We start from the raw sequence: 72089 nt of genomic DNA on the forward strand, positions 1-72089 counted from the left end.
TCCACCATGTACACGTCATACGAAGAGGTGGCCGTCCAACGTCTGGTAAACAGCGGGTTTTCGGCTTGCTCCTCTCCGGCATCGTCGTCCATACCGTCGATGTCTTCGGAGCCATAGTCGAGCATGTAAGGTAAGTCCTCGACAGTGGTTATGAAGTGGGTGGTGGGTGGGACGTAAAATTCCCCGCTCTCAGCCCCTAGTCTGGGCTGGGCGTAGTTCGGACATTGCTCCTCTGTAATGACGAGGGATCACATCAAGTCTGGAGCCTCGCTTAATGGCGAGGTTTGGCCAGGGAGAAGAAAATTTGTGGAGTACGGCGGGAAGGAAACTCCTTGGCCGAGCTCACACGATGCTGACTCCGGGGGTTCGGAGCCAGTGTCCGGAGAAGAGTCCGGCTCCATGACAGTTGCCAGCGATACTACTTCCTCCGGCTCTCCCGTATTGGGCTTAATGGCCGCAGACAGTCCGGCGGGCTCAATAATCCCGTCCTCGGACCTGGCAATGTGCTCCAGATCTAAGGCCAGAGCGGAGGTTTGGGTCATGAACCCTTGGAAGATCAAGTCTCCTCGGATATCAGCGACATAATCTAGATTTCCAAAACTAATCTGGTGACCCGGGGCGTAGCTGTCAATCTGCTCTAGATGGCCAAGCGAGTTGGCCCGCAGTGCGAAGCCGCCGAATACGAAGAGCTGGCCAGGGAGGAAATCCACCTGCAGGGAAGCATTGTTGTAGATGACTGATGGATCCATAGAACCTTCTGATGACATCACAGTGGAACTCTCAATGAAAGCACCAATGTCGGTGTCAAAACCGGCGGATCTCGGGTAGGGGTCCCGAACTGTGCGTCTAGGGTCGATGGTAACAGGAGACGGGGGACACGATGTTTACCCAGGTTCGGGCCCTCTTGATGGAGGTAATACCCTACTTCCTGCTTGATTGATCTTGATGAATATGAGGATTACAAGAGTTGATCTACCACGAGATCGTAATGGCTAAACCCTAGATGTCTAGCCTGTATGATTGTGATTATGACTGCCTCTACGGACTAAACCCTCCGGTTTATATAGACACCGGAGGGGCCTAGGGTTATATAGAGTCGGTTTACAAAGGAAGGAATCTACATATCCGAACGCCAAGCTTGCCATCCACGCAAAGGAGAGTCCCATCCGGACACGGGAAGAAGTCTTCTGTCTTGTATCTTCATAGCCCATTAGTCCGGCCCATGTTACATAGTCCGGACACCCGAGGAACCCTTAATCCAGGACTCCCTCAGAAGCGTTATGACAACGCGGTTGATGTAGTCGTACGTCTTCACGATCCGACCGATCCTAGTACCAAAAGTACGACACCTCCGCGATCTGCACACCTTCAGCTCGGTGACGTCCCACGAACTCTCGATCCAGCTGAGTGTCGAGGGAGAGTTTTGTCAGCACGACATCATGATGACGGTGATGATGAAGCTACCGGCGCAGGGCTTCGCCTAAGCACTGCAACGATATGACCGAGGTGGATTATGGTGGAGGGGGGCACCGCACACGGCTAAGAGATCAATGATCAACTTGTGTGTCTATGGGGTGCCCCCTCCCCCGTATATAAAGGAGTGGAGGAGGGGGGAGGGCTGGCCCTCTATGGCGCGCCCTGGAGGAGTCTGATAACCCACAAGTATAGGGGATCGCAACAGTTTTCGAGGGTAGAGTATTCAACCCAAATTAATTGATTCGACACAAGGGGAGCCAAAGAATATTCTCAAGTATTAGCAACTGAGTTGTCAATTCAGTCACACCTGGATAACTTAGTATCTGCAGCAAAGTATTGAGGTAAAATTTTAACATCCTCAGCTTCAATACCTTTTTCCTTCATAGATTTCTTTGCCTCTTGCATATCTTCAGGACTGAGATATAATATACCCCTCTTCTTCGGAGTGGGTTTAGGCGGTGGTTCAGGAAGAGTCCAATCATCAAAAAATTTCAATATATTATTAAATAATTCTCCAGCTTGTCCAACAGTTTGTTCCCTGAAAACACAACTAGCACAACTATCTAGGAAGTCCCTAGAAGCATCGATTAGTCCATTATAGAAGATATCAAGTATTTCATTTTTCTCAAGAGGATGATCAGGCAAAACATTAAGTAACTGGCAAAGCCTCCCCCAAGCTTGTGGGAGACTCTCTTCTTTAGTTTGCACAAAGTTAAATATTTCCTGTAAAGCAGCTTGTTTCTTATGAGCAGGGAAATATTTTTCAGAGAAGTAATAAATCATATCCTGGGGACTACGCACACAACCAGGAGCAAGAGTATTGTACCAAGCTTTAGCATCACCCTTTAATGAGAACGGAAATAATTTGAGAATAAAATAATAGCGAGTTTTCTCATCATGAGTAAAAACGGTGGCTATATCATTCAACTTAGTAAGATGTGCCACAACAATTTCAGTTTCATAACCATGGAAAGGATCAGATTCAACCAAAATAATTAACTCTGGGTCGACAGAGAATTCATAATCCTCATCATCAATAAAGATTGGTGAAGTAGCAAACTTAGGATCATATTTCATTCTAGCATTCAGAGTTTTTCTTTATACTTGCATAGTATTTTCTCTAGATCATCTCTATCCTTACAAGCAAGAATATCTCTAGTTGTATCCTCATTCATAACATAACCTTCCGGTACCTTAGGAAATTCATATCTAGGAAGGCTAGTTCTAGCAGGTGTTTCAGGAGTTTCAGTTTCAAGCTCACCATCAGATTCAACAACATCATGTTGTATTACTCTAGCAATTTGTTCATCAAGAAATTCACCAAGTGGCACATCATCATTATCAAGCAAGGTACTAGCATCATCATAAGCATCATTCATAGTAGAAGTAGCATCATCAATAACTTGCGACATATTAGAATTGATAGCATGTGGTGGTGTTGCAAGTTTACTTATAACAAAAGGTGAATCTAAAGCAGAACTGGATGGCAGTTCCTTACCTCCCCTCGTCTTTGAAAGAAATATCTTAGTCTTACCATCCTTCAGATTCTTCATAGTGATAATATGATAATAATCCCAAGTGACTCAACAAATATAGCTATGCTCCCCGGCAACGGTACCAGAAAAAGGTCTTGATAACCCACAAGTATAGGGGATCGCAACAGTTTTCGAGGGTAGAGTATTCAACCCAAATTTATAGATTCGACACAAGGGGAGCCAAAGAATATTTGAAGGTATTTGCAGCTGAGTTGTCAATTCAACCACACCTGGAGATTAATTATCTATAGCGAAGTGATCAGTAACAAAGTAGTTTGATAGTTTTGATAATAGTAACAACAATAATGGTAACAGTAACAGTGATAGCAATAATTTTGTAGCAAGTGTAACAGTCATGATAACAATAGTAACTTAGCAAGAACAATATGAGATAAATTCGTAGGCATTGGATCGGTAATTTGTTGGATGATATTCATCATGGGACAGTTATAACCTAGGGCGATACGACTAGCTCCAGTTCGTCAATATAATGTAGGCATGTATTCCGTAAATAGTCATACGTGCTTATGGAAAGAAATTGCATGACAACTTTTGTCCTATCCTCCCGTGGCAGCGGGGTCCTATTGGAAACTAAGGGATATTAAGGCCTCCTTCTAATAGAGAACCGGAACAAAGCATTAACACATAGTGAATACATGAACTCCTCAAACTACGGTCATCATCGGGAGTGGTCCCGACTATTGTCACTCCGGGGTTGCTGGATCATAATATGTAGTAGGTGACTATAACTTGCAAGATCGGATCTAGAACAGGGATATAATTGTGATAACATAAACGGTTCAGATCTGAGTTCATGGCACCCGGGCCCAAAGTGACAAGCATTAAGCATGGCAAAGTCGTAGCAACATCAATCTTAGAACATAGTTGATACTAGGGATCAAGCCCTAACAAAACTAACTCGATTACATGATGAATCCCATCCAACTCCTCACCGACCAGCGAGCCTACGAAGGAATTTCTCACTCCTGGTGGGGAGCATCATGGAATTGGCGATGGAGAAGGGTTGGTGATGACGAAGAACAAAGATCCCCCTCTTCGGAGCCCCAAATGGACTCCAGATCTGGCCTCCCGATGAAGAACAGGAGGTGACGTCGGCTCCGTCTCGTGGATCGCGATAATTCTTTCTCCCTGATTTTTTGGAAAAGTAGGATTTTATAGCGTCGGTTTCAGGGTCTGCGGGGCCACCAGGTGGGGACAACCCACCTGGGGGCGCCCTGGTGGGTTGTGCCCACCCAAGTGCCCCCCTCCGGTGGGTCTTGGCTCTAGAAATTCTTATTTATTGTATAAAAAATCCTCGCAAAGTTTCGTTCCATTTCGAGAACTTTTATTTATGCACAAAAACAACACCATGGTAGTTCTGCTAAAAACAGCATCAGTCCGGGGTTAGTTTCATTCAAATCATGCAAATTAGAGTCCAAAACAAGAGGAAAAGCGTTAGGAAGAGTATATACGTTGGAGACATATCGATTATAAAGATGCTCTACAGGTATCTCCGAAGGTGTTTGTTGGGTTGGCATAGATCGAGATTAGGATTTGTCACTCTGAGTATCGGAGAGGTATCTCTGAGCCCTCTCGATAATGCACATCATAATAAGCCTTGCAAGCAATGTGACTAATGAGTTAGTTATGGAATGATGTATTACGTAATGAGTAAAGAGACTTGCCGGTAACAAGATTGAACTAGGTATGAAGATACCGACTATCGAATCTCGGGCAAGTAACATACCGATGACAATGGGAATAACGTATGTTGTCATTGCGGTATGACCGATAAAGATCTTCATAGAATATGTGGGAACCAATATGAGCATCCAGGTTCCGCTGTTGGTTATTGACCGGAGAGGTGTCTTGGTCATGTCTACATAGTTCTCGAACCCGTAGGGTCCGCACGCTTAACGTTCGATGACGATTTTGTATTATATGAGTTATGTGATTTGGTGACCGAATGTTGTTCGGAGTTCCAGATGAGATCACAGACATGACGAGGAGTCTCGAAATGGTCGAGAGGTAAAGATTCATATATATGACGATGATATTCGGACACCGGAAGTGTTCTGGGGGTACCGGGTACATATCTTGTCACCGGAAGGGGTTCCGGGCATCCCCCCAGCAACTACATGGGCCTAATGGGCCAAGAAGGGGATAGACCAGCCCCTAGGGGGCTGGTGCGCCCCATGTAGGCCGAAATAATGGGGAAGGAAAGAGGATAAGAGGAAAGGAAGGGGAGGGATTCGGCCTCCCCCTTCCTTCTCTCCTCCCTCCTCCTTCCTCCCCCTCCGGATGAATATGGAAGGGGGGATGCCGAATTGGGAGGCGCCCAAGTAGGATTCCTCTTACTTGGGGCACCCCCTTGGCTGCCTCTCCTTCCCTCCAACGTATATATATTAGGGGGGGGGGTGACCGCTAGAACACACAACATTGATTCCTAGCCGTGTGCGGTGCCCCCCTCCATAGTTTACGCCTCTGATCATATTGTCATAGTGCTTAGGCGAAGCCCTGTGCGGATCACTTCACCATCACCGTCACCACGCCATCGTGCCGACGAAACTCTCCATCGAAACTTTGCTGGGTCAAGAGTTCGAGGGACGTCATCGAGCTGAACGTGTGCAGAACTCGGAGGTGCCATATGTTCGGTGCTTGATCGGTCGGAACGAGAAGAAGTTCGACTACATCAACCGCGTTGTCAAATGCTCCCGCTTTCGGTCTACGAGGGTATGTGGACACACTCTCCCCCTCTCGTTGCTATGCATCTCCTAGATAGATCTTGCGTGAGCGTAGGAATTTTTTTGAAATTGCATGCTACGTTTCCCAACACATATACTCCGAGACATAGAACACTCAAGCAAGGAATGCCTCCACGAGTCTTCCATACCACATAAACCACACGCACTCGAGTTCACCATGTTTCTATTACACCGAATCTCATTTGTCGGCAATGAATGCTTGGCCAACCTCCAAAGGAACATTCTAATTTTTCTGGGGACTTGTATTTTCCACAACTGCTTGCAAGATGATTCCTCCTGGTGAGTAATAGATGAACCGGGATTCCCATCCAGCCAGGCTTCTCTCCTCCTCCTTGTGTCTACCAACATTCTATAGGCTGACCGTACTGAAAACGTGCCGTTCTTTTCAAAATGCCATGCCCATGAATCATCTAAGTTCCTTGTACAGAGAGGTATCCCCAAGATAACCGTTACATCAATGGATATAAATACCTTCGCAACACGATCTGACCTCCATGTTGCCGATGTTGCATCAATTAACTCCGATACAAACATTGGTGGGTTCATTGTTCTTCATCCATAAGGTCTCAACATCTCTGATCTCGGAAGCCAATTGTCACTCCAAATATCTGTGGTGTTTCCATTACCAATTCGACGTATCAAGCCTTGTTTGAGGATGTCACGCCCCTCAAGCACCGCCCTCCAAATTTGAGAAGGGTGACCACCAAGTTCAGCATGCAATATAGATGTCGATGGAAAATATACCGCCTTCAAGATTTTTAGCACTTAAAGTGTTAAGACATTGAAGAATACGCCAGGCTTGCCTGGCCAACAAAGAAAGATTAAAAAGTTCAAAATCCTTGAAACCAAGTCCACGCATACATTTAGGTCGAGTCATCTCCTGCCACGGCACCCAACTTGGTTTTCTTTTTCTATCTTTAGACCCCCACCAAAATTTCCTTATCAACATATTGAGGTGCTCGCATAGACCTCTAGGTAGCTTGAAGAAAGACATAGAGTAAACAGGCACAACTTGGGCAACAACTTTAACCAAGACCTCCTTGCCAGCAGTGGACATAGTCGTTTCAATCCAACCTTGAACTTTCCCCCACAGGCAGTCTTTCAAATATTTAAAAGAGCCATTTCTAGAGGTTCCCACATCAGACGGCATTCCAAGATATTTCTCATTTAGAGTTTCAGTTTGCACATTTAAGATCTCATTCACTTCCAAACAGATATTTTCAGGGCAACCCTTGTTAAAATAAATCGATGACTTGTTGAAAGGATCGATATAGTTGACTAGAGGGGGGGGGGGTAAATAGGCAACTAACAATTTTAGCTTTTCTTTACCAATTTAAACTTTGCATCAAGGTAGGTTGTCTAGATATGCAACTAGGTGAGCAACCTATATGATGCAACAACAACAAGCACACAAGCAAGCAAGGGATATAACACAAATAAGCTTGCACAAGTAAAGGCACGAGATAACCAAGAGTGGAGTCGGTGAAGACGAGGATGTGTTACCGAAGTTCCTTCCTTTTGAGGGGAAGTACGTCTCCGTTGGAGCGGTGTGGAGGCACAATGCTCCCCAAGAAGCCTCTAGGGCCACCGTATTCTCATCACGCCCTCACACAATGCGAGATGCCGTGATTCCACTATTGGTGCCCTTGGAGGCGGCGACCGGACCTTTACAAACCAGGTTGGGGCAATCTCCACAACTTAATTGGAGGCTCCCAACGACACCACGAAGCTTCACCACAATGGAATATGGCTCCGCGGTGACCTCAACCGTCTAGGGTGTGATACGCCTCCACCGTATCTACTTTTCCAAACACTTTTGCCCTTGTTTTGCACTCTAACTTGCATGATTTGAATGGAACTAACCCGGACTGACGCTGTTTTCAGCAGAATTGCCATGGTGTTATTTATGTGCACAAACAAAAGTTCTCGGAATGACCTGAAACTCCACAGAGATTATTTTTGGAAATAATAAAAAATACTGGCGAAAGAATCAAGGCCAGGGGGCCCACACCCTTTCCACGAGGGTGGGGGGCGCGCCCCCCTGCCTCGTGGGCCCCCTGGTGCTCCACCGACCTCAACTCCAACTCCATATATTCGTGTTCGGGGAGAAAAAATCAGAGAGAAGGATTCATCGCATTTTACGATACGGAGCCGCCGCCAAGCCCTAAACTCTCTCGGGAGGGCGGATCTAGAGTCCGTTTGGGGCTCCGGAGAGGGGAATCGGTCGCCATCGTCATCATCAACCATCCTCCATCACCAATTTCATGATGCTCACCGCCGTGTGTGAGTAATTCCATCGTAGGCTTGCTGGACGGTGATGGGTTGGATGAGATCTATCATGTAATCGAGTTAGTTTTGTTAGGGTTTGATCCCTAGTATCCACTATGTTCTGAGATTGATGTTGCTATGACTTTGCTATGCTTAATGCTTGTCACTAGGGCCCGAGTGCCATGATTTCAGATCTGAACCTATTATGTTTTCATGAATATATGTGAGTTCTTGATCCTATCTTGCAAGTCTATAGTCACCTACTATGTGTTATGATACGGCAACCCCAAAGTGACAATAATCGGGACCACTCCCGGTGATGACCATAGTTTGAGGAGTTCATGTATTCACTATGTGTTAATGCTTTGGTCTGGTACTCTATTAAAAGGAGGCCTTAATATCCCTTAGTTTCCGCTAGGACCCCGCTGCCACGGGAGGGTAGGACAAAAGATGTCATGCAAGTTCTTTTCCATAAGCACGTATGACTATATTCGGAATACATGCCTACATTACATTGATGAATTGGAGCTAGTTCTGTGTCACCCTGTGTTATGATTGTTACATGATGAACCGCATCCGGCATAATTCTCCATCAACGATCCAATGCCTACGAGCTTTTCATATATTGTTCTTCGCTTATTTACTTTTCCGCTGCTATTGTTACAATCACTAGAAAACCCAAAAATATTACTTTTGCTACCGTTATCGTTACTATCATACTACTTTGCTACTAAATACTTTGTTGCAGATATTAAGTTATCCAGGTGTGGTTGAATTGACAACTCAACTGCTAATACTTGAGAATATTCTTTGGCTCCCCTTGTGTCGAATCAATAAATTTGGGTTGAATACTCTACCCTCGAAAACTGTTGCGATCCCCTATACTTGTGGGTTATCAAGACTATTTTCTGGCGCCATTGCCGGGGAGCATAGCTCTATTCTTTGAGTCACTTGGGATTTATATCTTCTGGCACTATGAAGAACTTGAAAGACGCGAAAACAAAAATTTATCCCTCAACTACGAGGGGAGGTAAGGAACTGCCATCTAGCTCTGCACTTGATCCACCTTCTGTTTTGAGTAAGCTTGCGACACCTAAACCTGCTTCTGCTATTAATTCTGATATGTCGCATGTTATTGATGATGCCACTTCTGCTATGCATGATACTTATGATGAAACTACTTCTATGCTTGATACTACTATGTCACTTGGTGAATTTCTTGATGAACAACTTGCTAGGGCTAGAGAGAATGAAATTATTGAAACTGATAATATTGATGAAAGTGATGATGATGATTCTCCCCCTAAATATGAATTGACTGTTGTGCCTGAGGGCTACGTTATGGATGAAGAAACTGCTAGAGACTTTCTTGCTTGCAATGATAGAAGTGATCTAAAGAAATTATTAGCTAAGCTGAAACAAAAAACTCTGAATGCTAGAATGAAATATGATCCTGCTTATGCTACTTCACCTATCTTTGTTACTGATAAGGATTATGGATTCTCTGTTGATCCTGATATACTTTCTATGGCTATGAATCTAAAACTGTTGTGGCACATCTTACTAAATTAAATGATATAGCCACCCTGTTCACTAATGATGAGAAATCTCGCTATTATTATATCCTTAAAATCTTTCCGTTCTCATTAAAGGGTGATGCTAAGATATGGTTTAATTCTCTTGATCCTGGTTGTGTGCGTAGTCCCCAGGATATGATTTACTACTTCTCTGCTAAATATTTCCCCGCTTATAAGAAACAAGCTGCTTTAAGGGAAATATATAACTTTGTGCAAATTGAAGAAGAGACTCTCCCACAAGCTTGGGGGAGGCTTCTCCAATTACTTAATGCTTTGCCTGATCATCCTCTTAAGAAAAATGAAATACTTGATATCTTTTATAATGGACTAACCGATGCATCTAGAGACCACCTGGATAGTTGTGCTGGTTGTGTTTTCAGGGAAAGAACTGTTGATCAAGCTGAAATTCTATTGAATAATATGTTGTCAAATGAAAATAATTGGACACTTCCTGAACCAACTCCTAAGCCAACTCCGAAGAAAAGGGGTATTCTATTTCTCAGTCCTGAAGATATGCAAGAGGCAAAGAAATCTATGAAAGAAAAAGGTATAAAAGCTGAAGATGTTAAGAATTTACCTCCCATTGAAGAAATACATGGTCTTAATTTACCGCCTGTTGAAGAAACACATGGTCTTGATAACCCGACACAGGTAGTAAAGGTAAATTTTCTCTATAGATATGATAAAGCTGAAATCCCGCCTACTAAATTTGCTAGCCAATGCTTAGATGAGTTTGATAACTTTATGGTTAATCAAGAAGATTTCAATGCTTATTTCGATAGACAATTAAAACACAATGCTTATATGATTGAACACTTGAGTGATTATATGTCTAGAGTTAAAAGTGAACTTAAACTCATTAGTAAACATGCTTCTATGGTTACCACTCAAGTAGAACAAGTACTTAAAGCTCAGAATGATTTGCTCAATGAAATGAATAGTAAGAATAATGACTTTGCTGTTAGAGTGGCTACTAGAACTGGTAAAATGACTCAGGAACCTTTGTATCCTGAAGGCCATCCTAAGAGAATTGAGCAGGATTCTCAAAGAAATAATATAGATGCACCTAGTCCTTCTAAGGAGAAGAAAAAGAAAAATGATAGGACTTTGCATGCTTCTAGTGAACCTGTTGTTGACACACCTGAGAATCCCAATGATATTTCTAGCTCTGATGCTGAAACACAATCTGGTAATGAACATGAACCTAGTGATAATATTAATAATGATGTTCATGATGATGCTCAACCTAGCAATGATAATGATGTAGAAATTGAACCTGCTGTTGATCTTGATAACCCACAATCAAAGAATCATCGTTATGATAAGAGAGACTTTGTTGCTAGGAACCATGGTAAGGAAAGAGAGCCATGGGTTCAGAAACCCATGCCTTTTCCTCCCAAACCATCCAAGAAAAAGGATGATGAGGATTTTGAGGGCTTTGCTGAAATGATTAGACCTATCTTTTTGCGTATGCGATTAACTGATATGCTCAAAATGAATCCTTATGCTAAGTATATGAAAGAAATTGTTACTAATAAAAGAAAGATACCGAAAGCTGAAATTTCCACCATGCTTGCTAATTACACTTTTAAGGGTGGAATACCTAAGAAGTTAGGAGATCCAGGAGTACCCACTATACCATGCTCCATTAAAAGAAATTATGTTAAAACTGCTTTATGTGATCTTGGAGCCGGTGTTAGTGTTATGCCTCTCTCTTTATATCGTAGACTTGATTTGAATAAGTTGACAACTACTGAAATATCTTTGCAAATGGCTGATAAATCAACTGCTATACCTGTTAGTATTTGTGAGGATGTGCCTGTTGTGGTTGCAAATGTTACTATTTTAACAAACTTTGTTATTCTTGATATTCCCGAGGACGATAGTATGTCTATTATTCTTGGAAGACCCTTTTTGAATACTGCAGGGGCTGTTATTGATTGCAACAAAGGCAATGTCACTTTTCATGTTAATGGTAATGAGCATACGGTACACTTTCCGAGGAAACAACCTCAAGTTCATAGCATAAACTCTATTGGAAAAATTCCATCGATTATTTTTGGAGGTTTTGAATTTCCTCTTCCTACTGTCAAAAAGAGATATGATATTCTTATTATTGGGGATGTGCATATCCCCGTTGAGGTAACCTAGTGCTATTCGAAAATTCTCCGGTTCATGCAATTCGGAATGAGCTTGTTAACAAGACCTGATCAACCTTGTTAATGGATTCCTTTTGATGAGCATGAGATGGATGAAGTTAGAAAGCACAACCTTCTGTACCCTTCTTTTACTTTCTGTTATTTAGTTGAAATAAAGTAAAAATAGTATTTTTCTGTCTGTTTTCTGACTTATCCGTGCAATATAAAAATACCCCGAAAATAAAAAGTTCTCCAAATGCCCCGAAATTGAAATATGATTTTTTCTAGAATATTTGAGAATATCTGGCACTGAGAACAGAGTAGGGGGAGCAAGCACCTGGCCACGAGGGTCCAGGGCGCGCCCACCCCCTGGGCGCGCCCCCTGCCTCGTGGGCCCACGGTGGCTCCCCTCCACTTATTCCAGCCACCACACACTTCTTCTTGCTCCCAAAAAAATCACCAACCAGCTCAAGCACGAGTTCTTGCTCATTTTGCTGCGATTTTCGATCTTCTTGCTCAAAGCACCTCTCACAAAATTTCTTTGGGGGATTGTTCCTTGGTATGTGACTCCTCCAATGATCCAATTAGTTTTTGTTCTAGTGCTTTATTCATTGCAAATTTATGCTGCTTAGGTGACCAGGTTCTTGAGCTTGCATGTCAAATTTGTTTGGTCCCAAGTAGTTCTAATGCATGATATAGTCTCTAAGCACTTGTAGGAGTAGTTGCTATCACTTTTGTTGAGTTTGGTTCACTTTTATTTGAAGTTACTAAAATTTTCAGAGGAAGAAATATGTTTAGGAAAATGTACCAAGGTGGCCCTTCAAGGAAGCAAGGACCCAGGCTCGCAATGCGCGATGCCGATGATGAACCACCAAGGGATGCTCAAGTGCGGGCTTGTGAATGGCCTTCAGAGGACCTCATGGAATGAGTGGGAATAAAGGAAGAATTTTACACATATGTGCGTAACGCTGATCTTGAGAGCTTCGAGGCAGATAAGTGTTGTCAGTACCATTATCTCACTGATTCATTTGTGAGAAGGTTTGAATTTTCATCTTCACGTAATTCTCAAACTGTCCTGTTTGATCTCTATGAAAATTCTTATACTATGTACTTAGAGGATTTTACCACTGCTTGCAAACTTCCACAATGGGGTAGTACTAGTGAGCCTCGCAAATATGAGTTTAGAGATTTTCTTGCTAGTATAACTGTGGGGGAGTCTAGAGACATAGCACAAGCTACCATAGGGAGCATTCATTTTCCTGCTATACATTATTTTGCTCTCTTCATAGGTAGGTGCATCAATGGTAAGGATGAAGCGTGTCACATGTGTGTCCCTGACCTCAGTGTTCTCAGGAGTGCTGTATTAGGAGATAAACATTATAATTTGGGAGCCATTGTTGCACGTAGGTTGCATAACAATAGATTTAATGAAGATTTCTTTGGTGGAATTTATGCAACCCGTTTAGCTAATTTTCTTGATGTACCCATACGTGAGCATGATATTGAGTTGCCTCCGGTTTATTTAGATTATGAGGCTATGGTTCGTCATCGTTTTGTTGAGAGGAATGATAAGTTCCTCCAGTACCAACTAATCTTTGACAGGCGACGCACCTATCACGTCACTCTCCCGGCTCCTACTTTCTTTGACTTTCAGGCAAAGGGGAGATATTTCATAACCAGGGAGGAGGCGAACGAGTACGAGAGGAGGGCTAAGATAGCTCGCCTCTAAGCTGCAGCCCACGATGTAATAACTGCTACATCTCAGTACGACCCCAACTATAACTATGGATATCCGCAAGCCCAGCCGTGGCAATAGACCAACTTAGGCCAAAAGCCTAAGCTTGGGGGAGTACGTATTTCCCATCGACATTACATTTATGTTCACACACTCATTGCTAGTTGTCGGTGCTCATACTTTTTCATTGTACTATCCATGCTAGTTTATTTTCCTTTTTTATGCTTTCTTCTTGTGTGTTTGAAAAACCTTAAGAAAAACAAAAAAAATTAGTAGTAGCTTTTAGCTAGTTTACTTCCATGCTGTAGTAGTAATAATTAAAAAGAAAACCCAAAAATATTTCCTGTTCTTCTTTTTCTTGTTGGGAGCTTTCCCGTGTAAATAGTTTTTTTCTTTGGGGGTCGATAGGAGAAGACCATGATGAAATTGTTGAAGTGGCTCTTATATGCATTATTGTTGATTTAACCAAGAACCCATATTGCCTTGTCTTCTCCTGTTTATTGAATGCTTGCAGATTCCAGCTTAGTCCAATGCACGTGCACTATTATTATTATACACATCGTTCGGTCGTGCAAGTGAAAGGCAATAATGACGATATATGATGGACTGATTGAGATGAGAGAACCTGGTATGAACTCGACCTCTTTTGTTTTTGTATATATGATTAGTTCATCGTTCCTGATTCAGCCTATTATGAATAAACATGTTTGCAATGACAATTAGAGATTATAGTTACTTATGCCATGCTTAATTAGCTAGGAGCTTATAATGGTTTACCTTGCGTGCCAACATGCTATTAAATTGGTTGTCATGTGGTATAGTGGGGTGGTATCCTCCTTTGAATGATTTAAGTGACTTGACTTGGCACATGTTCACGCATGTAGTTGAAACAAAATCAACATAGCCTTCACGATATTTATGTTCATGGTGGATTATATCCTACTCATGCTTGCATTCAATGTTCATTAATTTTAATGCATGTTCATGACTGTTGTCGCTCTCTAGTTGGTCGCTTCCCAGTCTTCTGCTAGCCTTCACTTGTACTAAGCGGGAATACTGCTTGTGCATCCAATCCCTTAAACCTCAAAGTTATTCCATATGAGTCCACCATACCTTCCTATATGCGGTATCTACCTGCCGTTCCAAGTAAATTTGTATGTGCCAAACTCTAAACCTTCAAATGAAATTCTGTTTTGTATGCTCGAATAGCTCATGTATCAACTAGGGCTGTCCGTATCTTCCCTGTTAGGCGGGTTATTCTCAAGAGGAGTGGACTCCGCTCCTCACTCATGAGAAAATGGCTGGTCACCGGGATGCCCAGTCCCATGCTTTAAGCAAACCAAATCAAAATAATTGCAAACAAAACTCCCCCGGGACTGTTGTTAGTTGGAGGCACTCGTTGTTTCGAGCAAGCCATGGATTGATGCTTGTTGGTGGAGGGGGAGTATAAACTTTACCATTCTATTTGGGAACCGCCTATAATGTGTGTAGCATGGAAGATATCGCCATCTCTTGGTTGTTATGTTGACAATGAAAGTATACCGCTCAAAATATTATTTATCTCTATTTCAAAACCGAGCTCTGGCACCTCTACAAATCCCTGCTTCCCTCTGCGAAGGGCCTATCTATTTACTTTTATGTTGAGTCATCACCTTCTTATTAAAAAGCACCAGTTGGAGAGCACCGCTGTCATTTGCATCCATTACTATTAATTTATGTTGGGTATGACTATGACTGGATCTCTTTTACCATGAATTACAATGTCTAGTCAGTCCTTGATCTTTAAAGGTGCTCTGCATTTATGTTTTGCGGTCTCAGAAAGGGCTAGCGAGATACCATCTTGTTATATCATATTATGATTGTTTTGAGAAAGTGTTGTCATCCGAGATTGATTATTATTGCTCGCTAGTTGATTATGCCATCGATATGAGTAAACATGAGACCTAAGTGTTATTGTGAAAATGGTTAGTCATAATCTTTGCTGAAAACTTGAATGCTGGCTTTACATATTTACAACAACAAGAGCAAACAGAGTTTGTAAAAGTTTTTCTTTATCACTTTCAGTTTATCAACTGAATTGCTTGAGGACAAGCAAAGGTTTAAGCTTGGGGGAGTTGATACGTCTCTGTCGTATCTACTTTTCCAAACACTTTTGCCCTTGTTTTGCACTCTAACTTGCATGATTTGAATGGAACTAACCCGGACTGACGCTGTTTTCAGCAGAATTGCCATGTTGTTATTTATGTGAAGAAATAAAAGTTTTCGGAATGACCTGAAACTCCACGGAGATTATTTTTGGAAATAATAAAAAATACTTGGGAAAGAATCAAGGCCAGGGGGCCCACACCCTTTCCACGAGGGTGGGGGGCGCGCCCCCCTGCCTCGTGGGCCCCCTGGTGCTCCACCGACCTCAACTCCAACTCCATATATTCGTGTTCGGGGAGAAAAAATCAGAGAGAAGGATTCATCGCATTTTACGATACGGAGCCGCCGCCAAGCCCTAAACTCTCTCGGGAGGGCGGATCTAGAGTCCGTTTGGGGCTCCGGAGAGGGGAATCGGTCGCCATCGTCATCATCAACCATCCTCCATCACCAATTTCATGATGCTCACCGCCGTGTGTGAGTAATTCCATCGTAGGCTTGCTGGACGGTGATGGGTTGGATGAGATCTATCATGTAATCGAGTTAGTTTTGTTAGGGTTTGATCCCTAGTATCCACTATGTTCTGAGATTGATGTTGCTATGACTTTGCTATGCTTAATGCTTGTCACTAGGGCCCGAGTGCCATGATTTCAGATCTGAACCTATTATGTTTTCATGAATATATGTGAGTTCTTGATCCTATCTTGCAAGTCTATAGTCACCTACTATGTGTTATGATACGGCAACCCCAAAGTGACAATAATCGGGACCACTCCCGGTGATGACCATAGTTTGAGGAGTTCATGTATTCACTATGTGTTAATGCTTTGGTCTGGTACTCTATTAAAAGGAGGCCTTAATATCCCTTAGTTTCCGCTAGGACCCCGCTGCCACGGGAGGGTAGGACAAAAGATGTCATGCAAGTTCTTTTCCATAAGCACATATGACTATATTCGGAATACATGCCTACATTACATTGATGAATTGGAGCTAGTTCTGTGTCACCCTATGTTATGACTGTTACATGATGAACCGCATCCGGCATAATTCTCCATCACTGATCCAGTGCCTACGAGCTTTTCTTATATTGTTCTTCGCTTATTTACTTTTCCACTGCTATTGTTACAATCACTACAAAACCCAAAAATATTACTTTTGCTACCGTTACCGTTACTATCATACTACTTTGCTACTAAATACTTTGTTGCAGATATTAAGTTATCCAGGTGTGGTTGAATTGACAACTCAACTGCTAATACTTGAGAATATTCTTTGGCTCCCCTTGTGTCGAATAATAAATTTGGGTTGAATACTCTACCCTTGAAAACTGTTGCGATCCCCTATACTTGTGGGTTATCAGGGTGCTCAAACACCCAAGAGTAACAAGATCCGCAAGGGATTTGTGGGGGGGGGGGGATCAAATTTCTCTTGGTGGAAGTGTAGATCGGGGCCTTCTCAACCAATCCCTAGAAAATCTACAAGTTTGTTTGGCTAGGGAGAGAGATCGGACGAAAATGGAGCTTAGAGCACCAATGGAGCTTGGGGATGGAGGAGGTGGTCAACTCCGAGAAGAAGACACCCCTTATATAGTGGAAGAGCAAATCCAACCGTTATCCACCAACTCAGCCTGCACAACACGGTACTACCGCGCTGGGGACGTGGTACTACCGCAAAGGCACACGGTACTACCGCAAGGCCCCGCGGTGCTACCGCCCATGCAGCAGAAACCAGAACAGCCCAAATGCAATGAAGCAGAGGGCGGTAGAACCGCTGGCACGGTACTACCGCAAGGCAGGGATAGTCCAATTTTTGGGAAGTGACGGACATATGAAAATACATCCATGGCAACTTCCGCTGAGTTGGGATCCATGCAAAAATCCGACACGGTAGTACCGGAAGCACTACAAAAAATACACTTCCGTGATGATACGTGTTTGTCACAGTAGCGCGTTTTTTGTCATGCATGTACATCCATGACGATTTTATGACAGAATCAAGATAGTCATACCTGTGCTGTCGTAGAAGTGTTCCATGACATTACCAAAATTATCATCATGGAAGTGTCCACTTCCATGACAATAAATCGCGCGTCACAGAAGTGTTTTCGTCAAGGGTGACCGACATGTGGCATCCATCGTAACGGAACATCGTTAAGCTATCGGGTCCGGTTTTGGATCCGATAACCCGTTAACAGCCCGCACCAATGGTGATTTTCCACGTGTAAAATCATCTTTGGCCGGAGGAAACACGTGTTGCCTCACCGTTGGGACAGATGTCATCCACTCATTGGACAGGAGGCGCCTATGATAGGTCGACACGTGGCACGACCCAACAGTGGCCCATTCCGGTGAAAAAGGTCGGCCCAGTAAAACTTAGCAGGCCGGCCCATATAAGGCCTACTTGTGTCAGGTCCATTTTAGCCCACAGCCCATACGAGATGTGCCAATTTGGCCCGTCAACGGCCCGTTAAAGATTTGACACCATTGCAGCCCATCGTCAGTTCGAGCCCGTTAACAGCCCGCTATATATTTGGGCTCAATATCGGCCCGATGAGATTTCGGCCTGTTAACGGCCCATTCAGTGGATGGGCCAATTTTCACGATGTACATCTTTCGGCCTTTTAGCGACCCATTTAAATGTTGGGCTAATTTCCAGCCCGGTGTGTCTTTCAGCCTGTTGACGGCCCATAAATCAGTTGGGCCATTTGTAGTCGGACCTGAGTTTCGGCCTTTTAGCGACCCATTTAAGTGTTGGGCCAATTTCCGGCCCGGTGTGTCTTTCAGCCTGGTGATGGCCCATATATCTGTTGGGCCATTTGTAGTCGGACCTGAGTTTTGGCCTTTTAGCGACCCATTTAAGTGTTGGGCCAATTCCCGGCCCTGTGTGCCTTTCAGCCTATTAACGGACCATAAATGAGTTGGGCCATTTGTAGTTGGACCTGAGTTTTGGCCTTTTAACGGCCCATGCTCTTCATGGTCCAATACCAGCCCGGTTTCTCTTTCGGCCTGCTAAAGGCCCACAACACAGTTGGGCCATTTACAATACGACCTGACTTTCGGCCTCTTAGTGGCCCATGCTCTTCATGGTCTAGTACAAGCTCGCTGTCTCTTTAGGCCTGCTAAAGGCTCACAGTATAGTTGGGCCATATGTAGCCCGAACTTAGTAACGGCATGTTAACGGCCCGTGAAATCAATTGGGCCCACCTGTTGCCCGCTTCGATGTCGGCCTGTTAACGACCCGGGAGTTAAGAGGGCCAACCATTAAATTTCGGCCCGGTAACGGCCCATTAACTTAATGGGCCCACTAAAGTTCGTACATCTCTTTAGGCCAAATTAGATAATTTGAGCCCATTACGACGAGCAATTATGCACAGGACCAAAACCAATCAAGCAAAGGTACGGCATACAGGGAAAAACGTTGCACATCCAGTATATATTACAGGAAATTACATCCACTGGGCAATCAAAGATTGATGCCAGTGCAAATAAATGAACAGAACCTAACGATCTACAACGTCACAATCTGCAACCTCAGCACGGATGACGCCCATAAGCATGTGGGCAAGTTCTTGCTGCTTTGCTACACTGTCTCTAAAAACATTGATTAGTTGTTGTGTTGCATGACTCTGCACCTCTGATTCCTCCACCATTTCCATCATTCCTTCAGGCATTAATTGGTTCACAAACATACATTTTTTCCGTTGCATTCGAGACAGAGGATACTAAACAGATTCAGATGGCGATTTTGGCAGGCTTGTATTATTGATAGTGGAGAGTGTCTCGACCACTGCATCATAACATAAATTAGGAGGGGAACCAAACAGATTAATCATGAGTTATTGGCATATTACCTGGCCTAGATTTATTGGAAAGAAACAATGGGGTTGCCTTGCTGTTTTCAGAGTTTGTCTTCTTATCTTCAGCAGCCTGCACCAAATTAAGACACTAGCATTGCTACCATTGGCCAAGTCAGATAATAGGAAAGCAATATTGGCACAATGAACGTTTGGGAAACTAGCCAACACCAAATTAACACAATATGGCACAACTATCATCAGCCAGGTAAGGTAATACGAAAGCAACATTGACACAATGAATGAATGGGCAACCAGAGCAGCACTACAATTCAGTAATGTGCATGATATGAGATAGTACACTCATGTAGCTCAGTATGCAAAACTACCAGGCAGTTTTCTTTACAAAAATCAACATTGGCGCCTTTAACATTTTGCTACAACTAATTTTAGATCAGATAAAGGTTGGATTCACGCCGATTAACAAAATACATGCTGATGTAAAAATATAGTGGTATACAACAGGTACTTACATCAGCATTGGAGCACAGAGAATTCCCGCAAGATATTTTCCTCGAATACAATCCCAATGAAGGAAGTCTTCTATCATTTAACCTTATTTTCTAAAAGAGAGATGGGTAAGAAACATGTAGAAAATATGATCAGAATGCTATAAAATTTCATGATGCGAGGATACGCACACGCTTCTTAGAATGGAGTTGACATTCTTTTGCTGGACTGGAGTGGACTAGTTGTTTGGCCACTGGAATCTGCTTATTATTAGTGGGAGTTGGGTTTCTCTGTGTTGGAGCAGTATCTATGAAAAATGGAGTTGGTTTATTGTATCCTGGCGTTTGGAACTTTTGCAAAGACCTGGTTTGTAACCTTTCAGATTCTAACATAGCCATCTTCCCCTTGCATGCCTTATATAGAAGAATGGTGCTTCAATTATAAAACATGCTACAACAAAGATGGAATATGTACTGAAGAATAGAAAGGCATGGCATATTGACATGTATTCTGTGACACCCCCGATTCGACCGTACACTAATCATACACGTAAATGTCTACGATCAAGATCAGGGACTCACGGGAAGATATCACAACACAACTCTAGACACAAAATGAAATAATACAAGCTTCATATTAGAAGCAAGGGGCCTCGAGGGCTCGAATACAAGCTCGATACGCAAGAGTCAGCGGAAGCAACAATATCTGAGTACAGACATAAGTTAGACAAGGATGCCTTAAGAAGGCTAGCACAAAAGCAACACGATCGAAGAGGCAAGGCCTCCTGCCTGGGACCTCCTAACTACTCCTGGTCTTCGGTGGCCTCCATGTAGTAGTATCCGTCGGCGGTGGCATCTGGCTCCAGGGATCCACCATCTGGTTGCAACAACCAGAAAGAAGAAAGAAGGGGGAAAAGGGGAAGCAAAGCAACCGTGAGTACTCATCCAAAGTACTCGTAAGCATCAGATCTAAACTAAGTATGCATTGGTATCAAATGAAAGGGCTGTATCTGTGGACTGAACTGCAGAATGCTAGAATAGGGGGGGGGGGAGTCCTAGCCTATCGAAGACTAGCATCTTCAAGCAGCTCCAAGCATCTTGCAGCATAAATAGGAGTAAAGAATAGCAGTTTAATTATCAAGCATGTTGTAGCAATAAGGCCCAGAGATCCTTCCTCGACTCCCTGTGAGAAAGCAATCTCGGAGCCACATAACTTAAGTATCCATTTCTAGTTGTATTAGATCAAGATATAAGTCTGAACGTCCATTACCGTGGACACGGTATTCGAATATGTATCTTCCCTGCAGGGGTGCACCACGTTTTCCAACACGCTCGATCACTCTGGCCGGACACACTTTTCTGGGTCAATGCCCGGCCTCGGAAGATCAACACGTCGTAGCCCTACGTAGGCTCAGCAGAGAGGTCCCCGCCGGTCTACATCCTAAGCACTCCGGGCTCTGGGCCCATCGCCCGTTGCACTCCGGATCGTTGCGCGCAGGGCGGATCCAGGCTGCCCGGATGGCACCGGCCCAGTCGTGCCGCAATGCTGAACTGGACGTCTGACAAAGCTTCAGCTGATACTGCAACATCGAGGCCCATAACTATTCTCGCGTGGTGGTTAGTGTGTAAAGGCCAAAGGCCAACTCAGAACAAATACCCAAAACCATAGTGTATTATTAGCTTGCGGAGACGAGCAGAGACTCACGATAATGTGATCCCGTCGCCCCGTCTCGAGGAAATACGGCAAGGGCAAGCCCAGCCCACTCGAGGGCTGCCTGACTTCCCGGCCATGCCTCGTAACCAACTTGCGGGTGCTCTCCGGGCCTGCCCGACTTTCCCAAAGATCTCAAGTAATGTCAAGGTATCCGTGTGTCCAAACATCAAAGGGAAAACCCAAGGAATCACCCTCGGAGGATTCCACTCAATGTAATCATCAAGGTGAACGTAAGAGGGACCACCCTCGAGGTTACACTTGAGGTGTTGAACGACAGAGCCGTATCGGGAATGGTGAAAGAGGAAATCACCCTCGATGACCACGACCAAATAGCTACACTACAGAATTATCATCAGGAGTGCGTTATGAGGGATCACCCTCGGCACTCGATAGTAGCTCTGCAGAGTCGAGCAACAAAAGGGGCGTGATGTGATGTGAGGTGTCGGGCTCTGGTAGTCGATCACGTTGATCGAGTCATCGATGATGAAGCAGGGGCAACAAGGACAAGGTGGGGGTCACTGATGGATCACTAACCAACCTATACTAAGCAGTTTAGGGTAAGCAGGTAGGTAACAATAGCAGGTACAGAAGCAGGCTATGCATCAGAATAGGAGCAATCAATAACAGTAGAAAAATCTAATGCAAGCATGAGAGAATGGAGTGGGCGATATCGGGATGATCAAAGAGGGGCCTTGCCTGGAAGCTCCGCTGAAAGGGAAGAAGGGTTCGTCGTCGACGTAGTCGATCACAGCGGCATCGGCAGCGGTCTCGGGGTCTATCGGAGAAGAAGAATTCGACAGTTTTAAACATCACTTGGCTGTTTTGAAAAGGCTACAACTATGGATCTGTACCTCCTATGATTTTGTGCCTTATATCAATTTTGAGCATTTTTCTGTGATCTACATATTAGTACCAATTACATCCATATTAGAGTTCATTTGCTTGATAATCAACAACACTAAAGTAGCTATGAAAATAAAGCTGTTTTCGGTTTTCATGTTAACAGAACATACCACTTTGCGATTTTCATAGGATTTAATCCACGCATCGAAATGATTTGGTCTAGTGAGATAAAATGGACTTTGTCATGTATACTTTCTATTCATATTATTTTCACTCATTTTAACAACTTTTTAGACGTTGTTTAGGGGCTGTTTAGAGGGCTAGCCATTGTAGAAATACAAAAGCTAGCTAGTAGCTACAGTAGCTACAAGTACAGAGTACAACAAGCTAGGATGCAGCAGCAGCGCCGTGGTAGCAAGCAGCGGCAGGCGAGCGGGAGCAACACGCGAGCGGCCGAGAGGCGACGGCCATGCGCGCGGGGACGCGGCCAGGCGAGCAGCCGCCGGCGACGGCAGCAAGCCGCCGCGCGCGGGCAGCAGTAGTATACGTAGCAGCCTTAGCAGAAGCAACGAAGCATGGCAGCAGGCGAGCGCAGCGCAGGCGGGTGCAACGGGCAGCGGGGCGACGTCGCGGCCGGAGGCGAGCGCGGCCGGGCGGCTGCGTGTAGCAGCAGCGGCAGGCACAAGCAGGGCGATTCGCAGGCGGGCGACGGGCGCGGTGGCGCGCGCACGGGACGACGAGTGCGGCCAGGGGACAGAGGGGCGTTGGCCTTGGGCCAGCAGTGAGGGAGCAACGACCGACGCGGTCAGGCGCGACGGGGCGCGCGCGGATGGCGGGGGTTCGCGGCCAGGGAAGGCGCAGTGCCGAGCAGCGGAGGCGGGGCGGCCTCGAGCTCGAGCTCGTCGGCGGGGAGAGAGCTTCGGCCGGAGCAAAGATCGACAATCGGCGGGGCTAGTGCTACGGATCGAAGGAGAGAGGGGAGGGGACACGTCGAGTAGCTCACCGTGGAGCACAAGATGGCTCGGTGAGCGGCTTAGTAGCAGCAGAGCAGGGGATCGAGGCGACGAGGTTCCAGTGGCCGCCGGCGTTGACGGAGACGACGAGGCCGTTGCGTTGTGTTGGGGATCGTAGCAGAAATTTAAAAAATAATTCCTACGCATCACCAAGATCCATCTATGGAGTATACTAGCAACGAGGGGAAAGGAGTGCATCTACATACCCTTGTAGATCGCGAGCGGAAGAGCTCTAGTGAACGGGGTTGATGGAGTCGTACTCGCCGTAATCCAAATCACCGATGACCGAGTGCCGAACGGACGGCACCTCCGCGTTCAACACACGTACGGAGCAGCGACGTCTCCTCCTTCTTGATCCAGCAAGGGGGAAGGAGAGGTTGATGGAGATCCAGCAGGACGACGGCGTGGTGGTGGAAGTAGCGGGGATCCCGGCAGGGCTTCGCCAAGCACAAGCGGGAGGGAGAGGTGTTGCAGGGGGAGAGGGAGGCGCCAAGGGCTGTTGTGTTGCTGCCCTCCCTCCCCCCTTTATATAGGCCCCCTTGGGAGGGGGGGGGGGGGCGCCGGCCAAACCCATCCAGGGTGGGGGGGCGGCGGCCAGGGGGGTGCCTTGCCCCCCAAGGCAAGTGGGAAGCCCCCCCACCCTAGGGTTCCCAACCCTAGGCGCATGGGGGGAGGCCCATGGGGGGGCGCCCAGCCCACTAGGGGCTGGTTCCCTTCCCACTTCAGCCCACGGGGCCCTCCGGGATAGGTGGCCCCACCCGGTGGACCCCCGGGACCCTTCCGGTGGTCCCGGTACAATACCGGTAACCCCCGAAACTTTCCCGGTGGCCGAAACTTGACTTCCTATATATAATTCTTTACCTCCGGACCATTCCGGAAATCCTCGTGACGTTCAGGATCTCATGCGGGACTCCGAACAACTTTCGGGTTTCCGCATACACATATCTCTACAACCCTAGCGTCACCAAACCTTAAGTGTGTAGACCCTACGGGTTCGGGAGACATGCAGACATGACCGAGACGCCTCTCCGGTCAATAACCAACAGCGGGATCTGGATACCCATGTTGGCTCCCACATGTTCCACGATGATCTCATCGGATGAACCACGATGTCGAGGATTCAATCAATCCCGTATACAATTCCCTTTGTCCATCGGTATGTTACTTGCCCGAGATTCGATCGTCGGTATCCCAATACCTTGTTCAATCTCGTTACCGGCAAGTCTCTTTACTCGTACCGCAATGCATGATCCCGTGACTAACGCCTTAGTCACATAGAGCTCATTATGATGATGCATTACCGAGTGGGCCCAGAGATACCTCTCCGTCACACGGAGTGACAAATCCCAGTCTCGATCCGTGCCAACCTAACAGACACTTTTGGAGATACCCGTAGTGCACCTTTATAGTCACCCAGTTACGTTGTGACGTTTGGCACACCCAAAGCACTCCTACGGTATCCGGGAGTTGCACGATCTCATGGTCTAAGGAAAAGATGCTTGACATTGGAAAAGCTCTAGCAAACGAAACTACACGATCTTTTATGCTATGCTTAGGATTGGGTCTTGTCCATCACATCATTCTCCTAATGATGTGATCCCGTTATCAATGACATCCAATGTCCATAGTTAGGAAACCATGACTATCTGTTGATCAACGAGCTAGTCAACTAGAGGCTTACTAGGGACACGTTGTGGTCTATGTATTCACACATGTATTACGATTTCCGGACAATACAATTATAGCATGAACAATAGACAATTACCATGAACAAAGAAATATAATAATAACCATTTATTATTGCCTCTAGGGCATATTTCCAACAGTCTCCCACTTGCACTAGAGTGAATAATCTAGTTACATTGTGATGAATCGAACACCCATTGCGTCCTGGTGTTGATCATGTTTTGCCCTAGGGAGAGGTTTAGTCAACGGATCTGCTACATTCTGGTCCGTATGTACTTTACAAATATCTATGTCTCCATTTTGAACACTTTCACGAATGGAGTTGAAGCGACGCTTGATATGCCTGGTCTTCCTTTGAAACCTGGGCTCCTTCGAAGGTGCAATAGCTCCAGTGTTGTCACAGAAGAGAGTCATCAGGCCCGACGCATTTGGAATCACCCCTAGGTCAGTAATGAACTCCTTCATCCAGACTGCTTCCTGTGCTGCCTCCGAGGCTGCCATGTACTCCGCTTCACATGTAGATCCCGCCACGACGCTTTGCTTGCAACTGCACCAGCTTACCGCTCCTCCATTCAAAATATACTCGTATCCGGTTTGTGACTTTGAGTCATCCGGATCTGTGTCGAAGCTAGCGTCGACGTAACCCTTTACGACGAGCTCTTCGTCACCTCCATAAACGAGAAACATATCCTTAGTCCTCTTCAGGTACTTCAGGATATTCTTGACCGCTGTCCAGTGTTCCATGCCGGGATTACTTTGGTACCTTCCTACCAAACTCACGGCAAGGTTTACATCAGGTCTGGTACACAGCATGGCATACATAATAGACCCTATGGCTGAGGCATAGGGGATGACACTCATCTTTTCTCTATCTTCTGCCGTGGTCGGGCATTGAGTCGTGCTCAATTGCACACCTTGCAATACAGGCAAGAACCCCTTCTTGGACTGATCCATATTGAACTTCTTCAATATCTTGTCAAGGTACGTACTCTGTGAAAGACCAATGAGGCGTCTTGATCTATCTCTATAGATCTTGATGCCTAATATATAAGCAGCTTCTCCAAGGTCCTTCATTGAAAAACACTTATTCAAATAGGCCTTTATACTTTCCAAGAATTCTATATCATTTCCCATCAATAGTATGTCATCCACATATAATAAGAGAAATGCTACAGAGCTCCCACTCACTTTCTTGTAAACACATGCTTCTCCATAAGTCTGTGTAAACCCAAACGCTTTGATCATCTCATCAAAACGAATGTTCCAACTCCGAGATGCTTGCACCAGCCCATAGATGGAGCGCTGGAGCTTGCATACCTTGTTAGCATTCTTAGGATCGACAAAACCTTCCGGCTGCATCATATACAATTCTTCCTTAAGAAAGCCGTTAAGGAATGCCGTTTTGACGTCCATCTGCCATATCTCATAATCATAGTATGCGGCAATTGCTAACATGATTCGGACGGACTTCAGCTTCGCTACGGGTGAGAAAGTCTCATCGTAGTCAAGCCCTTGAACTTGTCGATAACCCTTAGCGACAAGTCGAGCCTTATAGATGGTCACGTTACCATCCGCGTCTGTCTTCTTCTTAAAGATCCATTTATTTTCTATGGCTCGCCGATCATCGGGCAAGTCAGTCAAAGTCCATACTTCGTTTTCATACATGGATCCTATCTCGGATTTCATGGCTTTAGCCATTTGTCGGAATCCGGGCGCGCCATCGCTTCTTCATAGTTCGAAGGTTCACCGTTGTCTAACAACATGATTTCCAGGACAGGGTTGCCGTACCACTCTGGTGTGGAACGTGTCCTTGTGGACCTACGAAGTTCAGCAGTAACTTGATCCGAAGCTTCATGATCATCATCATTAACTTCCTCCCCAGTCGGTGTAGGCACCACAGGAACATCTTCCCGCGCTGCGCTACTTTCCGGTTCGGAAGGGGTGACTATCACCTCATCAAGTTCCACTTTCCTCCCACTCAATTCTTTTGAGAGAAAACTCTTTCTCCAGAAAGGACCAGTTCTTGGCAACAAAGATCTTGCCCTCGGATCTGAGGTAGAAGGTATACCCAATAGTTTCCTTGGGGTATCCTATGAAGACGCATTTTTCCGACTTGGGTTCGAGCTTTTCAGGTTGAAGTTTCTTGACATAAGCATCGCATCCCCAAACTTTTGGAAACGACAGCTTAGGTTTCTTCCCAAACCATAATTCATACGGTGTCATCTCAACGGATTTCGACGAAGCCCTATTTAAAGTGAATGCGACAGTCTCTAAAGCATAGCCCCAAAATGAGAGCGGTAGATCGGTAAGAGACATCATAGATCGCACCATATCCAATAGAGTGCGATTACGACGTTCAGACACACCATTTCGCTGAGGTGTTCCAGGCGGCGTGAGTTGTGAAACGATTCCACATTTCCTTAAGTGCGTACCAAATTCATGACTTAAATAATCTCCACCACGATCTGATCGTAAGAATTTTATTTTCCTGTCACGTTGATTCTCAACCTCACTCTGAAATTCCTTGAACTTTTCAAAGGTTTCAGACTTGTGTTTCATTAGGTAGACATACCCATATCTACTTAAGTCATCAGTGAGAGTGAGAACATAACGATATCCTCCGCGAGCCTCAACACTCATTGGACCGCACACATCGGTATGAATGATTTCCAATAAATTGGTTGCTCGCTCCATTGTTCCGGAGAACGGAGTCTTGGTCATCTTACCCATGAGGCCTGGTTCGCACGTGAAATGATTCGTAATCAAGAGACTCCAAAAGTCCATCTGCATGGAGCTTCTTCATGCGTTTGACACCAATGTGACCAAGGCGGCAGTGCCACAAGTATGTGGGACTATCGTTATCAACTTTACATCTTTTGGTATTCACACTATGAATATGTGTAACATCACGTTTGATATTCATCAAGAATAAACCATTGACCAGCAGGGCATGACCATAAAACATATCTCTCATATAAATAGAACAACCATGATTCTCGGATTTAAATGAGTAGCCATCTTGAATTAAACGAGATCCAGATACAATGTTCATGCTCAAAGCTCGCACTAAATAACAATTATTGAGGTTTAAAACTAATCCCGTAGGTAAATGCAGAGGTAGCGTGCCGACGACGATCACATCGACCTTGGAACCATTCCCGACGCGCATCGTCACCTCGTCCTTTGCCAGTCTCCGCTTATTCCGCAGTTCCTGTTTTGAGTTACAAATATGAGCAACCGCACCGGTATCAAATACCCAGGAGCTACTACGAGTACTGGTAAGGTACACATCAATTACATGTATATCACATATACCTTTGGTGTTGCTGGCCTCTTGTCCGCTAAGTATTTTGGGCAGTTCCGCTTCCAGTGACCACTTCCCTTGCAATAAAAGCACTCAGTCTCAGGCTTGGGTCCATTCTTCGACTTCTTCCCGGCAACTGGCTTACCGGGCGCGGCAACTCCCTTGCCGTCCTTCTTGAAGTTCTTCTTACCCTTGCCTTTCTTGAACTTAGTGGTTTTATTCACCATCAACACTTGATGTTCCTTTCTGATCTCCACCTCCGCCGATTTCAGCATTGAATATACCTCAGGAATGGTCTTTTCCATCCCTTTCATATTGAAGTTCATCACAAAGCTCTTGTAGCTTGGTGGAAGCGACTGAAGGATTCTGTCAATGACCGCGTCATCCGGGAGATTAACTCCCAGCTGAGACAAGCGGTTGTGTAACCCAGACATTCTGAGTATGTGCTCACTAACAAAACTATTTTCCTCCATTTTACAGCTGAAGAACTTCTCGGAGACTTCATATCTCTCGACCCGGGCATGAGCTTGGAAAACCATTTTCAGCTCTTCGAACATCTCATATGCTCCATGCTTCTCAAAACGCTTTTGGAGACCCGGTTCTAAGCTGTAAAGCATGCCGCACTGAACGAGGGAGTAATCATCAGCACGTGATTGCCAAGCGTTCATAACGTCTTGGTTCTATGGGATTGGTGCTTCACCTAGCGGTGCTTCTAGGACATAATCTTTCTTGGCAGCTATGAGGATGATCCTCAGGTTCCGGACCCAGTCCGTATAGTTGCTGCCATCATCTTTCAGCTTGGTTTTCTCTAGGAACGCGTTGAAGTTGAGGACAACGTGGGCCATTTGATCTACAAGACATATTGTAAAGATTTTAGACTAAGTTCATATAATCAAATTATTCAATGAACTCCCACTCAGATAGACATCCCTCTAGTCATCTAAGTGAAACATGATCCGAGTTAACTAGGTCGTGTCCGATCATCACGTGAGACGGACTAGTCAAGATCGGTGAACATCTCCATGTTGATCGTATCTTCTATACGACTCATGCTCGACCTTTCGGTCCTCCGTGTTCCGAGGCCATGTCTGTACATGCTAGGCTCGTCAAGTCAACCTAAGTGTATTGCGTGTGTTCCGAGGCCATGTCTGTACATGCTAGGCTCGTCAACACCCGTTGTATGCGAACGTTAGAATCTATCACACCCGATCATCACGTGGTGCTTCGAAACAATGAACCTTCGCAACGGTGCACAGTTAGGGGGAACACTTTCTTGAAATTATTATAAGGGATCATCTTATGTACTACCGTCGTTCTAAGCAAATAAGATGCAAAACATGATAAACATCACATGCAATCAAATAGTGACATGATATGGCCATTATCATTTTGCTCCTTTGATCTCCATCTTCGGGGCGCCATGATCATCTTCGTCACCGGCATGACACCATGATCTCCATCATCATGATCTCCATCATCGTGTCTTCATGAAGTTGTCACGCCAACGATTACTTCTACTTCTATAGCTAACGCGTTTAGCAATAAAGTAAAGTAATTTACATGGCGTTATTCAATGACACGCAGGTCATACAAAAATAAAGACAACTCCTATGGCTCCTGCCGGTTGTCATACTCATCGACATGCAAGTTGTGATTCCTATTACAAGAATATGATCAATATCATACATCACATATATCATTCATCACATCTTCTGGCCATATCACATCACAAGGCACATGCTGCAAAAACAAGTTAGACGTCCTCTAATTGTTGTTGCAAGTTTTTACGTGGCTTGTATAGGTTTCTAGCAAGAACGTTTCTTACCTACGTAAAACCACAACGTGATATGCCAATTTCTATTTACCCTTCATAAGGACCCTTTTCATCGAATCCGTTCCGACTAAAGTGGGAGAGACAGACACCCGCTAGCCACCTTATGCAACTAGTGCATGTCAGTCGGTGGAACCTGTCTCACGTAAGCGTACGTGTAAGGTCGGTCCGGGCCGCTTCATCCCACAATACCGCCGAAACAAGATAAGACTAGTAGCGGCAAGAAGAATTGGCAACATCTACGCCCACAACTGCTTTGTGTTCTACTCGTGCATAGTAACTACGCATAGGCCTGGCTCATGATGCCACTGTTGGGGATCGTAGCAGAATTTAAAAAAATAATTCCTACGCATCACCAAGATCCATCTATGGAGTATACTAGCAACGAGGGGAAAGGAGTGCATCTACATACCCTTGTAGATCGCGAGCGGAAGCGTTATAGTGAACGGGGTTGATGGAGTCGTACTCGCCGTGATCCAAATCACCGATGACCGAGTGCCGAACGGACGGCACCTCCGCGTTCAACACACGTACGGAGCAGCGACGTCTCCTCCTTCTTGATCCAGCAAGGGGGAAGGAGAGGTTGATGGAGATCCAGCAGGACGACGGCGTGGTGGTGGAAGTAGCGGGGATCCCGGCAGGGCTTCGCCAAGCACAAGCGGGAGGGAGAGGTGTTGCAGGGGGAGAGGGAGGCGCCAAGGGCTGTTGTGTTGCTGCCCTCCCTCCCCCCTTTATATAGGCCCCCTTGGGAGGGGGGCGCCGGCCAAACCCATCTAGGGTGGGGGGGCGGCGGCCAGGGGGGTGCCTTGCCCCCCAAGGCAAGTGGGAAGCCCCCCACCCTAGGGTTCCCAACCCTAGGCGCATGGGGGGAGGCCCATGGGGGGGCGCCCAGCCCACTAGGGGCTGGTTCCCTTCCCACTTCAGCCCACGGGGCCCTCCGGGATAGGTGGCCCCACCCGGTGGACCCCCGGACCCTTCCGGTGGTCCCGGTACAATACCGGTAACCCCCGAAACTTTCCCGGTGGCCGAAACTTGACTTCCTATATATAATTCTTTACCTCCGGACCATTCCGGAACTCCTCGTGACGTCCGGGATCTCATGCGGGACTTCGAACAACTTTCGGGTTTCCGCATACACATATCTCTACAACCCTAGCGTCACCAAACCTTAAGTGTGTAGACCCTACGGGTTCGGGAGACATGCAGACATGACCGAGACGCCTCTCCAGTCAATAACCAACAGCGGGATCTGGATACCCATGTTGGCTCCCACATGTTCCACGATGATCTCATCGGATGAACCACGATGTCGAGGATTCAATCAATCCCGTATACAATTCCCTTTGTCCATCGGTATGTTACTTGCCCGAGATTCGATCGTCGGTATCCCAATACCTTGTTCAATCTCGTTACCGGCAAGTCTCTTTACTCGTACCGCAATGCATGATCCCGTGACTAACGCCTTAGTCACATAGAGCTCATTATGATGATGCATTACCGAGTGGGCCCAGAGATACCTCTCCGTCACACGGAGTGACAAATCCCAGTCTCGATCCGTGCCAACCCAACAGACACTTTCGGAGATACCCGTAGTGCACCTTTATAGTCACCCAGTTACGTTGTGACGTTTGGCACACCCAAAGCACTCCTACGGTATCCGGGAGTTGCACGATCTCATGGTCTAAGGAAAAGATGCTTGACATTGGAAAAGCTCTAGCAAACGAAACTACACGATCTTTTATGCTATGCTTAGGATTGGGTCTTGTCCATCACATCATTCTCCTAATGATGTGATCCCGTTATCAATGACATCCAATGTCCATAGTCAGGAAACCATGACTATCTGTTGATCAACGAGCTAGTCAACTAGAGGCTTACTAGGGACACGTTGTGGTCTATGTATTCACACATGTATTACGATTTCCGGACAATACAATTATAGCATGAACAATAGACAATTACCATGAACAAAGAAATATAATAATAACCATTTATTATTGCCTCTAGGGCATATTTCCAACACGCTGCTCCCCGAGACGAAGCAGAGCAACAGCTCGACGGAGACGAGGGCCCCGGAGCTCGTGGCCAGCACGCGGGGATGAGTCGACGCTGGTGGCCGTGACTATGGCAAGGGCGTGGCCATGACAGCGCTCGGGAGCTGCGGATCTGGAGGGGGAGCGCGAGGGGAGAGGGGTTAGGGTTCGGTGGCACGAGGGAGGCGACGGGGTAGGTCATATAGGCGCCAAGCTCGCCGGGGTAGCCGCCGGATGGTCGCCACGGCGATGGCCGGGGCCGTGGCGGCCATCGGTGCTGTCCACGCCTCCTCTGTGAACAGAGGAGGGGGAAACGGGGGCAGTGGGCCGGCCTGATGGCCTGAGCCGCTTCGGCCGACTGGGCTAAGGTCCACTAGGGGGAGGGGTTTTCTTTCTTTTAAATTTTATAACTTGCCTTTAACTTTCTGTTTATTAATTTTAGCCTCGGCGTTGCATTTTCTTTTAGCAACAAATGAGTTTTGTTTTGAACAAAACTTGGCACATAACACAATATGATGAGATGAAACAAAAAGTATGGAGTCAAAAGGAGATGTCTAACCATTTATAGAAACTGAAAAGGCCAATTTTAAATGCTGCTGGACCACTAAATAATTTCCAGGGGCACTTTGGGAATCCAAAGGAGGTTGTTTCCAACATGATAAATATTCAGGGATTATTTACCACACTGCAAACATTTTAGTTTTCATGTTTGACAAATTGAATCTTTGACTTTAAATTTGAATTTGAATATGAACAGTGATTTGGATCAAGTGAGGATTAGCAACAGTAATGTGACGATGGGGCACCATTAACAGGGGATTGCTGTAGCTTAATTATCCGGGCGTCACATATTCCCTCCATCCGGAAATAAATGGATGGTTTTAGGCGTATTTCAGTTCTAGATACATCCAGTTTTATCCATTTCTGCGACATGTAATCCGGACGGAGGGAGTATGATGTAAGAGCTAGGGATACGACAGGACAACACAGTAAAAAAACACTGAAAACCCACTGCAGAACCAAAGTAATCAAACCCACTGATATGAGATAGTACACTCATGCAGCTCAGGATGCAAAACTACCAGGTAGTTTTCCTTACAAAAATCAACATTGTGGCCTTTAATTATACATTTTGCTACAACTAAATTTAGATCAGATACAGGTTGGATTCACGCCGATTAACAAAATACATGCTGATGTAAAAATATAGTGATATACAACAGGTACTTACATCTGCATTGGAGCACAGAGAATTCCTGCAAAAATGTTTCCTCACAGACGATACCAGTGCAGAAATTCTTCTATCTGTTAAGCTTATTTTCTAAAAAAGATATGGCTAAGAAACATGTAGAAAATATGATCAGCATGCTATAAAATTTCATGATGCAGGGATACGCACACGCTTCTTAGAATGGAGTTGACATATTTTTGCTGGACTGGAGCGAACTAGTTCTTTGGCCACTGGAATCTGCTTATTACCAGTAGGAGTTGGGTTTCTCTGTGCTGGAGCAGTATCTATAAAAACTGGAGTTGGTTTATTATCTCCCGGCGTTTGGATCTTTTGCAAAGACCTGGTTTGTAACCCTTCAGATTCTAACATAGTCGTCTTCCCCTTGCATGCCTTGTATAGAAGAATGGTGCTTCAATTATAAAACATGCTACAGCAGAGAGATGGAATAGGTACAGAAGAATAGAAATGCATGACATATTGACATGTATTCCCTCCATCCGAAAAAAATGGATGGGTCTAGGCGTATTTCAGTTCTAGATACATCCTTTTTTTATCCATTTCGGCAACATGTAATCCGGACGGAGAGAGTATGGTGTAAGAGCTAGGGATACGACAGGACAACACAGTAAAAAAACACTAGTTGAATGTAAAACTGTATGCTAGCGGAATACGTACAGAAAAAACTAAGGCAACATACACGTGTATGATTGGGAAACTAAGATGGCATTGCAACAGAGCACTAGAACAGCACTTCAATGTAAAAAAACATGGTATGGTAGACAGAAGTACATACTGATGAATAACAATGCATAAGATATTCAGAAGCATGATGTCCAAATTAAGCAGATGGCATTGCGATAGAGTAGAATGACAGTACTTGAATTTGAAAACATGTTATCATGAATGGAATAGGTACTGAAAAACAGGCAGGCATCACATATTTACATGCATGATCAGCATGCTAAGCACATGGCATTGCAACAGAGTAGATACACTCCAGGACATTATATGCATGTTGTACCCATATCACGGGCCAAGTTAGAGCAAGGACCTTGTGGGGTGAAGAGGATTCAACATCTTTCTGCAAGTCTTGAAGAACTGCCTTTACATGTTCCATCATATTGGGTATCATTGACATCAACTTTATTGGCCTTTACATTGCTTCGTGAGGTTCTTGTGGATATATCAGTGTGTGCAATTATATCTGACATGCATGGAAGACAGCTAGTAGTTAGATTTATGTAATGAGTGCCTGTAGGAGACGACATAAATAGTAGGAATGGGGTTAACTAGCAGCAACAGGTCTCAAAAACTAAAGGGGGAACACAGATGAAAGCTACAAAATATGTATCATTTGTACTCGAGATTAACTAGATGGCACACAAAAGTATTAAAGAACAACATAGGTAATACTAGAAGTGGTATAATACTATAATCACCAGCCTGTGGGATAGCATTGGCTGATGGACGATAACTATGGAACAGCGTTACTAAAGAACAAGTATCTTAGCTGAACTATGGAACAACGTTAACTCCTGAACAAGACCCGTAAGAGATCAACATGAATATACAGTGAAATGTGATAATCTATTTTCCATGCTTAGATGAATAACAAAGCCATAAATGTTGCACACAAGTAAGATGAGGGTACAACCTATTTGGCCGCCATCCATAGGAGTGAGCATCATGTGCTGACTTGTCGATGGCCCTGCAGTTGTTGTGGCTGTCCATGTCGGGCACGCGCATTCGATGCAGGGAACTATTGAGTGGGGACTATAGCTCCCTTCTGGTGTATGCTTCCCTTGTTGGAGCAGCTGCGGTGAGTCGGAAGACAGTGTGGCTGAAGATGCAGATAACGCATAATGTTAAGAACGACACATCTCTTTGATCTGAAGAAATACACTAAGAGATCAACAGCAAGGTACGAGAGTGGTCACACGTCCGTTGACTGAAGACTAAATTGGGGTCACACGATTTTATTTTATTTTGGTACTGTCTGATCTACGCCGGATGGCTTGATGGCCGTCTTGTGCCTCCCGGCTGACACTGTTAGGAATCTTCCCCGAAGAGCCAGCGACCAACGGCAGAGCAGCCTACCTCCGCCGTCCGTGGCCCTGGCCAAAACCCCGCTCCCCACCCCACCGCACTGTCGGGGTTGCGCCGCCCCCGGGCCAATCCACAAAGACTCCCCGTCATCCAGATCCGGCGGCGGCAGTACCTTCAACCCACGCAACTCTAAGATAGCCATCTAAGCGCTGCTTTCACGGCGAACTTGCGGCCCCGCACCCTTACGTTAGACACCAGCCAACCGGCAGCCTAGGACCTCCGCCGCCTCGTGGGGTGCTGCTTCCCATTGGGAATCGATTGGCCCAGAATAAAAATTCAGACAACTGACGCATAAATAAAGTGATTTGAGATGAGGGTGCGACCTATCTGGCGGCATGGTGAAGTAGGCAGGTCCAGCTACCGAGTCGGTGAGGCCGGCGCGGTTGTGGTGGCGACCGGCGGCAGGGAAACAGCGATGTCGCGACGGTCGACGGCTACGGGGAAGTAGCGCCGGGACTCTGGACGGATCCGAAGTTGGAGCCGCTCCGGCGCTGTGAACAACGGTGGGGGTGAATCGGCTCCGGTACGGTTCACGCGGCCATCGTCGAGGCAGCTCCAACATCACAGAGTAAGAGGCACACGGCCCAGTGCATGATGGCAAATGGACAGCGTCTCCGGCATTAGGGAGGAGGGCGGCAGTGAAATTGGTGCGCTGGGGGGCGCCATGGAGGAGGGGTTGAGGTTTCGCGGCTCGGGAGAAGGGAGCTTCCGGGGAGAAGGTGATTTGGCGCCCACGAGGTATGAATGGGGGGGGATTGGGAGGGGAGTGGAACCATGTTTTACGGACGCATTTGTCTGAAATGTGAGGGGGAGTTACAGTTCTACCCCTGCCTTTAGGCTTCTCGGCTTGGGTCTATGTACTGAGGGTCAGGGATAGTAGAGTAACTTTGCTTCTCCCGAAATAGTGGGCGGGAGCGATTTCGGGCGAGGAGGGCATGTTTTGAAATATAGTGAGCACGAGCGATTTCGGGCGAAGAGAGTGTGTTTTGAAATAGTGGGCGTGAGCTATTTCGGGCGAGGAGAGCGTGTTTTGCCGACCATGGTTTATGAATTATTCGGCACATGTCATTTCGGCCAAGGAGAAGGCGCCCTTAGATGAAGTTACGAACCTACCCTCGATGTACAACGGGCCAATTAATGCGTGTCCCACATAGGACGGTAATTTCACGTCTCCCATTTATTTGCTTGGGCGAATTCCACCGAGCAGAGGATGTTTAACGATTCGTTCAAAATTTGGGAGAACGAGCATCCACGTCCACCTTACCAAGTCGATTCAAATCAAATTTTGAAATATTAGCTTGCCACTTCTTTTTTAGATGGAGAGATGATGCTCGGGAGTAATGTGTTTTTACATGCTCGTTGCTAGCGATTTACTATATGACAAATAGTTGACCCACTCAAAATGGGAATCAAACCCAAAATGAAATATCTCGATTCAATGAAATAGCTAGTTCACCAGGTCAAAATAGTGAACTAAATCCAAAATTGAACACCTCAATCGAGTAGCATGTTGTACAATATTATAGTACTCCATGAACACGTTGCAAGTCAAATTAATGAACTTGTTTGATATACGCATATATCCGTTCATGTGTGGATTGCAGACAACATGTTCTCCAATTTAAATATTTGAATGCAAGTTTATATCGAAACATGGTTTATATCAGTCTTTGATGCATAAAACGCGACCTCCCCCTCTCCCGGACTCCTGCTCTCTCTCTCTCTCGCCGACAATCTTCAATTCTGTCGCACGCATCCAACACACAAACCTTGTTGGTCCCTCTCGCTTTCTCTCCATCTCTCTCTCTCTCTCTCTCTCTCTCTCTGTGTGTGTGTGTTGGGGGGGTCTTTCTAGTTCGCATGCATATATACTCCGTCTATAGGTCTCTCTCGCACACTATGTATGATTCTGTAGTCCAAGCTAGATATCTTGGGTGCACTCATCGTACGCACACAAATTCCTTGCTCGCTGCCCGTAACTCTCTCACGCACCACTCTGTCGTCTCGGAGCTCTCCCCCTCTCTCTCAAACTCTTCATCTACCTGGGTCACACATACACATGCATATCTCACTCGCACTCGATAGGCCCATCTAAAACTCTATCTCTCTCCCTCGTTCTCTCTCCATCTCACACGCACACACACACAATCTCATGCCTAGCTAGCCAAGTATGATGGTCTCTCACTCAATTGTAGGCACACGCAGTCCCCCCTATATGTATCTATATCTATACCTATTGATAAAGCAAGGTGCGTTTCGCTAATTTTTTTTCATCCATTCACCTATACTATTAATTTTGATTTTTTGCTATTCGAGGTGGTACTAAACTTCTGCGCACGCTCGTCCAAATAATATATGAACGCAACTTTTATTGGACCTGGCCTCAGCTCAATGGTATCGTTACTGGGCTCGTCGCTATGTGTTTAAAAAAAATTAATTAAAAAAATTAAATAAGTGGCACGGATAGGATTCCAACCATGCACCATGCCCTTGATGGTGCAAGCAACAGCCAACCCACCTACCGATTGCTTTGTGCTTTCTAAGATATAAAACAGGTAAAATCTGTACGCAATACATTATGCCTTTTGGGCCGGCCCATCTATACATAGAAGTACAGCTTTCACGTGGCATGTTTTAGAGGTTTCCCAGCTGGGTTTTACGGGTTTTGGGAACCTTCTAGAAGGTTTTCTACCAGTGTTATATTTGTATTTTTCTTTTTTTTTCTTATTTTCTAATTATTTTTATTTTTCTGAAAAATGTTTGGAATTTTTATAAAAATCCGTATATTTAAAAAACACATTTTTCATAAAATGTTTTAGTTCTGACGTCAAAATTATTGTTGAGAATTTTTAATTCATTCACAATATTATATTTTATTATTTTATTAAAGTAGGTATAGATAGATTTCTTGCATCACAATATTTTCGTCCGTCACCCTTGCTGACACCTAGGGCGGAAAAAATAAATTCGCTAGGCTGTGACACGAATCGAACACAGGCCTAATAGATTAGAGCAAAATATACCAGCCAAAACACCAGTCATTTGTTCTTCTCACAAATCAAAGAAAGACTAATTATATACGCGATGATTGGATGGACAGAGACGCACGTGATGGGCCAACCGGGCCAAAAAGTATTGCTCCTGTGGGGAAACAGCGTACACATGCTGTTTTGCTTGTGAAAAATTGAGAACTCACCTTTGAATTAATAGTCCCACATTGATGCTTCTTATAGAATCCAATCAATTTGCCTTCAAAAAAGGAATCCAATCAATTTATATATGTCAGCGAGTACACAATTGATGTGCCTGGTTGGTAATAAACAAATATAAATGATGAGATGCGGGATTGTAGGAGAGCTGAAGATAAACATAATGAAGGCATGAGTTATACGACCAGATGCCGAATCAAGCAGCGTCAAAATTGATACGTGCATGTAGGAGAAGGCCAATGATTAGACAATGTTCTTGTATCAACGGTGTACTGCTTCTACAAAAGGTTCGCTTGGTACGTACAAACTCCAAAACCTGATCCAGGCTGCTTAACCAAAATGATCCCGATTTGATTATAAGTTATAGCACCCAAAAGTGATTTATTTTCTGTGAAAGCTTTTTACATTAGTGTGGTGTGTGAACAAAATATAGTTTAAACAATGGTTTTGACATTAGTTATGCCTTAGCATTCTTATTTATGACGTACAACTTTTGTATCGAGTAAAAGTCAATGTTTCGGTTCATTAGATGATTCTCTGATGTGGGATGTATGCTTGTTAATTTGTAAACGTAAATTTTTAGGTTTGGTTTATTTTAAACATGGATGCAAGATGAATCTTCATATGTCTTTACCTAATAATAAAGAACCGATCGCTTCTTACCACCATAATTTCGTCCATTTTGGTCCATCCACCTCTTGCTCTCATAATTTTTGTACGGTTCTGTATACAGCTTGATAAGTCAATGTGCCAAAATTTTATGGGCCACTTAAAACGTTCAACATCACGACCTGCCCTCCCCTCCCTTAAGGAGGCAGCAAACAAAAAAAGGTTTCCTTATGCCTGTGCTAGAATTCCAGATTCTAATTAATAGTCCCACCCCGCCTTTTTTACATTAAATTGCAGCAACTTATATATGTTTCGAGTTGCCAGAATCAACAAGCCAGCAAAAAGAGGATGAGATATGTATGCCATGCATCACCAATCGAAAACTGCTGAGTCCCTAGCCCCGAATTGAAGATCACGACCGATCAAAGATGTGAGAGGCAGATGAAATCCAAAAAAACAGCCTACTACTATCCTAAAGGGAGGCTATCTGAGAAATCCAAAAAAAGCATTATAGATGATGCCCGGCCTAATATCCTTAATGGACCGGTAAATATCTTTGAGTCCTATCCGCAAAAAAGAAAAATATCTTTGAGTCCGTCATGCGGACGTGTTAGTGTGTACACATGAGTTTATTCTCCTAACTATGCACACTTTTTAACACAAATGCAGATAGTCTTCAAGCAGTATTAATCCAGTTTCACACGAGTGCACAATAAAATAATTGGCCAAAATACAGACGTTTATGTGTCATGGCAATAGAGTCTTTAATTGATCTCAGTGAAGCTATCGTTCTGGATCACAAAAATGATGCTATAACTGACGTCCCTGAAATGAACATGTTGGGCGTGGCATGGAGGAACTTGGCAGCCAACTTATACACACTTTTGGCCAAACATTGATGCTATGGACGAACAACAACAATTGCATCCAGGTAAAATTATTTTGAAAGTTTTGCATGCATAGTATTTGTATTATTTGATGGTAGTACAATGAGTAATATGTCGATGTGATATGCTTTTTTACTAAGCATCGATGATCTGCCCTACAACGTCATAACACTTTTGCCCCAAAGAATCATATTTGTTAATTGATCTATCATCTTTGTCATCATCAAACTTACCCTCTATCTGTTCAGCCTGATTAATGATAACTTTGCAATGAAGCATTTGAACTTTTTTCTCCCGTTGCAACGCACGGGCATGTTTGCTAGTATGACTAGCTAATCTTAGTCTCCATCACAAAGATGTGCATGGTCTATCTCGATTTCTTTCGGGGCATCTTTCTATCGTGCACGCACCTCCCTCGATCTCCCACCCATATAGTCCCCTCACGATCTCGAGGGGATCTCTCTATCACAAACACACCCTCTCGCCCTCCCCATGCGTCCATGTTCTCCATGTGTCCCTCTCGACCTTTGTTCCTCGTTGGCCAGACCTCTATTGGACATGTGCTATAGGGGTGTCTCTCTCCGTTGCAAACAATCACACACCAGCTATCTTCGTGTATCTCCTCGCCTCGCTTTTCTATCTCAGAGATGCATGCGTGAGATGTTCGCCTAAGAAACGAAAACACACACACTCTCTCTAATTTATCGTTTGTTGTCACTTTCTCTTTCACACACATACTCTTTTTGCACACTTACTCATTCTCCTTCACACGCACTTGATCTCTCTCGACTTAGGCACTCTCCTCAGTCCATAGCATATTGCTTTATTGAAAAGTCAAACATCACAAAGTTTGACCATGTACGTGGAGAAAAACAATTACATCTAGAACGGCAAACATATACCATTAGATTCACCATGAGATGTAGTTTCGTATGATGTATCTTTGGTATTGTAGATATAAATAACATTTGCGTAAACCTGATCAAAGTTTCCAAAGTTTTACTTCTAAAAATTTACATGCACTGCATTATCGAGCGGATGGAATATCTCTTTTCCCCTCTTAGCTATCTGACACACCACTCAGCCTTATCGGGGCTCCTCAATATCTCTCAAACTTTATATCTCCCTGGTTCACACATACACATGTCTCGCTCGCGCTATACATATAGACCCATCCAACACTCTCCGCCCTTGTTCTCTCTCTATGTGACACGCACCCCCCTAATAAGTACCATAATCCCTCACTCCATCATAGGCGCAAGCACTCCCCCCCTAAGTATGATTATCTCTCACTAGCCATCAGGAACACACGTATTGTCTCCTTCCATCCATACGTCTATCTCGATATCTCTCGGGGTATCTTCTATCGCGCACACACCTTGTCACTCGATCTCCCACCCATGTAGTCCCATCACGATCTCCAGGGGATCTCTCTATGACAAACATACACTCTCTCCTCCCCATGTCTGCATTTTCTCCGTACGTCTCTCTCGACCTCTCTCCCTTGTTTGTCAGACCCCTCTTGGCCACGTGCTAGGGGTCTTGCTCTCTCGGTTGCAAACAACCACACACTATCTCCTCACCTTGCTTCCGTTGTCGAAGATGCATGTGTGATATGTTTGCATAAGACACACACGTTTTTTCTCGACTTTTATCGAGTGTTGTCCATGTCTCTTTCACACACGCACACACACTTTTTTCACTCACTCTTTCTATTTCACTCTCTCTCTCTCTCTAGTTAGGGACTCTCTCACGTCCATAAGCATATGGATGTTTTGAAAAGTCAAACCTCAGAAAAGTTTGACCAGGTATATGTGGAGAAAAACATTTACATCTGGAACGATCATTAGATTCATCACAACATGTACTTACTTCATACTATCATTTATCTTTGGTATTGTAGATATAAGTAATTTCTTTATAAACTTGGTCAAAGTTTCAAAAGTTTGACTTTAAAAAAATGTTGGAACTACATTATCGAACGGAGGGAGTAGCTCTTTCTCTCTCTCTCTCTGCTATCTCTCACGGGCCTCCCCTCTCACTCGAACACTCTATACCGACGGATTATACGCTCACTGTGTCAGCGTATAGCTCCGTATATTGTTTAGTTGACCGGTCAACCAGTCCACATGCTGCCTTGTCAGCTCGTGTTCTGTATCTTCGTGTGCTGGCCCATGTGGCAGTGGGTGAAAATAAGTAAACTAGAGGCCCATCTGACACGCGGTGAAGTAAACAAAGTTGAAACCACTCGGGGTAGCACCCCGCACGCTAGTAAATTGAGGGCGCATTGAGGACACACTTCTTCCGCGTGAAGGACGCACTCGCGCACAATTCACCACTGCGCGGCGGCATGCACAGAAGGACGCACTCGCGCACACCCAGCACACAACACACACCAGCACACGTGTACACCGGCGTCGCCGCCGGTTGAGATGGACGGCGAGGCAGCCAACAAGCGGAGGCGGCTCGAGCCAAAACCGCATCCGGCGAGCCTGGACTTCATCAGCAGCCTCCCCGACGACATGCTGCTCGTCATCATCGGCCTCCTCCCCACCAAATCTGCCGTGCGGACCGCCCTGCTCTCCCGGCGGTGGCGCCCCCTCTGGCGCCGCGTCCCCCTCAACCTCACCGTCGACAGCTGCCTCTGCGACGGGGATTGCAAACGCATGGCCGCAGTCTCCAAGATCCTTTCATCGCACCCTGGGCCAGCCAGACGCCTTGACATCCGCATGTTCAGTACCAACTGCAAGGTCCAACCCAAGTTCGACGAGTGGTTCTTATCCCCCGCCCTAGATCAGCTCGAGGAGCTCAGCTTTGAAGCTGGACGATGTCGCTCTCTGCCGCCGTCCGCGCTCCGCCTCACGCCAACGCTGCGCCGCGCCAGCTTCAGCTCCTGCTATCTTCCCCAGATTAATGCCGCGCCCGCCCTTCTTCTCCCTCAACTCAAGCAGCTCGACCTCTTCGACGTTGTCATCTCGAAGAAGGCTATGGAGCACCTGCTCCGCAGCTGTACTGCGCTCGAGTACCTTCGTCTTGAGCAGATCCACGGGTTCATTAGCCTCCACATCGCCTCGACGAATCTCCGATGGATTTATGTGTCTTGCTGGCCCCGCAACAAGACATCAATTGGGAAGAGATCACTCCAGCTGTTCCACGTTATGGTCATTGAGAATGCGCCTTTCCTTGAGAGATTGCTTGTATCGGATCTAGAAGGTCCAACAAAAATCAGGGTCATTGACGCGCCGAAATTGACAGCGTTGGTGCACTCGTCTGCCAAATTCTCCGAACTCTTTATTGGATCCGTAATCGTTCAGGTACAACACTCATCTTCTTCTCCGTCTTCTTGAAATTCACATTTTTAAATTTCTTCTTGATGTATTTACGACCGTCTTCCAGAAAATGATTCCCACAAGCTTGACCCAGTCTATGCGCACAGTGAAGATCTTGGCAATAAAATCTATCGGCCCCAATCTGGATCAAGTTGTTGGATTCCTTACATGCTTTCCGTGCACGGAGAAGCTACTCATCGAGGTGAAACTTCTTTCCTATTAGTAAACGGTAATCACAACGTAGCTCAATTTTTTCGTAATTTTCCCAAATTACGATGACAAGTGTAGTGTTCAAAACTGCATCTACGCACTGCACCGAAAGAAATGTTTTTAGTATTTTTTCTCACGTGATCACCTGCATCGTTTTTTTGTTGTACTACTATAGTAGCCTAGGCTAGTCATAGTGGAAAGTAACTTAGACTACTCCAGTAACTCTATGGTTACCCTAAGAGCAAGTACTACCTCCGTCCTGGTTTACTCTTCCTATTTTGTAGTATCAAAATTTGACCATAGATTTAACTGACAAAATGTTAATGCATGTCACTAAGAACTATATCGTTGGATTCGTATTTGAACATAATTTCAAATGGTGTAATTTTTAGTGACATGCATTGGCATTTTCTTACGTAAATCTATGGTCAAAATTTATACTAAATAAGAGGTAGTACAAAAGTGGGCTATAACGGCCCTCCACTATGTAGGCCAAAACACGTGCCAAATTCACTTGTGATGCATTTGGCATCGATGCCCCTCCATTGCTCACCTGGTGCCCCAATCTGGATCACCTACTTTGCTCCGGTGCCAAATTAACTCACGCAATGAAAAAACACTTGCGTGGGAGAGAGAGAGGACTGAGGCAATAAAAAACACTTGTTTGGGAGAGTGAGAGGCTGGTGTAGTTGGTTTGATTGATTTGTTTATACATGTGGGTCTGTGTGCACAGCGGTGCCAACTCTCTCACATCGCGAGAGCGGTGCCAAAATCTTTTGATTTGACATCGATGCGTATTATGTGGCATACTTTTGCGAAATATGGCATCGCCACATAGTGGAAGGCAACAAATGCCCAAGCTCTTCACGTACTCCTAGGTAAATGAGAGGAAAGAGAAAGAGAGAGAGAGAGAGTGAAAAAATATCACTAGCCAGCCAACCCTATCGTATGAGCGAATGATATTGGTACCTCTTGATGACACGGCAATCTTATACAGCCAGCTGCTCTAATATGTTCTCTTCTTTTGCAAATAAAAAAAGACCCGAAAGTGAAAAATGTGCTGCACTATAACAATCTCATCGAATGCCTTGATCTCCATCTTACAGAAATTGATTTGATCGACTACCGAGGCAGCACATCTGAGATTAAATTGGCCAGGTTCTTTGTTCTGGAGGCAAGTGTGCTCAAGGTAATGAGGTTTGGCGTTCTCTGGCGCAACAATGAATGGCGTGCTGATCACCGCAAGCGTCTAAGCCTAAATGACAAAGTCTCCGCAGAAGCTGAATTTGTTTTTGAAACATCAAGTGGCCAGAGACTCGAAAACTTATTTGCCCATTAGTGACTTGTCAGGGCGGTGGATTTTAGTTTGTACGATAATGCTGCATCCACCTAAAGTAACGAAAGTTCTTACGTAAACTTCCTAGTAATTCCCTCTTCGTAGGTGCAGCATTACTCCTAACATTTGTAATATCAGTTTGAAACTTGTAATATTGCCGTGTCCTATTCCTGCGTTTTCAAAATCCTGCGAATCAAACAGGTCCTGAGTTGGTGATGATGTTGTGCCTGCCATCTTTCACCAATAGCCGTCGGATCTAGATCTGACGCATACAAACCAAACTTCTCCAGTTTTGCAAAAAGATGCCCGCACTTGTTCCCTATTTACAAACAACTCCTTGTCTCTCACAATCAGCCTTATCTCCTCCCCACCACATCTAGAAGGCCATGGAAAAATCTGGCGCGATGGCCGCTGCCGGCGCCGTCCACCCCCCAATCTTGGTGTTCCGTGCAATGCACGGGCATCTACGCACGGGAAATTATGTCGAACACGGCTAGTTGTAAGCAGGCTAGGTCTACAGCCATGATGATAGTGACTGCAGACGGTGAGGCTGACTATGGTATGCCGAACACGGCGCCTATACTCAGGTGTCATCTCCGGCGTAGGGTCTTGTCACTTCACTGTGAGGAGCAGCACGTAATAATTTGACCAACGGGTAGTACAGTGCTACTACATTGGTAGTACTACTACTAGTACTAGCACCACCGTCTGGATTTAGTAGTACTACCACGTCCATCTGGATTTAGTATTTGACTAGCAATATCTAGTAATGCATGTCACAAAAAATGTACTACTCCCTCTGTAAATAAATACATGGTGTATTGTTTTATTCCTATCGGCGAGATAACTTAATGTCTTTTTGCTACTTAATAGGATTACATGCAATGAACTAACCACTGCATGTGATGTTTGGTAGTCTCAAGTCATTGAAAGCATGCACGGCCCACATCTCTCATTGGTTGATATGTCACGAAATAAGAAACGAGGAGGGAGTTAATGTACCGTGCCTAAGTGTTTTGGGATTATTTGGTTTTCGTAAGGTGACTTACACAACATTTTTGGTTACATGCATTAACATTTTATTAGTTAAATCAAAGGTCAAAACTTGGCGCAAAATGCAAAGGGGACCAATAAACCAGTAAACATCAAAGTTCTCTCGTTTGGCCCCAACTAGAGGTCCGGTGAGATGACTATACTGCACCGGCACGGAGGGGGACGCAGCTTCATTGACTTACTGCACCTGCCTTTGGGTGTATGACACGTGGGCCCAACGGGTGGATGGCCAACCTGTCATACAGCCAAAGGCAGGTGCAGTAGAGGGGCGAGGAGTAGATGGCCAACACGCACGTGAATTCAACGCAGTCTGCACTTCTCATATAAAGGCTCCCGCCAGTCCAATCTACGAAATCCTACGCACCTACGCACCCAAGGGCAAGAGTGATCACTCCAATCGCAAGATCAGTTGACTAGAAGCTAGACCCATGGAGGCGATGAGCGCGAGCATCAGCCGGCTGTGCCAGATGGTCCACGACGCCGGCCTGCGGCCCGGCACCGAGGAACGTCTCCAGGTAGTGCTTGAGGCCGCCAGGGCGAGGGGCCGCTTGGACGACAGCTTCGTCTCCTTGTTCGACGAGGTCCTCGTCGGCTTCCTCGACAAGTTCACCGTCGTCAAGAAGCTCGCGGACGACCTTGACGTACGCCTCCAGCCCACGCGCCCAGGCTCTGCGATGCCTGCCACCCTCAACGGCCTCTATGGTGACAACCTCTTCGACGCACTGGTGGCCCTGCGACTGCCCGCCGTCGCGCCGGAGAATGTCCACCTCGAGGTCGCGCTCGCCGCGCAGCGCCTGGCGCAGCAAGACACCATCGACATAATCACCCACGTCTACGCGCAAATCGTCCACAAGGACTACTACATGCAAGAGGAGGACGATAGGACGCTGGCCTTCTTGGACCGCAGGGCAACCTTGGACGGCATTGTTCAGAAGCACGTTGAGCTTGCCGCCAACGCCGCTGCTCCTCACACGTCGGTTGGTGACCCGGTGCACTAGGGCGTGAGGATGTCGTTGATGGATCCGTATGTATCTTTATCTTTCCGTCAAATCCATGTAGTAGTATATGGTACTACTAGTAATTATCTTACCTTTCGCATCAACTTCATAATTTTCGTACGTACTCCATGCATGAACCGCGCCAGAACCAAACTTCTCATTACTCTAGGGAAAATCGTTATTTCTATCTATCGGTCGCGCCATGGAGCAGAACCAAATTTTACAAGTTACAAGTTCAAAAGGAAAAGCCTGCCGTGTTCGCGTCGCACCCCCACACGGTTGGTCCGGCACGCCGCTCAAGGGGGAATGCGTGCTGTGTTGCATTTTCACTTACAAGTGGGACCGCAGTTGAGCAAACCGACTATCGGCAAACCCCCACCCCGCCCACCGCGCGATGGCTGAGAAAACAGGAGGGAGAAGAGATGGTTGTAGCACGGACTCCAAGAAAATTGGTGTCGGATGGGACTCGTGTGGGTGGCGTGTGCCGTACTGCTAGACATGAATGCTAGTTATGGCCCATGCCACCCCACTATATCGAGGTGCTGGTTACGTAGAACAAATTTCCTGGAGTCCGTGCTCAGCCCTCCTCTATCTCTCTTCTCAGCCAGCCAGCAGACGCGCGGAGCCCATCGTCTGTTTGCTCATATGCGGTCCCACATGTCAGTGAAAACGCAAGAGGACCCACTGAACCTGCACATCTTTCACCTCGACGTGCTGGTGATGAAAAACAAATCCAATAAAGATCTTCGGTGGCCGCTTTTGGAGTTACTCAAGAGTAGTAAGATTCTATTTACAGTTTAACCCAAGATGCACATCACGTGGCTTCAACTACCACTCTATTTTCTTGCATGACACGACCTGGATGCTGGATGTCCCACGTGTCGGCAAAAGGAGGAAGAACTCGACCAAATCTTCGGTTGTGCTCTCGGATTAGACTAGTTGTGCTAACTTAAAATTTTATTGTGTAGAATGGATGCAAGTTTTGGTATTGGGAAGAAGAGTACAACGATATATTGATAGAGCGCAATTTAGTAGATGTTCTAGCACTTTTAGCTAGCATAGAGGCTAGAGATGAGACTAGTGCACTTGTTGATAGAATAGAGGCTAGACACGTCTACTTCTTTACACTCGAAGAAGAAAGAAGCACGCAAGATTGAGCCTCCGCAAATCAACAATGAATGCATCGAGAAGGCACTAATCCAACTTACAGGAGCAGTTATGGAAGTTGGATATCTTCTAAAATGTATTCTTGTGGTTCTTGTTTTCTTTGGTCTTGCTTTTCTAGTCAAAATTTTGGTGATGTATTTCCATGTACCAAAAAATCAATGATGAAAAAATATATGTGTTTGCAAAGAAAAATGTACGCGGCCGGGATGCGTCCGCGCATTCGGCGCACGGCCACTGCATCCGAGAAATAGCCCGGACACGACCCCATCGCCCTACCCAAACGGACAGAATCCGGGCAAAACGGAGGTCCGTTTGGGGTCGTGCGTTGGAGTTGGCCTTACAAGTGGGACCGCAGTTGAGGAAACCGACTATCGGCAAACCCCCACCTCGCTCGCCGCGCGATGGCTGAGTTAGAGAAACGACGAGGTTGAAGAGATTGCTGTAGCACAGACTCCAAGAAATATGGTGTCAGATGGAAGGCCCATACCACCCTACCACTCCTACTACTTATAGTACTAGTAGTATCGAGGATTCGAGGTGCTGGTTACGTACAACGAACACATTAACATATGGCCCACCTCACACTGTGGCCAAATTTCCTGGAGTCTGTGCTAGGTTAAAAAGTGTTCTTTGTGAGGATGGGTGGCTGCTCTCAAGTTTAAAACTTGTTGTATTACGTACGTAGACGTAGAGATAGTGCAACATGTGAAGCTAGTACAAATAGTGTACTATTGTTGATTGGCTTCATCCGATAACCTGTTGCAATGCACGTGCAATTATGTATTCAGAAAATATTTTTTTGCCTCGTCGCAGCACCCACTCAGAGAAGCGACTCGAAAGCCATTCATAAATTTAGTAAGTTTATCACAGGCATATCATTTTATTACATACAACAGGTCATCAACCCACAACGACAACGAGGATACATTATAAATACTACTAAAGTTTTCATCACACAACAAATAACAAGCAATAAAAAGAACTTCAACTCAACCAATCCTCGGCGTTGGAAACACTTGCTTTGAACCATAAGTGATTCTCTGGGAAGGGCCAGCTACTGTCAATCTCGAGACCAACGCAGGACTGATCATCCAGGCTGAAGCAGCCTACTATATCACGACCAGGGTAGGGAACCACCGCAATGTCCGACGTATAGATACAGTTGCTTCTCATAAATGGTAGTAACGTTGTGTCAACAGCAGTTGGATCGCCTTTCACCATCATTGGATAGTTTTGTCCAAGGAAGAGCGAGTTTTCTCCAAGACTATCAATACTGTACCAGGGAGAAGGTGTTGGCGCTAGCACACTAGTATCCATCCCGAATACCATGCAACGGGTGTTGGAATAGGTCCGGAGAGTGCGACCATGGGAGACAACACCTGCTTCCTTAGTAGTAACATCAGCAGTGGGCTGTATACAGACAAGAAGGGGTGATCCATTGGAATTAGTTGCCAGCCGCCACTGAGCATATGGGCCCTGCTCGTCCTCATGCTCGTGATCATCACCATCGTCATCTCCCCCTTGGTTATAAAATTTTTCAAGTATAGGTGGTGGAATGTTCACAGGACCTTGGAAACACAAGAAGAAGGTTAATTAGTAGAGAAGGGAAACTTGCTAACTGGCATGCATGTGGATGAAACAATTATAATTACAGTGGAAGACAAACATACCGAAACTACGAGGATCCCATTCAAAAACAGTGCCATGAGTGGTGGCAGCAAACACAAGACCCTCGTATTGAATTGCACCACAGTACACATCTGTGTACAGAAACTGATTTTTGAGCAATATCCATCCAGTCGAACCATGAAGGACGGCAACAAGCTTGTCGAAGATAGCAACAACTTCATAGTTCTTGTAATTCCAAGAGCGGTTGGGAACTCGACAAATTGCTATCTTCCGTAGACGACAGCCACCATGATCGTATTTGAATGTACGTAGATCATCTGTGTGCTCAACCTCAGGGCACTCTGAGATTTTTGGAAGTGGAATTCGCTGACGAGTGTACACATTCACAAGTTCCCACTCGCAATTGTACCCAATATAAACAACCCAATCTCCATTTGCGCCAGCCCAGGCCTTACCCTTAAGCGATGGCATCTTGACATCACACGTATCATTATCAAGCGGCATCAACTTGCACAAGGCGAGGCCTCCGTCGTCCGCGCCCATGCGAACAGGCTTATAGCAAAGAAGATAAGGGAGATCAAACCGCTCCTGGACCCTTGGGTTCCTTGTAATGATGTTATTAGTTGAGTCGAGAATGGTCTTGAACGAACCTGCCATGCTAGCCGAGGTGATGGCATCGCACCGATCAATGAGTTCCCCCACCACGTCATCTTTCAGATCGGGGCAAGAATAACGGGGTCGTTTCCGGCTTGTTCCCTCCATGGAGAAGACGATCGAACAATGGCAGAAGGAAGGGTGAAGGCAAATGGAGGAGGGAGGAAGAGCGTGCGACAGCAGTTCCAAATCGAGAGGGAAAGGCGAAGAGTCGGTGGACGGTTGCCAGTTTGCCACGGTACACGAAGAGGCGCCCCGGCCTACACGTCCTTTCGGAAATTGTACAAAAGGACTCGCCGTCGTCTCACTGACATGTTGGAACGGGACCACATGTCAACGAAACATGGTGTGTAATTTCTCGTGCAAAATGCGATCTGGCCGCATTGGCCCGAGGTGCCGCATTAGTTATCGACCTTTATTTTTTAACATACAATCTGAGTGGATAGCTCCTGTGGTCATCACACGTGAGCGGATATATAGGTGGGCTAGGTGGGCAGGCGGCAACAATCTAAGTGCTAAAAGAGTTGATCTCGAAAAAAGAGTTGATCCAATGCTTGGTTTTGTTTGGATTTTCCAACTATGACCATTGGATAGAGTGAATCAATGGCTTACGTTCAAAGTTATTCTCATACTATAGAATGGTATAGGAACGTGGAGAGATTTGGTTGATTTTATATCGCTGAATAATATAAAATATTATGAGTGTAGACGCTCCACCCCGAGGTTTGTTGCTCCTTCTCGGTCGTCGGGAATCTATGTTCTTCCACTCTTTCGTCTAAGACATGAGCTTTGTTCATCCTTTTGCCGACACGCGGGACATCTATATGCCTCCATTTTACAAAATCATACTATATGCCTCCATGACACGCGGGACATCTAGCATCAAGGTGGCGTGTCATGCAAGAAAATGGAGATATGCAGTGCGTAAGTGAGTCGTGCACTTCGATGGCACCTAGTACTATGCAATATTTTTTCTCCTCGATGGCACGTGAATAGTGCACGTACTCAATGACAGAGCACGGGATGGTAGCCATGGACATGGTCGGCCCTTTTTGAAGAGAGTACTAATAAATAACTTTGATGTGTCCCGTCAACTCGCAGAACGACGAGAAGCTTGCTTACTACGCCTTCTCCCTCGCCAACGCGTGCGCGGTGGCTCGCAGCACGAGGAGAAACTTTTGCTTACAAGCGGTGGAGGTGCAGCAGTTCATTTGGTGTCAGATTGCCAGAAGTACTACTGTAGTACCATCATTATTGTTCGACTTCCGGAAGAGGAGAAGAGCCAAGCGCAAGGTCACCTACTAACCTAGTACAGTACTACTATAGCCAAAGCTGGTCCACCTTTTTAGAGCATGGTTAATTAATATAGGCGGCTCTTGCAGCGGCACATCATTTAGAGCAAGTACTCTCTTCGTAGGAACAAAGGAAGTGAAACAAAAGTTGGAGTGGATGCTAGATTGCCAATTAAAACATGATTACATAGGAAAAAAATCCTATAGCATTCTATCCTATGAATCAAACGACCAATGTAGGAAAATTATGAGGGGGGTCTCTCCAACAGTGTTCCTCGGCTCGCACCTAGCATCACGGTGGTCGAACTTGGAGTCATTCATCTGGTACACGTGGCATCTCAGATCTGGACACAAGGTGACGCGACCTCTCACTTCCTCCGCCATTTGAAGCGGCGCGCCGGTGGAGGGCTAGCATACTCCAATATTAGGTTGGCTCTATGTGATGTGGCAACTTCATATACTAACCGGATGCTGGCTATACTACTACGGTACTCACACTCCAAGAAGTGACTCGAAAACCATTCATAAATTGAGTCTATGACATGCATTTGCAAATGTACCATTCATTACATACAACAAGTCATCAACACACAACGACAACGAGGATACATGTTGGATTATAGATTATTTCCAACAAAACATTCTAGTAAATACTGAAGTTTTCATCACACAACAAATAACAAGCAATGAAATGAACTTCAACTCAACCAATCCTCGGCGTTGGAAACGCTTGCTTTGAACCATAGGTGCTCTGGGAAGGGCCAGCTATTGTCAATATCGAGAGCAACGCAGGACTGATCATCCAGGCTGAAGCGGCATATATCAGGACCAGGGTAGGGAACCACCGCAATGTCCGAGGTATAGATACAGTTGCTTCTCATAAATGGTAGTAACGTTGTGTCAACAGCAGCTGGATCGCCTTTCACCATCATTGGATAGTTTTGTCCAAGGAAGAGCGAGTTTTCTCCAAGACTATCAATACTGAACCAGGGAGAAGGTGTTGGCGCTAGCACACTAGTATCCATCCCGAATACCCTGCAACGGGTGTTGGAATAGGTCCAGAGAGGGCAACTATGGGAGACAACACCTGCTCCCTCAGTAGTAACAATCTCAGTGCACTATATACAGACAAGAAGAGGTGATCCATCGGAATTAGTTGCCAGGCGCCACTGAGTATATAAGTTCTGCTCGTCCTCATGCTCGTGATCATCACCATCGTCATCTCCCCCTTGGTTATAAATTTTTTCAAGTATAGGTGGTGGAATGTTCACAGGACCTTGGAAACACAAGAAGAAGGTTAATTAGGAGAGAAGGGAAACTTGCTAACTCGCATGCATGTGGATGAAACAATTATAATTACGGTGGAAGACAAACGTACCGAAACTACGAGGATACCATGCAAAAACAGTGCCACGAGTGGTGGCAGCAAACACAAGACCCTCGTATTGAATTGCATCACAGTACACATCCATGTATAGAAACTGATTTTTGAGCAATATCCATCCAGTCGAACCACGAAGGACGGCAACAAGCTTGTCGAAGATAGCAACAACTTCATAGTTATTGTAATTCCAAAAGCGGTTGGGAACTCGACAAATTGCTATCTTCCATAGATGACAGTCACCATGATCGTATTTGAACGTACGTAGATCATCTGTGTGCTCAACCTCAGAGCACTCTGAGATTTTTGGAAGTGGAATCCGCTGACGAGTGTACACATTCACAAGTTCCCACTCGCAATTGTACCCAATATAAACAACCCAATCTCCATTTGCGCCAGCCCAGGCCTTACCCTTAAGCGATGGCATATTGACATCACACGTATCATTATCAAGCTGCATCAACTTGCACCAGGCGAGGCCTCCATCGTCCGCGCCCATGCGAACAGGCTTATAGCGAAGAAGATAAGGGAGATCAAACCGCTCCTGGACCCTTGGGTTCCTTGTAATGATGTTATTAGTTGAGTCGAGAATGGTCTTGAACGAACCTGCCATGCTAGCCGAGGTGATGACGTCGCACCGATCAATGAGTTCCCCCACCACGTCATCTTTCAGATCGGGGCAAGAATAACGGGGTCGTTTCCGGCTTGTTCCCTCCATGGAGAAGACGATCGAACAATGGCAGAAGGAAGGGTGAAGGCAAATGGAGGAGGGAGGAAGAGCGTGCGACAGCAGTTCCAAATCGAGAGGGAAAGGCGAAGAGTCGGTGGACGGTTGCCAGTTTGCCACGGTACACGAAGAGGCGCCCCGGCCTACACGTCCTTTCGGAAATTGTACAAAAGGACTCGCCGTCGTCTCACTGATATATTGGAACGAGACCACATGTCAACGAAACATGGTGTGTAATTTCTCGTGCAAAATGCGATCTGGCCGCGTTGGCCCGAGGTGCCGCATTAGTTATCGACCTTTATTTTTTTAATGGTGTGTCGTTCAGTTTTGAAGCACGACTAACTGGTACTGTTTGCAGAGAAAATATAAACTACTCTACCACTACTCCACCTCTAGTACTAGTAGTATAAAAAAGATATATAGGCTGGAGCTTCAGAGCTTTCTTGCTAAGGGCTGCCCACTTGCTTCTCACACTATCACCCTCTCTCCAGATCTAAAAAAGACGGCCTCTCTCTCCCTCCTCACCGGTGGTCACAGATCCGCCGGGGAAGAAAAGGACGTGCAGCATTGACGCACTCGTCGTCGGCGAGCGAGGTCATGCACTGACGACAAGGCCGTCCTCTCAGACCTAGCGCCCGCGCGGGATGGCCTCCGTCCCCAAGCTCGCTGCCGTAGTGCGTGCGGAGGACGACGACCACGAGCGAAGCCACTTCCCGCCGACCCTCAGGTATGCTACCTCTTTTCGAACCATACCCTTGTTCTATTGCCCCATCTGCCACGTCGCTGCATGTGGATCTTTTTCCACTCCACCATCTTCCCAATTTCCTATCCTCTGCTCTGCTGGTCACGCAGACGAAAACCTTAATTTGCACTATTAAAGGAAACCCTACTTCATGCAGACTAATCCATGTCTGGGTTGAATAAGGAAAGGAAGGGAGACTGTACTGTCCAAGAGAGTAGGCATCGAACCCGCATCTAGGTTGAAAAGGGGAAAATCAGTAGCTAAGGAACGAGTCTCGTGTCTCTTGGTTGAACAAGGGTAGAAAGGCATGACAACGCAATAGAGAATGACCAGGTCAATCGCTTTGTTGTCCTCACATAGGAAAAAGGTGGCTAAAGAGAACAAAAATGGGACGTAATCCACATATGCTGCCTGGATATTTGTTGCTCTGGGCAACCATACCTCCCTCACCACTCTATGCGTCCATGGAGGTACATCGTACTGGTGCGCCCACTGTCCGAATGGGTCTCCCATGCTCTTATTGCCACTTTTTTGCTGTTAGTATAACGCCAGCGGTAAAGTCAACCAATGCTACTGCTAAAGTGATGCCACATTTAACTAATGCCACACTCAGTCTAATGCCACCGATAAATTTAAGCAATGCCATTTAATGTCTCTGGATTATTTCAGGGTTAGCTGTTGATTGTGGATGTATTAAAGATTTTTCAGCTAAGGCATTCTAATGTTGTTGCACAGCCAGTATACCAACGATGAAACTTGTTACTACCTTCAGATTTTTGCACTGTTAATGCTTATAGATTACATACCTCACTTTCATGAGATAAGTCAATTTTTTTGTACAGTGTCACCAAAATGCCAAGGCGCTGATGTCATTTTATTTTGGTTAAACTGCACAAAAAATTATGAAGACAAGAGGAAAGGTCAAGAGTGGGCACCTCCTCCTTTGGCTATTGTATTGATTCGTTCGATCAAGTTTTTATGTTTGATCGATTATCAAGATTGGGATAGCAATTTTTCATGTCCACTCGAGTTCGAAATGATATTTACCTTGAAGGTACATGGTTTGCAATTTTTTAATACTGTCATTAGTTAATAATGCTAGTTACCTTCAGACTTTTGTATTTGGTTTAATGCTCTTGCACAGCTAGTATACCAATGCTGAAACTTGTTACCTTTACATTTTGTATTGTTAATTCTTATAGAAATCTTCCAGTGCTAGAGCTTATGGAAATCTGTTCAGTAAAACCATTGTACTGTACCCTGTAATAAAATAACTACTCTACTGTTGCACTAGCCACTGGATTAGTGTATATTTGTACTATTCGAATGGTGTTGCATTAGCGTATGGACATATATAAAGTGTGGCAAGCTTTCCCAGATATGTGCTCAAGAAAACTACTACCTGTTTTTCTAAATACTGGACGTTTGGGTACTTTAAATTGAACTGCGAAAACGTCTTATATTAAGGAACAGAGGGTGTAGAGTTCACTCAAATTATCCCGGTAAAGCTAGTCACACCTTTGTTAAAATTAATGTTCATTATGTTATCGGAGGAGGTCTGTATGTTTGTCTCTAATGCCTGTCGACTACATACCTGACATCATGATGTAATGTTAAGTCATTTCCTTTTGTACAGTGTCACTGAATTGTCAAGGCGGTGATGGCATTTTATTTTAGTTGAACTGCACAAAATATGCTTAAAAGAAGAGGAAAGGTCAGGAATCGATCATTCTTTCAGAAAGAACTATATATGCCTTTCTGACATCAGCCGTTGTTGCCTTATTTATTCCTTCAAACAGGTGGTTAGAAACAGTCTTGCTACCTTTTCCCATTAAGAAATTGGAATGCTTATATTTGTGAGTCTATGCTTCAACTAGTGCCACTTTTATAGTAATCACACTTTCAATATCTATGCAAACAGGGATGCTCGATTTTAGTGGAACTGCACAAAAAGTCCAACTGGTTCAACATTAGGAGCATGTTTTCTTCCAAACCTTTATATCCAATTGGTGGCACTATGAGCTGTTCATTACGAAGGTACATGGTTTGCTACTATCTTGCTACTCTTTTTGTACTGTCATTAGATAGTAATACTAGTGGTTTGCATGTGAATTTATTGGCAGGGTGGACCTACATTGGAGGTGCAGGACAGGATTCAATGATTGGATGCTCAATTTCGGTTGTATCGATTTCACCTCTTCCATCACTGCGAACATGGATATCCTTGGTCTGATGAAGAATAGGCGCTATATTTCTGCTCTGAACCAGCAAATCAATTCAGTATGAAATTGTCCAGGGCAAAACATGACTGTATCAAATTGTCCAGTGCAAAACATGACAGATGCTAAGCGGAAGAGACATGTTTAAACCGAAAATACAAGGTGGGGTATATGTTTACTAGCTGCTTGATATTTGTGCAGACAGAGATGTCTGCCCGTTGCTATTTGGCAAACACACAAAGTGACCGCAATTTTGGTTGAACTGCACAAGAGAATAGTATAGTCACTGCATGCAGTGCCATTTGAAAATAGACACAGAAAGATTGGATAGTCACTTCATGGACTGCAGAAAAGTAGTACTGTACTATTTATTGGCCAACACTAGGTGCTTCATTGCTTTGGTGTTATTATACAATGGGCATCATTTTGCCTAAGTTAAAGTTTGTATTCCGAAAATAGTCTCGCCGTGTGATCGAGAGAAGACCAAATCATATTGCAGTGGATGTTCCTCCATCATGTGTGGTTCATTCTCATGGTTCCAGCTGTTGGTGAAACCACTTACGTTTGCAAGAGGAATTGTAGACTTCACAAACAAATTTGTCTTTCAGTCTGTACTGAATGTTGGCCAAGAGAAGCATCCATGTTAGTAGGAAGAACAGATGTTTTTTCTAGATCTTTGCTTTTGGAGCTACATATTTATATATGATCTGTGAATCATTGAGATGCATTAACATGTTGATCTTATGTATGGGAATCGTACTAGTTGGTTTTGAATTTGGGCTACTAATGTGAACATATTACAATGCCAGGCCTGTGAGTCTCGTGTGAACATTTTGAACGGATCGGCTCTTACTGCTGTGCACAGCATGATCCTTATTTCTGTGTTCTCAGTGTTTACAAGTTACTAACAGTTCCTTATTTCTGTTCGCTCAGTGTTTACAAGTTACTGATCGATCACTAGCTAGCCTACTAATGCGCTCCTGGCAGTTTTAGTTCCGACGCAAGATCCGAAGTGGTAGTTTTTTGAATAAAAATGCCTACCTCTGAAGAAACTGACAAGCTGCTCTGAAGAAAATGCCATGCGAATCTGAAGAAACTGCCAGCAAAAACGTTCGCAAATGCCTTATCTCCCAGCGAACGTTCATCAGCTAATGCGATCGTACACGTACACCATCCGACCTACTCGATCCTACACGTACACTATCCGACCTACTCGATCCTACACGGATAAATAGCGGATCACGCACGTACTACCTCCTTTCCGGTTTGCAGGGCTCAATTCAAAAAATGACCTACTCGATCCTACACGAATAAATAGCGGATCACGCACGTACTACCTCCTTTCCGGTTTGCAGGGCTTAATTCAAAAATCTAACCAACCAAGGTAGATGATGAGTGGTGGAATCATTTTTGACAAGGAGGGAGTACCTCATCTGGATGATTCGAGTGCACTCGTTTGACCGTCATGCCGGCGTGCGACCCAACACGGACGGGACGCACCACTGATGGGACGGGACGACACGGTCATAATTTCAGTTTTTCTAGTTTTCCATGGCAAGCTGGCACGCTAAGCCATGCCTGCTTATGCATTGAATTCCGATGACCGCGATGACCATCGCGTTTCCCGCGACACGCTAGTTCGCCTACCTTCTTCCTATAATTACTGTTTCCCGGGCTTCTCCGGTGGCACCATCACCCAACTCGCCCTATCCTCATAAGCCCCCACCGGCCCGACGTCGCTCGCCACTTATCCTCGCTCTCGCCACGTCCGCCATGCCCCCGCCCGTCCGCGATAGGCGACACCGGAGGCGGTCACTGCCGGAACTAGTGTTCGGTTTTTCACCGGAAGGCAGATGGAGGGAGGAGGCATTCTATCGGTCTTTAGATGGCAATGCGGACTATGAGGAGTTGTTGGAGCGTGACCGCCTGGCGGAGGAGCAGCGTATTGCCGATTTGCGCCGCCAGCGGGACATGGAGCAGCAGCGTACCGACGCTCTGAATCGCGAGCAGAGCGCCCGCAACTGGGCCGACTACGTGGAGGCCGGCGCCCGGCAAATAGCCCTGGAGGCTGTCGGGCACGCACGCGTTCGCGACGCCGATTTTTACTACCAGCTCGTCAAGTGGGTTTCCCGCTTAGAAGCCGAAGCTTCGGTGGACCACGCCGGCATGGAAAGGGCCAACGCGTGCGAGCAATGCGCCCTATCGCACCTCTGGCAAGTCCGAGGCGAGGCGGAGAACGCTGGTGCCGGCGTTTAGCGTGTACCGCAGATGGCGGCCGGCATCGTCTAGTTAGCTAAGAGTAAGTTAGTACTTGTACGCTACTAGAGTATTAGTGGGAGTATATAGTTAACTTGGCTATGATGGTTGTCAACATGGAAGTTCAGTACTCTATATGTGGATCAGACCTGTTACTTTGCTCTGAATGTTGAACATTCCGTTTGAATGTATGGAATGGGTTGTTATTTTTTAATGGGTTGTATTTGTCCTCCACGGGTTTAGAGGCTGACTTGTGGGCCTACCAAGTTGACGCGTACACAATCAGGAGATGATTGTACGTGGAGAGGATGACAGCAGGGACCCGCCAAGGTCATGGCAGTACGCAAGCAAGTGCCTCCTTATTTCAAGCCAATAAAAAATGGCTCCTTCTAATGGATTTCAATCAGGAGATGATTGTACGTGGAGAGGATGACAGCAGGGACCCGCCAAGGTCATGGCAGTACGCAAGCAAGTGCCTCCTTATTTCAAGCCAATAAAAAATGGCTCCTTCTAATGGATTTCTGACATCTGGGTCCCATGCCATTGTCAACGTAGTCAATAAACGAGAGAATTGCACAACGAGCGGCTGACACCAGGGACCCAGCAGCTCGCCCAGTTATTTTTGTTTTGGGTTAATTTGATAAATGCCACTCCAAATCTGGTGTTTCCGAGAAATGCCACTGCAATTTCCAAACTTTGAAAAATGCCATTTCATGCCATTTCCAGTGGCATTTTTCAAAGTCTGGAGTGGCGTTTTTAAAAGTTTGCAAATTGCAGTGGCGTTTTCCAAAGTTTGCAAAAATTGCAGTGGCATTTTTCAAAGTTTGGAAATTGCAGTGGCATTTTTATGAATCGCCATAATTGGAGTGGCATTTATATAATTTGTTTTTGAGACGGAAGCAGGGTGTCAACTGGGCTGTGCGGGGCACTCTGGCCTGTCTAGACAGCCTTCTCTTTTATGTTTACCACAGACCAGCCCAGTATTTTTTTTCTTTCTGAAAATGACTAGCCCAGTTTTTTTGTGATTTGCCAAGTAAGTTGCTTTGTCAGGCCTGTTGGGCTGCAAATCTTTCAAGACAAGGAGAGCTTCATTCGGCTGGCCGAGAAAATGGCCTATCAGTAATGAGAAATGGGCTGTATATTTTTAAAACACATAAAACCGGCAATTAGTTTCAAATTTCTTTTTTTCATTTCGAGATTTTAAATTGCATTGATTTTTATGCGTGGACAAATTGTTGGATTTTATATTGATATACATTTATTTTTAAAATCAGTTTGAATGTGACTCGAAATTTCGGGATTAAAAACAGTTCGAACCGCACCGAAATATGCAAAATTTCGTATAATTTTTTAACCGTGGCCACAATATGGGCTGTAATGCTAACAAAAAGAATATGGGCTCCAAAAAAACCCTTAAGAATTAGAAAATGGGCTGTAAATTATTAGAAATAATGGCAGGTGGGCTGTATGCTATTTTCCACAGATTTGAGTCTTTCCTAACAAAAAGGTTGGCGCACAAGCAGTGACTATTGGATGTCCATCCAACGGCCGTCGTGCTTCTTCAATCTCTGCTCTTCCTACTCCAGCCGCTCAAACAAGCGCCGACGGGACTGCCTGCTCCATCCTCCCCGCGGCCGGCTGTGCTGTCGCGCAGGCCTCACCGCCCCACCGTACTCCCATCGCTGGCCTAGCCATCCCTCTACTCACCCACACCTGTTGTTATTCTCCGGCGATGGCAGACGAACCAGTAAACCCTCTTACAGTCGTACTCCCCTCCGCGTGGGAAACAACTGCCGAGTCTTCCCTGGCTCCGTGTCGTTCCCTTCGTAGGCCTTGTCGTCGTCCACCGCCCTGGTGCTCTCGGCGCGGCCTGGTCAATGTGGTCAACGACCGACATGCATCTGAAGTGGAAAGTACGTGGAGAGGCTGACAGCTGGGTCCACGGCCACACGCAAGGAAATGCCTCCTTATTACGCGCAAAATAATGATTCCTCCACCTGACATCTGGGACCCACCGAAAGGGCCTCTGTATTTCGCAAAAAAACCTTACCGCCGCTGACAGCTCGGACCCACTAGCTTTATCTTCGCACGCAAGGAAGTGCCTCCTTATTACGCACAAAAAAATGAATACTCCCCCTGCTAGCTGGGACCCAGTATAGTGGGAGGGTGACTTGTGGGCCTACTAAGTTGACGGGGACGGAGGGCTTTGTCAACTTAGCCAATATGCACGATTCTAGCTCCAGTGACCGTACGATGTCCATCCAACGGCCGTAGTGCTTCTTCAACCTCTGGTCTTCTTGCTCAAGCCGCCCAAAGTAGCGCCGGTCATGCCTCGTGCTCCTATCTCCCGTGGCCGGCTGCGATGCCGCGGAGGCCTCACCGCCCCCTACTACTCCCACTGCTGGCCAGGCCATCCCTCTACTCACCCACACCCCCAGTTATTCTATGGCGACGACAACCTCACACCGCAGCGAACCAGTGAACCCTCATACTCCTCTACGCGTGGGCATCCACTGCCGCGTCTTCTCCGGCTCCGCATCATCCCCTTCCCAGGCCTCGCCGTCGTCCACCGCCCTGGTGCTCTCGGTGCGGCGTGGTCAACGTGGTCAAGGAATGGCTTCCATCGGACGTGGACTGTACATGGAGAGGCTGATAGCTGGGTCCACGGCCGCAGCAAGGAAGTGCCTCCTTATTACACGGAAAATAATGATTCCTCCACCTGACAGCAGGGACCCACCGGACGGGCAAGCGTATTTCGTGAAAAAAAAAACGTTTCCCCCCTGACTGCTGGGACCCACCAGCTACATCTTCGCACGCAAGGAAGTGCGTCCGGGCAAAAAAAAAACGATTCGCCCCCTGACTGCTAGGACCCACCAGCTACATCTTCACACGCAAGGAAGTGCCTAACAGTCGGGACCCACCTGGTCGAAGCGTACGTAGCGTTGTCATTCTGGTCGCGAACGTGTACGTACATACTGGTCGATGTAGAGGCGCGCACGTGTCGTAGTAGAGGCGCGCACGTAGCATGTACACGTACGTACAGCGGCCAGTGTGCAAGAAAGAAAATACGGCCACGTACGTACATACGGGCGGGGTCTCGAACGCCTACTCGCGCACACGTACGGCCAGGGCTCGTGTACATGGCTGGGTCGGAACGGAGATACAACGTCGTCGTCGCCCGCAAAAAAAAACAGCGTCGTCGTCGTGTTCATGGGGAGGCAACGAAATGCGTCGTGTTCATCGGGAGGCAACGGAACGCGTGGGAGCCAACCGGCTTGGACGGAACAGCCGATGGAAACGATGCCTGGCCTACCGCAGAACGGAGGAAACGGCCTTGTGTTCGACCGGCCACGTTCAAAACAGGATCATGTTCATCGGGAGGGGTCTGGCGTACCGCAAAACGGAGGAAACGGACCTCCTATGGTCGAAATGGGGTCCTGTTGATCGGGAGTGGTGTGGCGTACCGCAAAGCGGAGGAAACCGACTTGTGTTGGAGCGCTACGGTCAAAACAGGGTCCTGTTCATCGGGAGGGGTATGGCGTACCGCAAATCGGGACTCCACGGGATACTGTTCATCTCCACCGTCGACCCCTCCAGCCTCCACGGGCTACTGTTCATCCACCATCGACCTCCTCCAGCCTCCACCTGCGCTTGTTCATCCACGGGCTCCTGTTCATCTAGCCTCCACCGCGCGCTACTCCACCGGCTACTGTTCATCCAACCCTCTCCGCACGGGCTCCTGTTCATCCAGCCCTCCACCATCTACTGTTCATCCAGCCCTCCACCATCTACTGTTCATCCAGCCCTCCACGGGGTGGTCCTGTTCATCCAGCCCTCCACGGGGTCCTGTTCATCCAGCCCCAACTGGCTCGATCGATCGGGGTCCTATTCATCCAGAGGCAACACCACGGGGTCCTGTTCATCCACCACCACCGGGAACTGTTCATCCAAAGCCCCCCAGCAACGCTCACTATTCATCCAGAGGCAGCATCGATCGGCTTCAGTTAGTAGCAGTAGCGAAGGAATCGCTCGATCGGGTTCAGCTAACAGCCATCGATCAATCGCTCGGGTTCAGTAACACGTAGCCTGCAGTGCAATTGCTCGGGTTCAGTTAGAGCCCAACGCCTCGCACCCACGCGCGTGCGTGTACGAGAGAAACGCGCATCGCTCAGCCCCGACCACCCATCGTAACCGGGAACACCCCGATATTTTCCTCGCCCTCGCTTCTACCACGGTTTTTCCGTCATGGACGGCCCAAAGAATGTCATGCAGCTGCGTCTCCGGCCCGCCCAGGACGAAAAGCCCATTTTCTGTCATAGAAGTAGGAGCCCACCACATCTATGATGATACCGGTTTTTGTCACAATTATCGTCATAGAAGTGTCATAAGTATGACAGAAAAAAAAAATTGTTCGGCCCAAAATGTCATGGATGTGTCTTTTTTGTAGTGAAGCCAGGAGCGGTACTACTGCGCGGGGCGCGAATGTAAAAAATTACATCCGCCCTTGCTGCCGCGCATGCAGCTGAGCCTGGCCAGAGTGCACGGTACTGCCGCGCCCGTGGCGTGGTACTACCGTGTAGGTCGCTGTAAAAAATTACATCCGCCCCTACTACCGCAAAAGCAACAGCGCCTGGCCTGAGGCCATAGTACTACCGCTCCAAGGAAGCGGTACTACCGTGGGCACTTGCGGTACTACCGCGCCAGAGGCCGGTACTACCGCAAGGGCCTGCGGTACTACCGCTCCAAAGAGCAGTACTACCGCATGCCCAGTTCAGCAATCATGACATTTTGCATAGACAAGAAAAGACGGAGGATGCTCCAAAGTGCCAAAGGAAAGGCGGTGCAAAAAGAGTAGACGTGTACGTGATGATTCCACCCAAACCTTTCCAAAGCGGACCCCCTCTTAATAGTACGGCTTTCCTATGACTCAAATCCACCGAAAAGAAACATAGAGAAAACGCCGTCTTCAATAGTCTTCGAGGGGCACCAAATCGTCTTGTGCCTAGTCATGATATATCCGAAATACTCAATGCACGCGATTAGTCCGCAAAAGCATTGTCATCAATCACCAAAACAACTAAGGATAAATATGCCCTTACAATCTCCCCCTTTTTGGTGGATTGATGACAATACGGGATTTGCACAAAGGGAGAAAACATAGAACATGAGCAAACCCCACATCTCTAAAAAATAGACGGGCTCCCCCTAGATGTGTGCTATCTAGAATGTAAGGGCCTTTTTGGTGGATTGATGACAATACGGGATTTGCACAAAGGGAGAAAACATAGAACATGAGCAAACCCCACATCTCTAAAAAATAGACGGGCTCCCCCTAGATGTGTGCTATCTAGAAAAAAAACTTTGGACTGCACGACACACATACTAGGATCAACACTCCTCCTATATTTTATAGACAAGGCATATCTTGCAACAAAGAGGCTAACACTAAGGAAGATAGTTAATATGAGCATAATGTAAATAGCAGAAGGTAGCATAAGCTCAATAAGGTACGATAGAGTGCATATGTCTTACACCATATGATAGAAAGGTCTCACAAGCGCAAACCAAACCAAAGCAAACGAGGTCCAACGGAACGAAAGCAAACGAAACAAACATGACACACGACTCGCAAATCCTACACTCTCTCCCCCTTTGGCATCGAGATGCCAAAAAGGCAGAGAGGACACCTACAACATAAGTGGTGGCTCAAGCGGAGTAGTCACTCACACGCTCTCCGTCGGACTCGGCGGCGGGGATGGGCTCCTCCTCAGAATCAGTCCACTTGTAGCCCTGTGATGCCATCCATTCGGCCTCTGGAGTGATGTGCTTCTCGGATCCGCTGGAAATGTCCTCGCCAAAAGTCCTCAAGATCTTCTTGTCGCGGCGGCGACTCTCCTTGGAGGCAACGTGAGTCCGGTACTTCCCCTTTGCTTGCATGCAGAACAAGGCCGTCATCTTGGCCTTCAGCTTCTTAGCCCATGAGGGCTCAGTAGAGGGAGGAGCATACCCAGCAGAGCTGTCCTCATCTGCGTCCTCCTCCGCAATCTCCTCCTCATCAACATCCATCCTAGCAGCCTCAGCCTCAGCACGAGTAGTAGTGTTGGCCCACTGGGTCTTGACACGGAGCTTGATGGGCTCATGACGAGTCCGGTCAGGAGCAAGAAACTCATCATTGGGATACAGCTTCTCCCAAGTCTTCGAGATCAACAGAAACATGTAAGGTCCATAGATGGGTACCTTGCGGTTGAACACCGCGAACCAAAGCTCACACCACATGATGTGTGAGACATCAAGTGGTTGCGTCTTAGAAATGCGTGCCTCCTCACAAAGGAGCATCATATCCACAAGATATGCATGCACCTTGTCCTTGTCACCAATGCGGGGAAAGAGGGAGTTGCGGAAGATGCGATACATGATGTCCAGGAATGAGTTTAGCACCCACGTCTTCTTGCCACTGGGAAGCAACTTCTCAGCATAATACTGCTGGAGCTTGTTCTTGTTAGCTCACTCGGAGTTGGCATGAGGGCGAACACCAACGGGCGTGTTGAGCCCCTTATCAGGTACGTGGAGCAAATCCATGAAGTCCTTCCATGTAGCAGTCAACTGACGTCCATTGGTCATCCAGTTCATCCTCCGTTCCTCATCAGTATGAAAGTGAACCGAAGCAAAGAACTGGGCCACAAGCTCGGGATCAAAGTCCAGGTGGAAAGAGATCACAACCTCAATGGCAAACTGCTCCACGAGATCCAAGGCCTCACCAAAGTAGGCACGGTGCTTATCATCCCTCATGTGATTCATGTCAATCCAGTGCACGTACACATATATGTTCTGCTTGGCCTTGATCACATCCCGATAAATGAGATTCTGCTGCTTGGTCCAGAACAGAAAATTCCCTCTGAAGTTGGCACGAGGATTCACATAAGGTTTGATCCTCCTTCGAGAGACAAACTCAGCCAGTGGGATCTCATCCATGCCCATGGAGGGCTCCTTGTTCTTGGTGGCGGTGGTCTTGGTCCTTCGTTGGGGGGCATTGGAGACCTCTGGAGCTTCATCTTGGTTGCGCAGACGCTTGGTGTCGGGGGAAATCGACTACTATGGAACCACTAGGATCCCTTCTATGGTTGGCGGGCGCGGGGTTGTGCAAAGAGCGGGTCTGATAGGAAGCACACAGATCGTTTACCCAGGTTCGGGCCGCGGAGATGCGTAATACCCTAGTCCTACTTTGGTGGATGTATTTGTGTGTTCTTGTGTTCTTGAGCTAGCTACGGGGCGTAATTTGCCCAAAAGATCCGAATCCTCCTCCTGGTCGCCTCGGGCCTCCTTTTATAGACAAAAATGGGTTGCCACAGTGGCACACAGGAGGTGGAAAGGTGTACAGTGGATGAGTCTATCCTCTGGCACCATCGAACAAACGCATTTAATGCGCTGCCGAGATGCTCCTCTTGCTTTATCGGGGACGGCAAGGAAGCACGTCCCAGCTGTCGCCGCCTTGCCTGGCTTCGACACGCGTCCAAGCTGACAAGGCGTCGCGGCGCCATGTTGGCTGGCTGCTGGGCTGGCGCGGTGGTGGAGCCTTCACGAAGATCTGCAGGCCACCACGCAGGTGCTTGCTGGATCGGTTGTGGAGGCCGCTCGTCGCCACGCAGGTGCCTGCTCAGCTAGTTGAGCTGGCAGCTGCATGGGGATGGTGGTGGTGTCTTGGCAGGCATGGGCCTGGCTATGGTCCCGCTGATGCCCTCGGCAAGGGCTTTGCCGGGGGCCCGACAAGGGTCTTGCCATGGCGTCGCGGTCGTCCCCGGCAAGGCGCTCGCCGGGGGTCTCGTGGATTTCCATGGCTAGGATCCCGCCGAGGGTCGTCATCTTCTGGTCCCCATCTGATCTTGTGTGTTCATGATCTTGACGAAGATCTGCATGCCACCACAGAGGTGCCTCCCGAGCCTTGGTTCCAATGTGGTTTGTTGGTGGTGTTGGAACCCGTGGGCTGAAGGGTGGCACATTCTGCTGGTGCCGGGCAAGTTGCCCCGACAAGGCTCTTCCCGGGGCTGCGGAGGCCGTCCCGGCAAGGGTCTTGCCGGGGGAGTCCACCCCGCCCCCTTGCTCTTCGTGGTCTCTGGGTCTTGGCATTGCTTTGGCCGTCTTGTGCTCCGGCTTCCCTCCTCTGCCCTGCTCGGTGTGGTCGTGGGCGCGGCTCTGACTGCCCGTGCAGAAGTAAAGGGGTCAAAAGGAGAGCCCCTACTTTTGTACACCGACAAGAGCCCCCGGGCCTGGGCCACACATAAGCGCGACGCGTTGTTGGGCTAGGCCCAGAACGGTGCATGGGCAGGTGGGGCGGATCATTTTACCATAGTAACTTTTCCATTTGTTGCGCTTCCCCACGACCCGCGTTGAACGCGCGACATGGAGGGTCGTGTGTGACGTGGGGGTCATGCGTGCGGCCGGTCTCCACACGCGTGCGTCACATCATGGTAAAGGGGCAGCTCGCACCTTCCCCATAAAAAGAGGGAGACACAGAGGCGCGGCTCATTTACTGAATGGACTCGGGTCGCGGTCTTCAAGGCGTCCGCGCCCCATGATCACGGGGTGGGGAACGGTCGCCTCACTCGTCCCCTCGATTCTGCTTGCTCGCCATGTGTCCCTCATGCAGGTGGCAGGCTGCAGAGGCGGGAAACTGGGCCGTCACTGATTGGGGCAGTGGGTCGGTCTCGATTCCCTGCGCCCCCGATGGCCGGATTGGTTGAGTGGGGCGGCCGAGCCCCGACCCCGCCCCTTTATAAAAAGGGGAAGGGGGATGGTATCCCCCATCTTTTCATCATCCGCCTCCATTCACTTCGGCTTCTTTCTTCTATCTGCCATGGCGAGAGGAGGCACCGGCCCTTCGACGGTGGCGGCGAGGGTTGCTGCTCGACAGCGCGTCCCTCCTCCCCAAGAGCTCGCGGTGGCAGAGCCGGCCACGAGAGGAAGGGGGAGGGGGCGAGGCCGAGGTCGCCGTGGCGCTCGGGGAAGAGGGGGACGGGGCGGCGTACCGGCCTTGCCTCCGCGGGCGATGCCTCTCCCAATGGAGGGCCACCTTGCGTACCAGCCTCGCGAGTTCTTCATCAGGCTGCGCCGGCCACCGCGTCGCCGTCTTCGTCTCCCTACCCCGTTCGCTCGGGAGATGGAGCTCGATCCGCCCCAGACCCTCAGGCTGCACATGAGGGGCTGCGGGAACAGCGACACGCGGGTCGACATCGAATTCCTCGCTCCCCATGTCATGTACCTCCGTCGCGGATGGAAGACGTTTGCTCGTGTCCATAGCCTGACGGCGGGGCTCGTTCTCTACTTCAAGTTAATGGAGAACGGCCTGCTCTCCGTCAAGGTCTTTGGAGATCTTGGAACTCGCCTAAATTGCTGCATGGAGAGCTCCTCTGACGATGAAGATTCCTCCTCAAGCGGGAGTGACGAGGAGGACAGCAATAGCGACGACGAGGGCGTCGAGCAGCGGGATGCCGACCTCGACTCCGACTGACCGCGTCGCCCCTCCCTCGGCCACGCGCCCTGCTGAGGGCCTTCCTCGTCAAGCTCTCCATCGGCGCGTTCCCTGTCGACTCCTTGGGCGGCTGGCGTAGGAGGGTCAGGAGAAGGCGGGTGGCGGCCGTCAAGTCGGAGTACGCGGGCACCGACGCCTTCGTCGCGTATTACCGGCCCGCTGCCTCTTCTTCCAGCTTCCCTCCCGGCACCGGGATATTCTCTTGGTGCCTTCTGCTCCTCGCACCTCGCCTAGGCGCTCTTTTTGCCCTCCTGCTATCTTGTTCCACCTTCTGAGAGGGACAAGAAAGGGATTACGGGCATCTTATCTCTTTTTAGTTTGTAAGCCTGCGGGCACTTGTTAATTTTAAGAATTGTAATCCCCTTGCTCATGTTTTTTATCCCGTATGAATTGTACCTGTATGGGATGTTTTTAATGAAAAAGGGTGCTTGTCGGGTTCTTTGTGCGTGGGCGAGGCCCATGCCAAGGAATGAATCCTTGTTATTTTCAAGATAAACATTGTCGCCCGGCAACAGGCCTTGCCGTCCCCTTACTTCAGTCGACCATTCTCACGCTCTCGGCGGAGGCCGAGGCGAAGTAGAGTTAGGCCCTTCATTTATTTCCTTGCCACCGCGACTACGACCCGGCTCCGACCCAGGGACTTGGGTACAGGAAAAAAGGGGGGGCACAGTGGTCTAGGAGCAAAACGAGGTTTCATACGTCCCAACTTCATACGGAAATGCACAATAGAGGATAAAAGACTTATTTGAATCTACAGCCCCCGGCAGCCTTGGCTTGCCGTGGTTGGATTCTTGCATCTGCAGCCCCCGACAACCTTGGACTGCCGAGGCCGGAGTGCCGGCTCGTTCTCTTTCTTCTAAACAGCTCAGCAGAAACGTCCATGTACCCTGCGAACCAAAGAGGATGGAAAGGAACAGAGAAACGCGCACTCGACCTCTATGCTAGGGGTTAGTCGCCGCTAAGCACTATCAACCCTAACCGAGGGAGAGACTTAACCTAGCGTGCATGCTAAAACTTAGGGCGCCAGCGCTTCATTTATTTATGCTCAGGGTCTGCGCCTGGCTTTGTACAGAGGGTTACATGCCTCGTCGGCAAGGCTTGTACAAAAGGTGGTTTGCCGGGTGGCCCGGCAACCGCGCCTTATGGGTAAAACTTACGAAGATGTTCGATGTTCCAGGAGTTGCTCACTAGAATAGCATGTTCGGTCTCCAGGCGGACTGCGCCAGGCCTGGTGACTCGTATTACCCGATAAGGGCCTTCCCACTTTGGCGTCAACTTGTTGGAATTCTTGGCCGACTGAACGCGCCGAAGAACAAGGTCGCCTTCCTCAAAGCTTCGGGCATGAACCTTGCGGCTATGGTAGCGGCGCAAGGCTTGCTGGTAGCGTGCTGCTCTCACAGCCGCCCGAAGACGATCTTCCTCGAGGAGCGTCGCGTCATCTTGCCGCAATTGCTCTTGCTCAAGCTCGTCATAAGCGAGCACTCGAGGTGACCCGTATGTGAGTTCCGTGGGGAGAACTGCTTCTGTCCCGTATACCAGGGCAAAGGGTGTCTGGCCGGTGGCTCGATGTGGCATCGTTCTGATTGACCAAAGAACCGTCGGCAACTCATCAATCCAGCGCCTTCCACTCTGGTGCAGCCTGTCAAAAGTCTTGGTCCTCAGGCCTTGCAGTACTTCAGCATTTGCCCTCTCCGCCTGGCCCTTGCTCCGTGGGTGTGCCACGGAAGCGAAACAGACCTTGCTACCGAGGTCTTGGATGCATTGCATGAAGGTGTGGCTTGTGAACTGCGTGCCGTTGTCGATGATGATTCTGTTTGGCACACCAAAATGGCAGACTAGCCCCTTGAAGAACTTGACGGCTGACTGTGCGGTCACCTTGCTCACTGCTTCCACCTCCGGCCACTTTGTGAACTTGTCGATTGCAACGTACAAGTACTCAAAGCCTCCGACGGCGTGGGGGAAAGGGCCCAGTATGTCGAGCCCCCAGACCGAAAATGGCCAGGAGAGAGGAATTGTTTGAAGGGCTTGAGCCGGTTGATGAAGCTTCTTTGAACGGAACTGACACGCTTCACACTTGGTTACTAGCGCTGTTGCATCGTGGAGGGCAGTGGGCCAGAAGAAACCTTGCCGGAACGCCTTGCCGGCAAGGGCCCTCGGCCCTATGTGGGAGCCACATATGCCTCTGTTTATCTCTGCCAACAGCTCCAGTCCTTCCTCCCGGGGAATGCACTTCAATTTCACACCGTTCGGCCTTTTCCTGTACAGGACGTCATCGACGAACTGATACATGGCAGACCGACGGGCTACTTTCTCCGCTTCTTCCTGCTCCTTAGGAAGTTCCCCTGTTTGGAGGAATCAGATGGTATGCTGCGCCCATGCCGGAGCCTGGGGCTCGACGGCAAGGACTAAAGGCATTTATTCTGCCATGGGAGCGGCCGCCTCTATGGCCAGGGCTTGATGCCCTGCCGGAGCCAGTTGTCCCTCGGGGTTCAGTACCCACGGCAATATCCTCTTGCCGGCGGCCCCAGGGGGCTCGGCGGGAAAGTACTTGCCGGGGCGTGATTTCCTGCGCTTGTTCTGCTCTGTCGATGGTTCCACGGATGGATGAGTTAACCGAAGCACAAAAGTACCTAGTTCCACAGGTAGCTTGAACGCTGTGCGCTTCGACAGGTAATCGGCGATGTTGTTCTCCACTCGGGGAACATGCTCCGCTTGTATACCGTCAAAGCGCTCCTCTAGCTTCCTCACCTCATCTACGTAGGCCTCCATCAACGGGCTCTGATAATCTTTGTTGACTTGCCTGACGACAAGCTGTGAATCACCCCTGACGATGAGCTTCCTAATCCCGAGGTCTGCTGCGATCCTGAGACCGGCAAGCAACCCCTCGTATTCAGCAGTGTTGTTTGTGGACATCTCCCTGGGAAAGTGCATCTGGATTACATACTTGAGGTGCTCTCCGGTGGGTGCGACAAGCAGCACACCAACACCGGCGCCTTGCAGCGAGAAAGCCCCGTCAAAGTACATGATCCAGTTGCGACTTGCTTCCTTGCCAGGGAGAGTGGTCTCCTGGATCTCTTCGTCGGGCGTTGGGGTCCACTCCGCAATGAACTCTGCTAAGACTCTGCTCTGGATTGTCGAAGTACTTTCAAACTTCAAATCAAAGCTC

Source organism: Triticum aestivum, chromosome 6D (assembly GCF_018294505.1).
Source record: "Triticum aestivum cultivar Chinese Spring chromosome 6D, IWGSC CS RefSeq v2.1, whole genome shotgun sequence".
Taxonomy (NCBI): Eukaryota; Viridiplantae; Streptophyta; class Magnoliopsida; order Poales; family Poaceae; genus Triticum; species Triticum aestivum.